We start from the raw sequence: 72089 nt of genomic DNA, 5'->3' as shown, positions 1-72089 counted from the left end.
GTACTAAATGTGGTTTCTTAAACAGTGATAATCTGCAAGCCTGCTGCTCAGCATTTTATCTATTTTATCTCATTTATCCCCACAGTTATTTACAAATAAAGTATATGTGATACTTTCCTACATCTTACCAATATAGACTCTGAGAAATTAACAAGTTATAGAGCTAGAGATAAAAGAGCTTAAATTTGAACTAGGTTTGTGTCTGTATTAAAAACTGAAGAAAACTAACATAAATTACATATGTGTGTATTTTATTAATGTGGTAAGTTATAGAGATAATTGTATTTTGAAAATAGATCATTTTGGGGCAGAAGCAGTGGCGCATGCAATAAGGTATCTGCCTTGCGTGCTAGCCTAGGACAGACCGCCGTTCGATCCCCTGGCGTGTCATATGGTACCCCAAGCCAGGAGCAATTTCTGAGCGTATTGCTAGGAATAACCCTTGAGAGTCACCAAATGTGCCTGAAAAATAAAAAAAATTAAAAGAAAGAAAGAGAGAGAGAAAGAAAGAAAGAAAGAAAGAAAGAAAGAAAGAAAGAAAGAAAGAAAGAAAGAAAGAAAGAAAGAAAGAAAGAGAGAGAGAGAGAGAGAGAGAGAGAGAGAAAGAAAGAAAGAAAGAAAGAAAGAAAGAAAGAAAGAAAGAAAGAAAGAAAGAAAGAAAGAAAGAAAGAAAGAAAGAAAGAAAGAAAGAAAGAAAGAAAGAAAGAAAAAGAAAGAAAGAAAGAAAAAGAAAATAGATCATTTTACTATACAGGTAGGTAAAGATAGATTAAAAATATAGAAATATAAATATATTCAGAAGTTGGTGAATTATTTGGATTATTTTCTGTTCCAGGCTATTATAATAATGCTGAGATGAACATTTGTATGCAAGTTTTTATTTGGCCACATATTTTAATTTCTCCTGATAAAATTAAGTAAAATAAAGAAAAAATATAGAAAATATATTTAAAAATTGAATTGCTATGTTATGCCAAATATATGTTCAACTCTATTGCAAATTGCCAAACTAATTTTGGTATTGTTGCCAAATTGCTAAATAAATGTATTCTCTTATTGCTTTTAGTCCCACAAGAATTCCAGTTTCTCTAAATGCTAGTTTATTTTTATTTATTTTTTTTACTTTGTTTCACACCTGGCAGCGCTCTGGGGATACTCCTGGCTCTGCACTCAGAAATCGCTCCTGGCTGGCTTGGGGGACCATGTGGGATGCTGGGATTTGAACCACCATCTGTCCTGGGTCAGCTGCGTGCAAGACAAACACCCTACGGTTGTGTGCTTTCTCTGGCCCCTCTATTTTATTTTTAATGTTGTCAAGGTGATTGTATAGTGGTCTATGTCATCATATTCTTTTTTACTTATTTTCTTCAAAAACCAACATCTGGGGTTCGAGTGACAGCAAGACAATAAGGCGTTTGCTTTGCACAGGGCCAACCTGGTATGGACCCGGGCTTAATCCCCAGCATCCCATATGGTCCCCCAAGCCTGCCAGGAGTGATTTTTGTTTGTTTGTTTTTGGGTCACACCCAGCGGCATTCAGGGATTACTACTGGCTCTGCTCTCAGAAATTGCAGTGTGGTCCAAAATTCAAAAACCAATAAATAAATAACAACAACAACAAAACAACAACCAACATCTTTTTGAGGGGCCAGAGTGATAGAGCACTTGCCTTGCACTTGACCAACCTGGGTTTGATCTTGGCACCATGTATGGCCCCCCAGAACCATGAATGTACTTTGAGCACAAAGCCAAGAAAGCCTTGAACACTGCTGGGTATGACAAAAGAAAAAAAGAATCCAGCATCAAGAGCAGAGAATGAAGTTAGAGTAGAGAGGGGGTATACTATGAAAGTGATAGTTGGAACTGATTATTCTGGACAAAAACTCTGTGCTGAAAGGAGATAAAGTGACATGCATGGCACTCCTTAATGTAGTGCAAACTACAGTGTCAAAAAAAAGAGGGTGGAGAGAAAGAAAGTAAAGTAAAATGCCTGCCCCAGAAGCAGGAGGGGAATGGTGGGTGAGAGGTAAGAAGAAGGTATCAGGGAAGGTGAGAGGGAAACTGTTGACATTGGTGGCAGAAAATGTGCACTGATGAAGGTTGTTGTACATTGTATGATTGTAACTCAATCACGAACAATTTTATCTGTAGGGGGAAAAACTATTATGAACAACCTGTAACCACAGTGCTTAAATAAAAAATAAATAAATATAGAAAATATTAAGCAGAAAATAAAAGCATACATAAAGATAAAAAAGATAAATTATTTGCATGTATTAAAACGGAATTTGCTTCCTTAATAGGCAGAGAACAACAATCTTAGGAGGGAGAATTTTTTTTGTTACATAAATCCAAATTTATATTTTAAAATATTTTAGGTTATTTATCAAACCAGTCAGGGATGATCTGAATTCTTTTAATTTGTTTAAGTTCTATGCCACTCCTGAATTTGCTAAGGGCTTACTCCTAAAGGTGCTCTCAGGGAATTACTTCTAGCTAATTCCAAGGATGCCAAGGATGCCTGGGATTGAACCCAGGTTGGTTTCATGCAAGACAAGCATCCTACCGGCTGGACTACAACTCTTCTCCCAGGACCTGAATTTCTTGTTTTTGATTCTGTTTTTTTTTTTTGGGGGGGGGCACACCCATTTGACATTCAGGGGTTACTCCTGGCTATGCGCTCAGAAATAGCCCTGGCTTGGGGGGGACATAGAGATGCCTGGTAATCGATCCGTCCTAGGCTAGCACTTGCAAGGCAGATGCCTTCTATCTAGGGCCACCTCTCAGGCCCCAGGACCTGAATTTTTTGTGCTTAATTATAGTGAAATTGAATGTATAATTAAGGAAGAAAATGACTAATAATAATAAAGTGAGAAATTAGATCAAATATAGTTATTATTATCCCTAAAGTTTCTCAACTGGTACATCTTTTCCTTTTCCTTTTCCTTTTTCTTTTTCCTTTTCTTTTTTTTTTTTTTTTGGTGTGTGTTTTTTTTTTCATTTTATTCAACTGGTATATCTTAGAATACTTGGACCATAACTTCTAACTTAATCTATGTAAATAGAGGGTTGTTTTGTTTTGTTTTGTTTTTACAAAAAAATCTATAATTTTACTTTTTTTTCTGGTAATGTGGATTTATGTAAAAAGCTAGGCTTTTTTGGGGGCCAAGTGATAGCACAGCAGGTAGGGCATTTGCTTTGCACATGGCCTACTGGGACCAAGTTAGGTTCAATCCACAGCATCCCATATGGTCCCTGGAACTTGCCAGGAGCAATTTCTGAGCACAGAGCTAGGAGTAACTCCTGAGCACTGCTGGATGTGGCCCAAAAACAAAACAAACAAAAAGGCTATGTTTTCTATGAATGCAATAATCAAATAGTTAATGATCAAGAATAGTTAAATGGACATCTTCAAAATTATACTTGCTTATTTCCAAATTGATTGCTTCTGTATCCAATTTACATACTTATATTTCTACAGTACAGAAAGTCATGTGTGACAATAAAGATTACTTTCGGGGCCAGAGGATAGCATGGAGATAGGGTTTTGCCTTGCATACAGAAGGAGGTGGTACGAATCCTGGCGTCCCATATGGTCCCCGGAGCCTGCCAGAAGCAATTTCTGAGCATAGAGCCAAGAGTAGCACCTGAGTGCTACCGGGTGTAATAAAGATTACTCTCTAACTTTTTGAAGAAAAAAAAAATGCTTTGGTGGGACTAGAACAATAGCACAGCAAGTAAGGCACTTGCATTGCATAAGGGCAATTCTGCTTGGATTCCTGGCATTCCATATGGTTTCCCCCAGCCATTCAGGAATGATTCCTGAATAGGGAACCAGCCATAACCCTGAGCATCTCCAGGTGAGGTCCCAAAGAACAAACAAGCAAACAAACAAACAAACAAACAAAATTGCTCTGGAATATAGTAATACATGGGAACTTTCTCAGATGGATATAGGACATCAGAGGTAAAACATGATTACTTTTCACCTAGAAGAAAGTACAAGGTGGCTTTTTACTCTTTTTGTAAAATGCTTATTAACTCCTCTGCCTTTTTACCATTGCAATTAGGTAAGAGAAAGAAATAAAAAGGTGAGGAAAGGAAGTGGAAAAAGAATGTTGACATTTACATGGGAAATTCAAAAGAACCTATAAACTAATGAAAGGAACTAAAAATGTGAGTTTAGTAAATTTTTGTTGTTGTTGTTGTTGTTTGTTTTGGGGTCACACCAGGCAGCGGAACTCAGGGGTTACTCCTGGCTCCATGCTCAGAAATCGCTCCTGGGCAGGCTCAAGGGGACCATATGGGATGTCGGGATTCGAGCCACCATCCATCCTGGAACAGCTGCGTGGCAAGGCAATACTTTACCACTGTGCTATCACTCCGCCCAAGTTTAGTAATTTTAAGGGACTATCAGAGCAATATAAAGTTATATCTAAGCTACTAGTAGCCAAGAATTAAAAATAAAAATTTTATAAATAATATTTATTAGCATCAAACATATTGTTTTTGGGACTAACAAGATATATACAACATCTAATGCTGAAAACTGTAATTCTGAAAATATTAATGAAAAACTTAAATATAACCATGTTCATGAATAGTGTATTATCTTCTAAGAGCTTAGTAGATTCAAGTTTTTATTTTAGGCTTACTATTAATTTTACTTGATATTTGCATATATGCAAGTCTACATTAATCCTTTATATGCAATATGAAGCTATCTATTGGTCTTAGCATGATTGTTTTTGTTTGGGGGCCATACCCACCAGTACGCAGAGGTTGCTCCTGACTCTGAATTTAGGAATTACTCCTGATGGGGTGGGGCCCATATGGGATTTGGGAGAATCAATCCTGGATCCATCAAATGCAAGGTCTGTGCCCAAAATGTTGTACGATCTCTTCAACCTCCTTAGTATGGTTTTTTGAAAGATAATTCTTTTCTCTATTAAATAACCAATTTTGTAGAAAATTAGCCACAAATGGCAGGCTTGTTTCTAGAGAGTCAACTCTATTCTGTGTATTCATTAAGCTATTTCCTTAAGCCACATGATATTAATTACTTATTCACCTAAATTTTAGGTTAAAAAATGATGGTCACAACTATATAAAAAGCTATGCTATTATCAAAAATATATAATTGAGAGAAAGTACATAGAAGTGACAGTGCAAGTTGTTTCTCAGTGATTATGTATTGGAAACATATGCTCACAACTGCCCAGTTTAGGGGCTATATAACAATAATGTATAAAATAATGGAATTAGATGCTGGAGAGATAGCATGGAGGTAAGGTATTTGCTTTTCATGCAGAAAGTTGGTGGTTCAAATCCCAGCATCCCATATGGTCCCCTGAGCCTGCCAGGAGCGATTTCTGAGCATAGAGACAGGAGTAACCCCTGAGCAAAGCCGGGTGTGACCCAAAAACCAAAAACCAAAAAAATATAATAATAATAATAATAATAATAATAATAATAATAATAATGGAATTACATTTATTCTCTTACTTTCTTCAAATATTTTGATTACATTAAACATTATTTTTAGTTTACAATTTATAAGACATTAAATTCTAGATTCTGATTTAGATGCTAAGGGTAGAGTAGTAAAGAAAACTAACATAATCCCTTCTTTCTTGGAATTATATTTGCTATTCTACTTTAATAGAACATATTAAAAGCTCTTTGGAGGGGTCTGGGTAAAAAGAAAGCTCTATGGAAAGAAACAGAGTAGAGTCAGAAGAAGGAAAAAAGAATAAAAAGTTAAAGTTTCTTGTTAGGAAGACCTTTGTATAATAGTGATGTTTGAGCAGTAATCTGAAGTAAGGACTTGATGCTTGAAAATTATAACAGAAAATTCGAGACATTAAAATAATTGCTCAGATATTCTCAAAATCATAGATGATTAGCTTCTAAGATATTTTGAAGCGCACTAATACTTTAATTCTGATAAGTGGTCACCTGATATTTTCTTTCATTAAAAATTAGATATGAAAAAAATTTACTTCATTGTCATATAGCTTTGGTTATTATTTTGAAAAATAAATGTTTATATTAACTTTCTCATTTACGCAACAGAGAATATGATACTTGACTTTCATCTTCCAAATCTTGAATGACCTTATAAATCATTTTAAAAATTTCTTCACAAAGAAGATATGTAACTTTAAAAATTATATCTCATTGACTTTACCTGAAAATAATGGTCACCGGTATATACTTCTTACAAATCATTCTGATATCATAATAAAATTTAACTCATGGCTAATCTTCATTCATTGGATTTTTGGGGGAGCCACACCCGTTTGATGCTCAGGGGTTACTCCCGGCTAAGCGCTCAGAAATTGCCCCTGGCTTGGGGGGACCATATGGGACGCCGGGGGATCGAACCTCGGTCCTTCCTTGTGTAGCGCTTGCAAGGCAGGCACCTTACCTCTAGCGCCACCTCACCAGCCCTCATTGGATTTTTTATTCACTTGATTTATCCTTTGCCACAAAGTTTTGATCCTAGACAAAATTATGCTGAGTGATTAAGCATTACCACTTGACAGGGCATAATTATAAATGTGTTGAATAATTAAGATTTTCTTGAAAAATTGTTTACGTAGAGGGAAAAACTTCAGTCATATGTTTATATGTGTTTCAAGCATCAGCTTTTTTTGAAGATTTCTTTTGGAAAATCTGTGGGTTTTGGGGGGGAGGGGTTGGACCACACCTGGTGATGCTCAGGGGTTACTCATGGCTATGTGCACAGAAATCGCTCCTGGCTTGGGGGACCATATGGGATGATGGGGGATTAAACCACAGTCTATCGTAGTTTAGCTCTACTCCTTGTGCCAGTGCTCCAGTCCCTAATCTTGTGCTTTTGAGAATTACTTTTAGACCAACAAATTGTACTACAAGCTTTTTTCTCTCTATCTCCCCTCTTCTTTATTTTGGGGTCACTATGGCTACATCTGGTGGTTCTGGAGTATAGATGTTACATGGTACTGGGAATCAATCCCAAAGACTAACAATTTTAGTCATGTGTTCTACCATTTGAGCCATCTCTTTAATATGCCCTAAAAGCCATTTTAAGATTAGTGTTCTTCCTTAAAAAATATTTTTGGGAGAGGTGGGAGCAATAGCATGGCAGTAGGGCATTTGCTTTGCATGCAGCCAACCTTAGATGGACACTGGTTTGATCCCCAGCATTCCATATGGTCCCCTGAGCCTGCCAGGAGTAAACCCTGACAGCCGCCGGGTGTGACCCAAAAACATATATATTTGTATATATATGTATATTTGTAAAATATCTTGGGGAGAATTATTTTCATGGTTTATTATTGGCAAACAGACCCTGGCTATTTACTCATATACTGATACTTTTTTTTTTAGAAATAATTTATTTATTTTTTCTTTCCCTGAAAATATTATTTATTTAACATGCTTTTTTTTTTTTTTTAACAAGTACCTTCTGTGAGAAAAGACACTTGCTAGAATTGCAAAGTGATCTGTTTCACAAATCAGGCTCCTGGAGAGCTGATAGTAATACTGCATGCAGTTTTGCTTTCCCAAACAAAGTGTCAAGTGTCCTGAACTCTGTCTGATGAGGAAACCAAGCAGCAGAGGTCATGAGTAGTGTCATAGGCAAATAAAACATCTAAGAGAGAGAAAGAGAGCAGCCTCTGAACAGATGCAGAAACTGCCTTGAGAATTTTGACATAAGGGTAGGAAGTAAGTGGTAATAGGCAGAAACTGGTCTTATCTCATATACTATTTCAAATAGACTTTCCCCTTCTTCCCAACCACTCTCTTTCCTTTCTACAGTCTTCTCCTGTCCACCATTTGGGAAGTGTTTACTGGTGTTGGATTTTTTAATACATAGGACCATAGTAAAGAAATCTCTAATAGTGTACCTATAATCATCATTCATAGCCATAAATTGTTTATTTAAATTTAAGCAGGTTTTCAATCTAACAGAGTTCTTTTTATTTATGTTGTTTTTAGTTCACACCTATCTGTGATTAAAGTTTACCCCTGGCTCTGCACTCAGGATTTACTCCTGGTGGACTTGGGAGACTCTATAGAATACCAAGAATCAAACTCAGGAAGAAGCATGCACCCTACCTGTTGTATTTTAAGGGAGACTTAACCAGAGGGGGAAAAGCCACCAACCAGTATTTTCAAAAATCAGCAATAGCAGTCCCATCCACATATTTGATATTTCAATAAAAAAACATTTATGGGCAATGATCACAAATCTCATCACTCTGCTGTTAACTTAGTAGCTACTCCAGCCTAATTTTCTATATAGGAGTACAAATAGAAATGGCATCAGATGTGGCTTATGTTCTTTTGATTGCCACTTCCCAGAAGGTTGAAATGTTTCTTTGTTTTCTTTAATAACTCTCAAATTTCCAAGAAAAAGTAGCACTCTGGGAATCCTTCACATTTGAAATAATTGTAGTGTCATTCCTTTTTGTCAGTACAAAATGGTACCCAAACAGTCTTTCCTAAGCCTAAATCTCGATTTTCCTCTTTTTTTTTTGACTTTCCTCTTCTTTAGCTTCTGTTTATCCCCAAGCAGCCACATTTCTGAAAATGATATCTCACCTGCACAGACACAGGAGTCTACATTCTCTTTGATTCCTTCTCTCTCCAACATAGACAGATTCATTTACAGTCCTTGACTTCTCTCTTCTAAGTAGCCCTAGAATTTTTATTGCTTTTCTAACCATTCCTTCTAATCTTACCGTGAGTCTATACAGCTGTTTCTGTTTTCTTGAATGACCACAACATCTGTTTATGTTTAATGTGATGTACTGTAATCTGGTATTTCCCCCTTCTCAACAACATAGAATTAGAATTTCTTTTGAAAACAATAACAATTATCATATCATTCTCAGCCTAGAACCTTTGAATGGCTTACAGTATCCTCCAGAAAATCTTTTTGGAGAAATCTCATACTTCTGAGAGCAGGTCCTGCCCTAATCTTCAACCTCCATTTGAGTTAATCTTTTAACTCTCTCACTTGAACCCAGATTCGATTTTACAACTTTCTGGCCTTGCCCCATCCTCACACAATATTGTGTCTGTTCTCTTTTGCCTGAAAGACCTTTGTCTCTGCCACTTTGTTCAGGTTTTATGTATCCCTCACACATAAAGAATCTTTTCTGATACTTACTGACAGTTTAGATCTCAGAGCTCCCTGTTTATTATGACAGTTCACCTGGATTGCTTATTTTAACCCATCTTTTCACCAAGTGAATATGTCTTCTCCATTCTCTTTCTCCAAGAAAAGTGATATGTCATCCTCACATCCAGAAAATCTGCTTTTATAAAACAAAAACAAGAGCCAGAGAGATAGTACAGCAGGTTGGCACTTGCTTTGCTTGCAGTGACCTGCATTAACTTTCCAGCACTACATATGGTCCCCTGAGCATTGCAGAAATGAATTCTGAGTATAGAGCAGGAGTAAGTTCTGAACACGGTAGGTATGACACCAAAACAAAAAATGAGAAAGACAGAGAAGACAGAAAAGAAGAAAGGAAGGAGAAAGAAAGAAAGAAAGAAAAAGTAAGAAAGAAAGAAAGAAAGAAAGAAAGAAAGAAAGAAAGAAAGAAAGAAAGAAAGAAAGAAAGAAAGAAGAAGAAGAAGAAGAAAGAAGAAAGAAAAAAGAAAGAAAAGAAAGAAAGAAAGAAAGAAAGAAAGAAAGAAAGAAAGAAAGAAAGAAAAAAAGAAAGAAAGAAAGAAAGAAAGAAAGAAAGAAGAAAGAAAGAAAGAGAGAGAGAAAGAAAGAGAAAGAAAGAAAGAAAGAAAGAAAGAAAGAAAGAAGAAAGAAAAAGAGAAAGAGAGAGAAAGAAAGAAAGAAAAAGAAGAAAGAAAGAAAGAAAGAAAGAAAGAAAGAAAGAAAGAAAGAAAGAAAGAAAGAAAGAAAGAAAGAAAGAAAGAAGAAAGAAAAAAGAGAAAGAGAGAGAAAAAGAAAAAGAGAAAGAAAGAAAGAAAGAAAAAGAAAGAAAAAAAGAAAGAAAAAGAAAGAAAGAAAGAAAGAAAGAAAGAAAGAAAGAAAGAAAGAAAGAAAGAAAGAAAGAAAGAAAGAAAGAAAGAAAGAAAGAAAAAGAAAGAAAAAGAAAGAAAAAGAGAAAGAAAGAAAGAAAGAAAGAAAAAGAAAGAAAGAAAGAGAAAGAAAGAAAGAAAGAAAGAAAGAAAGAAAGAAAGAAAGAAAGAAAGAAGAAAGAAAGAAAGAGAAAGAGAGAGAAAGTAAAGAGAGAAATAAAGAAAGAGAGAAAGTAAGAAAGAAAGAAACAAGAAAGAAAGAAAGAAAGAAAGAAAGAAAGAGAGAGAGAGAAAGAGAGAGGAAGGAAGGAAGGAAGGAAGGAAGGAAGGAAGGAAGGAAGGAAGGAAGGAAGGAAGGAAGGAAGGAAATGAAGAAAAGAAATGAAGAAAAAGAGAACGGGCTGGAGAGATAGGTCAAGGCGTTTACCTTGCATGTGGCCCACTCAGGATGGGCTCAGGTTCTATTCCTGGCATACCATATGGTCCCTGAGTCTGCCTGGAGTGATTTCTGAGCAGAGAGCCAGGAGTAAATCCTGAGCTGGGTAACCCCTGAGCTGAGTAACACAGAGTGTGACCCAAAACCAAAACAAAAAACAAAAGAAAGAGAGAGAGGGAGGGAGGAAGAGAGAAGGAAGGGAAAGAAGGAGGGAGAAGGAGAAATGGAGAGAAGACAGAGAAAGAGAGAGGGAAGGAAAAGAAAAGAAAGAAAGAGAAAAAGGAAAGACAGTTCCTCTCATTGCCCAGGTACAAGGCTTCTGTACTTGATCTAACATAACATTTTTTCCACTGGCAGGTAGATTTAAAAAAATTTATTAATAATTTTTTTTGACCAAAGTGGACTAGAGATTTGAATTTTTAACATTTTCTACAGATGGGATGGTTTGTTGTAAGGCTGCTGAACTAACATAACGACCCTAAGGAAGTTAAACTTCCGATTTAATTCCATCTGTCTGCTGGGAACTTTTCAGATAGCTCCAATGAGGCTCGGGTGGTAATGTCAGGGAAAGGTCAAGCTTTGCACAGACAACAACCGAACATGCCACAGGGATCAGATGAGAACTGGCAATAACTTTATCAAGACTCCCTTTCAGGCTTGGCAGTCACACCAGAGTCCCCAGCTATGCCGTTTTGTACTAGGGAGCATGATTCCAATAGAATATTATTAGAAAATATCTTGCCATTTTATAGCATCTATAACTTAAAAAGGCATTTGCAAATGTGTCAATCAGTCTAACATAGTAATATTATCTTTATGTAATTCTTGTGTACAGCTATCACTTATTCCCTGTGAGGTAAGACTGGTGGAAACAGATACTGTTATTTCTATTTTATAATGGATGAAAATAAATGCTGAGGTTCTCAGCCATTAAGAAAATCTCACCTTTTTCTCCTTCGTCTCTCTAACTGAGGATGAGACCCTCTAGAAGAATTCCGATTATTTTCTGCATATTAGACCTTTACCCCAGTTTACTACTATTCCCTTCTTCAAACAAAACCACGTAACTTGAACTAGCTAGTCCTGCCCCCCAGTTAGAGGGGGAAATAAGGGAGGCACCAGGACCAAACAGGTGCAAGACTACTAAGTATTATGCTAGATACAGAGGGAACAACATATTCTGGCAGCCCTAGGGGTGAGGGAAGAGCATATGGGAGGTAGGACAAAAACTGAGGTGTAGGGAGGACAAATTGGTGATGGAAATCCCCCCTGATTTTATGTAAATATGTACCTAAAATATTATTGTCAATAATATGTAAGCCACTATGATCAAAATAAAAATTAAATTAAAAAAAATAAAATCTCTTTACACTGGTGAAAGGGGAGAGGGTATTCTTTTTGTGACTAAAACCCAACTACAGTCATGTTTGTAATCACAGTGTTTATATAAAGATAAAGAACCCCCCCTCAAATAATTAAATAAATAAATAAGAACAGAACTAAGAAAAAGGGAAGAAAATTTCTTTAAATGACTCAGCAAGTGATAATTATAGTTATGTTCCATAAATCCAAATCACTTTTCATACTGTGTTTTACTAGTATCATTTTAAAATATCCTAAAGTTGAAGATAGGATGAAAGACAAATTTTTCCTCTATATTGATGATCAAACCTAGGTTTGTCACATGGAAGGAATGTACCACTGAATCATGCACCAGGCTACAAATTAACTCCAAAGACAGAAAATTTTAATAGAGTACCTAATATTTTCCCTTTTATTTATTTATTTATTTATTTATTTATTTATTTTTTATTGTGACTGAAGTTCATTTACACAGAATTATTTATGATACATAGTGACGATGAATGAGGGGCATTCCCACCACCAATGTCCCTCCACTCTTGTTCTCAGCATGTCTCCCACATCTCCCTCCTTTACCCCCCAGAATCCTACTGCAAATGGTCACTGCCTTACAGCTTGTTATAGGTTGGGTATCTATTCTGTTTGGTGTTCCAGTCTGGTCATTTTTTTATTTACACTACATGTTCATATGTCGGTCCTGGTATCATTCTTTTCCCCCCTCAATTTATGAGGCTGAATGATTCAAATTATGCTATTCTGTTGGAGGTAAAAAGGTTAAGGAAAAGAGGAGAAAAAAATTGGTATCAACTACTAAAAAAAAAATCATAAAAGTGGAAAAGAAAGAAAAAAGTGGAAGAAAAAGAAGGAAAATAATATAAAAAAAAAAACAAACAAAAAATAAAACAAAACAACACCAGAAAAAGTACAGCAGTGGCAGGGTTTGTGTTACCCCACCTTTTTTTTTTTTTTTTTTTTTGTATAGGCACAGCAAGTATTGGGGAAGGAAGGAAATTCCTGCAGCCTAAGAGATTCAGGGTTTCTGCACTTGTGAAGCATATTGTCATGGGAACAACCACTGGCTCCATACCTTCTCATTGCCATATCCCAGGGTTGGTTTTTTTTTTTTTTTTTTTTTTTTTTGCTGGTGTCAAGAAACTTTCCTCTCTGTTGTGGATGAGAAAATAAGGCCACTATAGCAAGCAATCTTGGTATTTGCGCAGGGCCTAGGATAGAGTCTTTTTGTAAATAGTAAGTTTAATAATCATTGGGAACCAATTCATACAGTTAAAGAAAAGATAAATAGTATATAAAATTGTAAAGACAACAAAATTATTTCAAGAAAGAAAGAGTTTAAGAGTACAGAGAGAATAATTGAATTTTGTTAATCTGGTTATTATACTGTAAATCATTCTTAATTTCTCATTTATGAAAGAAAGATTTTTAAAGATATAGTTTACTACATAGTTGTTATATGATAGATACATATAATATACAGTTCTCATGAAATTTTACTTGAATTTTTCTGAAAGTCTGGAGAGTTTTATTTCATTAACCTGGAGTAGATGGTACAGTTTTGGACAGAGTTGTTTACTGTGGTGTAAGGAAGAATGAAGTGAAGGGACAGAGACACTATCTTTTCCATGAATTTACTTCCTAGTCTGGTTCATAACAATTTGTTATTTAAGGGAATGTTCATGTCTTGCAGGGATGTCGTAATTTAAAGGGCAAAAAAAAAAAATCTGTAATCCTATTGTGAAGAAGGACTAGAAAGGCAAATTTAGGGGCCGGGCGGTGGCGCAAGAGGTAAGGTGCCTGCCTTGCCTGCGCTAGCCTTGGACGGACCGCGGTTCGATCCCCCGGTGTCCCATATGGTCCCCCAAGCCAGGAGCGACTTCTGAGCGCATAGCCAGGAGTAACCCCTGAGCGTTACCGGGGGTGGCCCAAAAACCAAAAAAAAAAAAAAAAAAAAAAAAAGAAAGGCAAATTCAGTTAAAGGACAGGAAAATGGGGATTAGGCATGCCCAATGATGGGCTGTTACTTTTGGAGAGCTGATATTTCGCTACTGAACATTTTTCACTTGCTATTTTATCACAAAAATATTTGGCACAGTTTTTTCAGACTCAAAGTTCCTCACTGACCTTTCTTTTCATAGTTTTCCTGTGCTCCTGAGTCCCATAGACTTTGAATGCTTCCCTTCTATCTTTTTCTCTGGCATTGGTTTCTAAATCCTGTTTCATCACTTCTCCTGGCCTCATTTACTGCAATGCCCAAGGTATTCAGGGCATTCAAGGCTGTTTCAAAAGGCCTATCCTACTAGTAATGGAATTCTTTGCCAATTCATGCTTTTGATAAGACAGGGAGCATTCATATTAAGCTCTCTATTTCATTTTCCTATAATTAGTTTATAATTATAATAGGATGGGGAAGTCATATTACAAGTAGCGTTAAGAATAAGTTTTTGAACTAGCTAGTCCTGCCTACAGTTAGAGGGGGAGATAAGGGAGGCATCAAGACCAAACAAATACTAAGTAGTGGGTTGGATACAGAGGGGACCACATATTCTAGCCGCCCTGGGGGTGAGGGAAGAGGAAATGGGAGGTAGGACAACAACGGAGGGGTAGGGAGGACAATTTGGGGATGGGAATCCCCCCTGATTTTATGTAAATATGTACCTAAAATGTTATTGTCAACAATATGTAAGACACTATGATCAAAATAAAAATTATATTAAAAAAAAAAAAGAATAAGTTTGGCTGTGCAAATTGCATTCCGAATTGAGGTCCAGAAAGATTGGTGAAGGCATCATGTATTGTGTTGCCCTTGAAATGCTGTGTCATCATCTGCATTTACTGGTCTTATCAAGCAAAAGCAAAACTATTAAATCATGTGCTGCTAGCAAAGAATCGAGTGCTTTTTTTCTGAGCCAGCTGATTCCATTGTTAGGCTGGGTCTCCCCAACTAAAGTTGTAAACATGGATCACTTTCATTGCTTCTTCTAGTCGTTCTTTTAAAAAGCAATATATTTATTTGTAATTTGCACACAATAAATTTCACTCTCCTTGTGTGTAAAGTTTGATTATTTTCACTGAATCTATAGATTTGTGTGACTATCACTATAATTCAGTTTAAGAGCATTTTTGCAATAAAGGTCTCTATGCCCATTTGCAGTCAGCCTTTGTTTTCACCCATCAAGCACACATGCATGTATTTTCTGTCTGGATATACAAATGGAATAATTCAAAATTCCTTCATTTTCCCTAGTGTTTCTGAGGTTCATCCAAGTTGAGTTGGTATGCTACCAAATAGTTTTTTTGCATGAAGATGGAATAATGTATATAACCTTTCCCCAATTGATGGATATCAGATTATTTCCACTTTTTTTTTTTTTACTACAATGAACCTTCTAATATACGCTAAAAATAACAGGGGGGAAAGATCTTGGGATTTTAGGGCAGGAGTCTCTTATTTTGGACTTTACTATCTTATTGAACTATAAAATGGATTTTCTTATGGATAGCATAAAGGTAATTGACCAATTCTCCTGGAATAGTTGTAAAATTCAATGTATGTGGGATAGTTTGTGAACTATGAAACCCAAGATGGATGAAAGGCACATTTTGGGGCCTAGAAAGGCAGAACACTTGTGGAAGGTGGTTGCCTTGTATATAGCTGACCTGGATTCTCTGGCACCACATATAGTCTCAGAGTAAGGAGTTATTCTTGAGCACAGAACCAGGAGTAAAGCCTGAGCATCAAAAGGTGTGGCTCACAACTTTAAAAAATTATATAATTTTTAAAAGTAGTTTTTGTAGAATGTATTAAAATAAATTATGTTTTCCAAATTCTTCTCAAGTATATAAAACAAACATTAATCTTGAAATATATTTCTATAGATTTCTCACCATCTTACTCTCACCAAAGTCTATTATTTAAAAATATTTTAGTATATCTCTCTCTTAAATTTACTTGTATGTTAAAATTTTTGGGGAGGTCATACCCGGAGGCGTTCACGGATTACTACTGGCTCTGCACTCAAAAATTGCTCCTGGCAGGCAAGGGGGAACCATATGGATGCTGGGATTCGAACCACTGTCCATCCTGGATCACTATGTGCAAGAAAACACCTTACTGCTTTGCTATCTCTATGGCTCCCAAAATTTTATTTTTTGATGATATTATTTATTCTGTTTCCAAGCTAGTTGTTGTATCAACCAATGTTTTCCATTTTTTAAGTAACAAAAATGTTTGTTAAACAAATGGCTTTGTTTTCTTGTATAAGGTCATCAGATATGCTAGAATCACTCTGTCAGTACAGTCAATTATAGTTGAATATCCAATACATAAGAGTGTTCTCCATGCCACAGATTGGATAAATTGTGAGTAGTAGCTTCTCTATATGAATAGAATTGAGGTCAGGTTAAGGGACTCAAGTCAGAAAATTCTGTCATCTTCTACTCGTTATTAAAATGGTCACTTAATTGAAAATATATTGAGTCAATTGGAATAAAAAAGTCTTTAGTAATATTCAGATACTCAGGAACAGATATGATTAATCAATGGATTTTCTACTTTAGTTATCTCACTTTCACAAAACATAAAAAACAAAATAAAATTGTTTAAAAAAAAAGAGGAGGGAATCCTTGAGAAGCCAGTGAAGACTTTGCAGAGAAAAAAACCCAGTTACTAGTATCTCTCGCTAACTCAGTCCTTGCATAAGTATTCCATTTAATGTATTCCAGACTGCCTACTTACCTAACAATATGAGTTGCTCCCAAGAAGATTTCTCCTAAATCTTAGTGGGAGGTCTCAGAAGGGAAGCCTTCCAAAGTCAGGGTAAAGACTGTCCCCAGTTTACTGGTGTCAGAAGCACAGAATGTGATAGCTGTCAAGTGCCTATGATGGAATCACTGCCCAGTCCAGTAGAACTCAGGCGCTCCCAGTACTCAGACTCCAATTACTTGTCTAGATTGTCTCCTTTGGGAAACAGCAAATCCCCAGACATCTCTAGAATTCCCAGAGGTTACAAACACAAGTAATTGGAGTCAAATAAGTCTATTTCTTCTACACATCTTCTCCCCTGAGAAGCCCTTTCTTTTCAAGAAAACTGATGACAGTGCTCTATCTAGTAAGCAAAACAGAAGAGGGTTGTTCATGACAGTGGGAATTCTCTGTTGTTTTCCTATTCTATATTTTTGCCTTAATACTATTACAGTTGAGAGAGTTGCACTAAGATGTCTGACATGACTTGTCATATTTTCAAGTCCAAGAAAGACGATTGATATAAATGTACCATAATATTCCTGACCATTGCAGTTCTGAAATAGGAATAGACACTCAGTAATAATAAAAGTTTGAGATTGGGGGGCGGTGGGCCACACCCATTTGATGCTCAGGGGTTACTCCTGGCTAAGCGCTCAGAAATTGCCCCTGGCTTGGGGGGACAATATGGGACATTGGGGGATCGAACCGCGGTCCTTCCTTGGCTAGCGCTTACAAGGCAGACACCTTACCTCTAGCACCACCTCCCCGGCCCCAAAGTTTGAGCTTTTAATGCACTTCCTCTGTTAGAATAGTATACACTTATCTTATGTCCTATTTATAATCAAGTAACTAGTAAGTGGAATATATGGCTTCAAACTTAGACCTGTTTAACTGCATACAGTCCTTATTTATGAGTGTTTCGGTCACACCTAGTGGTGCTTTGGTCTTACTCTGAATACTCAGGGGTTGATCTCAAGGGTCTCTTTCTGATGTGCTCAGAACCGTAGACTGTGCTGGAGATTGAATAAAAGATGCCTACATACAAAACAAGTACCTTCACCTTTATACTATATGTCCCTCTTTTGTGCAAATATGACATGACTAATATGCCACACTGCAATGATGCATGTTATTATATGCATAAATATGTATGTAAATATGGACACATAAGAAGTATTTTACTTTACCTCATAAATAACTTTAAGTAGCTTAGAATTTTAATATATCTTAAAGAATTTCCAATTTGGAGGCTGGAGATATTTGAAGAGGGGTAAGCTATACTGTGACTGTCACCAGTTTGATTCTGGCACCACAAACATTTCTCCCAGCATTCCATGGAATCACTTCTGAGAAGAGTCAGAATATCTCCTGAGAACGTCATGGTGTGCACCATGAAATTTAAGGTAGGTACATGTCACATCAATGTGTGAACACCCAATCATCATGTTTATGAACCAAAAAATGATCCTTAATTAAATTTTTAAAAGAATTTCTTTTTTTTAATTGTCTAAAATTTCTATAACCTTGCCCTGGAGGAAGCAGGGCAAGGCCTCAAACCGTTCCATTTTGTTCTAGCAAGCGCTGTGGGAATGCGCAGGGTCACCCCAGACTCAGGCACGCTGGAGGCTTGCAGTAAAAGAACTTCTGATCTGGAAGGTTACTATATAAGATGGTGACTTAAAACCAAAATTTAAAGAGGAATGTCTGGTTATTAAAGAGAAATATTTGAAAGTTCGCTGACAAGTGTGCTCTCTTAATGAAGATTATTTGCTTCCCATGTAGTTTTCATGCTTTCTGACACAAATATACTGTTTTTTTTTCCAAAAGCTTATATAAGGGTGAGTACAGATAGTAAAGATAGTATAGTTGGTAAAACACTTGCCTTGCAGCAAGAGTAAGCCCTGAGCACAATTGATGGGATGGGATGAGAGGGGGTGGGAGGGAGGGGACGGGAGAAAGAAAAAGAGAGAGAAAGAAAGAAAGAAAGAAAGAAAGAAAGAAAGAAAGAAAGAAAGAAAGAAAGAAAGAAAGAAAGAAAGAAAGAAAGAAAGAAAGAAAGAAAGAAAGAAAGAAAGAAAGAAAGAAAGAAAGAAAGAAAGAAAGAAAGAGAGAGAAGAGAAAGAAAGAAGAAAGAAAGAAAGAAAGAAAGAAAGAAAGAAAGAAAGAAAGAAAGAAGAAAGAAAGAGAGAGAGAGAGAGAGAGAGAAAGAAAGAAAGAAAGAAAGAAAGAAAGAAAGAAAGAAAGAAAGAAAGAAAAGAAAGAAAGAAAGAAAGAAAGAGAGAGAGAGAAAGAAAGAAAGAAAGAAAGAAAAGAAGAGAGAGAAAAAAGAAAGAAAGAAAGAAAGAAAGAAAGAAGAAAGAAAGAAAAAGAAAGAAAGAAAGAAGAAAGAGAAAAAAAGAAAGAAAGAAGAAAGAAAGAAAGAAAGAAAAAAGAAAGAAAGAAAGAAAGAAAGAAAGAGAGAAAGAAAGAAAGAAAGAAAGAAAGAAAGAAAGAAAGAAAGAGAGAGAGAAAGAAGAAAGAAAGAAAGAAGAAAGAAAGAAAGAAAGAAAGAAAGAAAGAAAGAAAGAAAGAAAGAAAGAAAGAAAGAAAGAAAGGAAGGAAGGAAGGAAGGAAGGAAGGAAGGAAGGAAGGAAGGAAGGAAGGAGAGAGAAAGAAAGGAACGAGGGAAGGAAGATAAAGAAGGAGAAAAGAGAGGGAAAAGTAAAATGAAACAGATAAATGCTGAGTTAAAAGAAATTTTATCTGGATATTTTCTCTGTACTTTCTTACACAATCACTTTTACATCTTCTGCATCTCATTACATTGTCAGAAACATGCTTAGACTAATTAGGATGATTAACTATATTTCAGAGGTAATAATGGACTTATTCAATATATTTATTTCCTTTTTATTTCTTTGTTTCCTTTCTAGTTTTTGTTTAACACCATGATTTATAGTACTGTTAATAATAAGAGTTCTAGGCATGCAAATGTTCCAACACCACATCCACCACTAGAATATTAGTGTTCCTCCATCAATGACTCAGTTAATGACTCAAGTTTCCCCTCCATCCCCACAGTCCAGTCTCATGGCCACCTCGATTGATAGTGCAACTCATAAGATCTGTTACCTCTGGCTGTTTATTTTATTATGTATCTTCATATTCCACATGTAAAAGACAATTTTCTATTTTATTTTAAATTTTATTTTATTGAAGCCATTGTGATTTACTAAGTCCTTTATAGTTGGATTTCAGATATACAGTGTATCAGGGCCATTCTCACCACCAGTGTTGACCTCCCTCTACCAATGTTCCTAGAATGCATCCTATACTACCACTTGGACTGCCAGTTAGTATAACAGGCTTATTTTCAGTTTAGATTGTTATAATTTGGGTGTCTTGATTCTATTGACTTTGACTTGAATATTTAGTTCTGTCCTTTTATTTTTTAATCTCCACCCATATAACTTGGCCCCTGGCCCCATTTTTTCTTTATTTGCCTTCTTAATTTTATAGAAAAATGTGGGAAATAGGGATAAAACAAAGTAATCTGTGTCTCAGGTTTTATGAAAAAGGTATGAAAACAGCATTTTCATGACTTTGGAAGGCTTCCCTCCTGAGACCTCTCACTGAGATTTAGGAGAAATCTTGGGAGCAACTCATGTTCTAAGGTGAAGTAGGCAGTCCGGAGTACATGAAATGGAATACTTACTCAAGGACTAAGTTAGTGAGAGATACTAATAACTAGGTTTTTTTCTCTGCAAAGTCTGCACTGGCTTCTCAAGGATGTCCTTTAAAAAAAACAATTTTATTTTATTTTTTTTTTATATTTTGTGAAATTGGAGATACTGAAGTAGAAAATTTATTGATTAATCAATCTGGTCCTGAGTATCTGATACTCCTAAGCAGCATTCAAAAGAGGCAGGAGCGGTGGCACAAGCCATAAGGTTTCTAGCCTTGCACGCTAGGCCCTAGGACAGACCATGATTTGATCCCCTGGCACCCCATGTGGTCCCCCAAGCCAGGAGCAATTTCTGAATGCATAACCAGGAGTAAACCTTGAGAGGTCACCAGATGGGCCCCAAACAAGACAGTATTCAAAAATCTAAAATATGGGACTGGAGCAGTGGCACAGTGGTAGGGAGTTTGCCTTGAATGTGGCTGACCTTGGACAGACTGTGGTTCAATACCCCAGCATCCCATATGGTCCCCCAACCCAGGAGCAGTTTCTGAGCACATAGCCAGGAAGTAACTCCTGTGTGTCACTGGGTGTGGCCCTCAAAACAAAAACAAGCAAAAAATCAAAAATATGCACAAAGCAATTCTCTATTGATTCTCCATTTAAATAACTTGATTCAACACATCATCCAATTCTGCCCATTTAGCAGCAAATTGTATAAGTTCATCTTTTTTTCCACTGAGTAATATTCCATTATGTATATATACTACAACTTTTTTGTTTTGTTTTGTTTTGTTTTGGGGGGGTGTCACACTCAGCGGTGCTCAGTGGTTACTCCTGGCTCTACACTCAGAAATGCTCGCTCCTGGCAGGCCCAGGGGACCATATGGGATGCTGGGATTCAAACCATTGTCCTTCTGCATGCAAGGCAAATGCCCTACCTCCACGCTCTCTCTCCAGCCCCTACTACAACTCATTTTTATCTTCTCAGCTGTTCTTAGATAGTTAGGTTGTTTCTAACTCTCACTATTGTGAATGGCATTGCTATGAACTTAGGGGTGCAAGTATCTTTATCAAAATATCTTTTTTGAGACCCTAAGGTAGATGCTAAGAAGTGGTATGATTGGGTTATATTCTTAATTTTTTGGAAGTCTCCATATTGTTTTCCATAGAGGTTAAAATTCATCACATTCTCAAATCAATGGTTAAAAACAATCCTGTGAGCATTGGTTGTTTCTACTCTTGATTTGCTCAAATCTCATTGATATGTTGTGATATCTCACTATTTTTTATTTGCATTTATTGAAATCATTCAAAGCTGGAAATAGAATTACTATTTAAAAATCACTCATTGAATAAAATGACACAAAACTCACTAATGTGCGAGTTCTGATCATCTTTCCATCTGGAAAGACTATATTAAACAAAACAAAATGTATAATGACCAAAACTGCTATGGGCATCTTAGTAACATGTTACTTTCTCCAGTAATATAAGGCTCATTACAGAAGAGCAGCTCTTTCTGTCTCTGAGATAAAATGGTGTATTCCAGAAGAAATAGTCCTAACCGGCTAACATTAAACTTCATTTACTGTCAGCCCATTCAAAAACACCATTAGAAAACTTCAGGATTAGTAAGATTAAGATAAAACTCACTTTGAATACAAACCTAATTTGTTTACATTAAGTTTATTTGCAAACAGTATTCAAAGTACCTTGGAAACAAAGAAAGATTAAATTTTTCATTTACTTAACATCAGAAGTATTATACAGCAGTTTTACATCTTAATATTACTTTGTGTTAGGACAATATTGAGTTAATAGTGTATTTTAGCCATAACTAGAAGTATAAAAGATCAACCAAGACATTTTTATATACAAAGATTATCATTCAAAACTAGTTCATTAGAGTTTAATAAATACAAAACGTTTCCTATCTAGGGGTTTTAAAGGTTACTACTACAGCTTTAATTGTAAAGATTTCTCATACTTATTAACACAGTGAAGCCAGCATGTACCACTGGTAGATCAGACTTGAAGGTAGTTTAACACAAATTGCAGCACTGGTGTTCTTGTGTTAATATTTTAGAGATAATTAAGGTTGAATATGCTATTAAAATTATAAAACAGTGAGATTTTGTTATTAAAAATAAGTTTAAGACAAAATTAATATGAGACATTATTAAAATACATACATCCTTAAATCACTAATTTTCTTTTTGTCTTATTCTTACTTTTTTGGGGGGGGGCCCGTTTGATGCTCAGGGATTACTCCTGGCTAAGTGCTCAGAAATTGCCCCTGGCTTGGGGGGGACCATATGGGACGCCGGGGGATCAAATCACGGTCCTTCCTTGGCTAGCACTTGCAAAGTAGACACCTTACCTCTAGCGCCACCTCACTGGCCCCAATGATTCTTACATTTTTATAGAACACTTATTCATATAATATATTCAACAAGTGCTTATTGAACTCCATGCTTAAAGGAATATGCTTGATTCTATAATGACAGACAAACAAAACCACTAGAAAATAAAACACACATCAATCTTTGTCCTCATAGAGCTTATAGTTGGGTGGAATAGACAGATGAGAACAAAGGTTTTTTTAAACAAATGAGTACTAAGCTGGAGGAGGCGACATTTAAGTTGATATCTATAGGGTAGAATGTGGTTGAGCTGGTGAAGGAGATAAAAGGAGGAAAGAAGGTTCTAGAAAGATATTGTGGGGTGAATGCAGAGTTCCTGGGGTAAAAGAGAGTGTGGTCTAGTCTACAGCAGTGATTTCAAATGAAAGGACACCTCAGAGACTTGTAGGATAAGAATTTGTTTTGTTTGGTTTTGTTTTTGTTTTTAGGCCACACCCCGTGATTCTCAGGGATTACTCCTGGTTCTGTACTCAAGAGTTACATCTGACATCTAGAGGTAAGGGGACCATATCTGATGTCAGTGATCTAATCCAGGTCAGCCTTACCTACTATACTATTGCTCCAGCCTCAAAACTAGTTTTTCACTCATTTCCTAGGGGGAAATAAAATAGTTTGTTAAGTTTTTCAAAAACCAAAGCCATTTCATGTTAATAATTCAACTTAGGACCATCTTCTTTTCTGACATTGAAAATGGCCCCCTTTTAGCAAATGATAGATACTAAATGAATGATGTCTACATATTTACAAACTCTACTTTTAAAATCCACTATTACAATATAAAAAGCTAGGAATTCCTGCTCAAGTAGTAAACAAAATTTTTAAAGTTTGTTAATATGATTAAATGGGCCTGGGGAGGGGGAAAGTAAGTGGCAAGGTTAAAATGAGAAGCAAAAAGATAGACTAGAAAGGGCCATGTACAAACCTTGGACTTTATCCTAAGAGCCATAGAAATGATTTTAAAGCAGGGAAATGAAATTATACTTGAAAATGATCAATCTTGGTCTGATGTGTGTAGAATTTGTTTGGTTGAACAAAAGAGCTGGGAGGGAAAGCCAGTTATCAGCACTCTGATATCCAGTGCTTACTCAGGAAAAGAGATCATACCTAAAATTAGGGCTGAATCAATGAGATCATATAAAGATGAAGAGAAAAACCTCACCAGAAAATATAGTTTCAAAGAAATTAGAGTTTTTAGTCTTGGCTTCTAACCAGGTGTTTGTGTTGGGAAATAGAATTAGTAATTGAATTACTGAGCTTCAGAATATAAGAAAGAGCTTCTGTGGGAAAGGATTAACTGTGGATTGGGCAAACTGCCTACATGGTGTCAAGTCCATAAGTAAAAGAACTGATTTTCATATATAAATGTTTTATCCAATAGCATATAAATAGTATTTAAAATAATGGGCATGGATGAGATTTCTCAGAAAATATAGTGTAAGAAAAAAAGTGAACCTAGGTCATTTAAGGAAAAGGGTTGGCAGGAGATGAGCAATACAGCAGCCAAAGAGATAGGTAGGGAGGTGAGAGAAGAACTAAGAGAGCAGGTTTTACAAAACTTAAGGGAAGACTATTTCAGAGAGAAACCAGGAGACAATGTCCTGGGCTGCTGGAATCAATGGAAAGAACGATTAAAATTATCAACATGGAGGATAAGGACTCTGAGAAGGGCCCTGGAGAGAAAAGTCAGATCACAGTATGTAAATAGGCAGGAATGAGTTCTTTTACTTAGTGTGACCAGAAGTAAAAGAGACAACTGGTTGGCAACAGAGATTTGAGAAAGTGACTTTTTGCTTTATAAAATAAGAGAGGTTTGAGGAGGAGGTAGAGAAAACAGCAGGTAGGGCTTTTGCCTTGTAGCAGATGAGCTGGTTTTGATCCCTGGCCTTCCCTACTATATGCTGCCTGGATCTTCATTAGAAATAGGCCAAGGATATATATAATATATAATATGTTTATAATATATATTTTTAGCAAAATTGAAACATTATTTCAGTATAAAAAAAAATAAGAGGGGCCGAAGAGATAGCACAGCGGTAAGACATGGAGGTTCAAATCCTGGCATCCCATATGGTCCCCCGAGCCTTTCAGGAGCGATTTCTGAGCGTAGAGCCAGAAGTAGCCCTGAGTGCTGCCGGGTGTGACCCAAAAAACAAAAAAAAAAAAAAAAGAGAGAGAGAGAGAAAGACAAAAAGTATTTATATATATATATATATATGTATGTTATATATTTATAAAGGTATTTAAATAATTTAAAGATCTTTACATAAAGACATTTACTATAAAGGTCTTTAAAATATTTTTATTATAGTTAATATAGATGTTTTAAAGAACGTTAAAATAATATAAATATTCTTAAAATATTTGTTATAGTTAATATAGAAGTTTTTAAGATCTTTACATTGCTTTCCCAAAAGAATAATCTAATTTTAACATTCCCAATTAATTTAAATACATTTAAGAATGTAATATAATTTCTCTGAGGAAATATCATTTTTTAAATATTTTTAAATTACATTAAAATATTGTTATTAAATTATGTCAAATTTTGCCCTTGTCCATAGAGATCATATTCTTTAAATAAAATATATCTTTGAATAATTGGTGGTAGAGGAAGCTTCTCTATCGAGGCTGGTTGGCAGAGGTGCTGGAGCCCCAGAAGTCTTCGAATTTTTAAGCGACACAAATGCTTCAATGAACGAGGATTCTCTAAATAGAAAGAGTAAAACAAATGACCAAATTTAATACTAGTGAATAACCTATAGAGATAGGCTAACTTTTAAAGAATAGCATGTGCTATCTGAGAACCAAGTGTATAGAAAGTTGGTGACATATAAAATGAATTCAGTTTGTATTTAAATATTCCAAACCAAAATTCCAGAAAAGAAATTCCATGAATACATTTAGATGTCTTTGAGTCACAAAGTCTATATTATAGTGGACTTGGATATAGTTCGACTTGGATATGTAAGAAGAGTGGAAGAATTTAAAAAGCAAAAGCTGGGCTTGGGAGACAGTTCAAGTGGTAAAAGCATCAGTCCTGGATTGATTCCTTGGCATCACGTAACTCTTAGTTATATCCCAGGTAACTTCTGATCACTAAAAGGTATGACTTCTTATAAAAATTAAGAAATAGCTTTACATGTGTGAATTTCTGAGTTTGAGCCCCAGAATCACCCCAACAACATACTTTAAAAATAATTAAGAGTTTAAAAAAATAATTAAGAGTTTAAGAAAAGAAAAAAAAAACCTGTTCATACCTTTCATTAATTTTAAAAAATTCTTTTTGCTTTTTGTCTTGTTTTGTTTTGTTTTGTTTGCTTTTGGGGCACACCTGGATGTGCTTAGGGCTTACTCCACAGGAGCTCAGAGGACTGTATATGGTCTGAATCCAGGTGGGTCACAGGTTAAGCAAGTCTCCTAGCCTCTGGGCTGTCTCAGACCCTAGCAACTATTATCCTTTACTTCCTTTCTTTCCTACCAATCTTTCTGAGATGTAATTAGATAACAACTGATTCAAATGAATTCATATTTTCATAATGCAATCCTGGCTTGTGTCAGTATTTGATACTTTATATATATATTTTTAATCTATAAAATTTAACCAAATACCTGATGTTGACCTTTATTACAACAATTCTGACTATTGACTTAGAGTACTGGATGTGATTGGTATGAATTAAGATCCTGGCTGCAGGGCTGGAGTAATAGCACAGCAGGTAGGGCATTTGCCTTGCACGCCAACCCAGCTTTGATCCCTGATATATGATCCCATATGGTCCCGTAAACCCTCAAGGAGTGATTCCTGAGCCAGGAAGTAACACCTGAACACCATGGGGTGAGGCCCAATAACAAACACTAAAAAATTAAAATTCTGGCTGACGCTGCCACTTAGCATTTGTGTGACCTTGAAAAAGTTACTTAACCTCCAGGATCCTCACCTGTGAATGTGCATAATAATGATATCTGCCAAAAGGGTTGTTTGGAGACCAAACAGATTAATTCATGTAAGATACTATAAGAATGTTTGATGCACTGTGATAGTCAATTATGAGAACTATTATTGGATTCAATAATAACATCATAGTTCCAATATAGTTTGAGATGATAAACATTATACCATATTTTCCAGCTTATAAAATGACTTTTTTTTTTGTTTTTTGTTTTTTGGGCCACACCCGGCGATGCTCAGGGGTTATTACTCCTGGCTGTCTGCTCAGAAATAGCTCCTGGCAGGCACGGGGGACCATATGGGACACCGGGATTCGAACCAACCACCTTAGGTCCTGGATCCGCTGCTTGCAAGGCAAACACCGCTGTGCTATCTCTCCGGGCCCATAAAATGACTTTTTAACCCATGAAAAACTTCTTAAAAGTCAGGGGTCGTCTTATACGCCAGTATAGGGCATGCTGAAACTTACTCCAGGGTTAGGGAGGAGAGATCTGCTCCTTCATACCTCCGCATCCCATCCAGCTGCCAGGCATCATCACTCAGTCCTCTGCTTGTCCTGATTCATCTTTCAGGGCACACAGAGAAGCTGAGTTACCAAGCGCTGCATCCCATCCAGCCGCCAGGTGTCATTGCTGGTATTCGGCTTTCTGGTGCTCCGTCCTCTGTTCAGCTTTTATGGGACACAGAGGAGGTGTTCTGTCTCCTTCTAGCTGCCCTATTAATTACTGCACCCCAGCCAGCTGCTCTTGGAGATTCCCCCTCTCCCTGCTCTCACTGTAGATCACAATTAAAAAATCACAGTCACTCACTACAAATTAAAATGTAAAATGATTGTTGGCACTCCAAAGTCTAGCTTTATTAAACATATACTGTTAATCTTTGAGGATTCTACTCTTTTTCTCTTATGTTTTTAATTTCCATTTGGTGTGCATTAAAAGAAAGGTAGTCTTATATGGTAAATATAGCACAAACACTATATTTTGGCGGGGAGTACACCCAGTGACACTCAGAGTTTATTCCTGGCTATGCAGTCAGAAATCCTTCTGGCTTGGGTGACCATATGGGACACCTGGGACACCGGGGTATCGAGCTGTAGTCCATCCTAGGTCAGCCGCTTGCAAGGCAAATGCCCTACTGCTGTGCCACCACTTGGGCCCCGAACCCCTATATTTTAACAGGAAAAGTAGGGGGTCATCTTATACACCGAAAATATGATAATTATCTTTTCTTTAAAAATAACTTGTTTCGGGGCCAGAGTGGTGGTGCAAGCAGTAGGGCGTTTGCCTTGCACTTGCTAACCTAGGATGGACTATGATTTGACCCTCCCAGCATCCCATACGGTCCCCCAAGTCAGGAGTGATTTCTAAGTGCATAGCCAGGAGTAACCCCTGAGCATCACTGGGTGTGGCCCCCCCAAAACCAAAACAAAACAAAAAATAAAAATAACTTGTTTCAAAATTCACTGAGGCAAAATTACTTATGAACATAGATAAAATAATCTATGCTTCAAAAATAATGCCAACATTTTAATTTCTTCCCTAGAAAAATATACTGCTTGGAAAACCAAACAATACTTAGAGGAATCCTGACATCCAGTGGTTAATTTTATTTATAGCAATCAACATTATACTTTGCCTGCAAAAATTATTTAACCAAACAAAGAAAAATTTCTTATTCTTATTACTATTTGGATTCCATCTTAAAGTCTAATCATTTCTTTAAAAACATGGAAAATTAATTGCAAATAGAAGTAGATCCTATGCTATTTACAAGAAGCAGAGTAATATTGGAAGAAGAACCTGTTTTTGAAATGAGATAGATTTAAATCTTTACTTTTTAAAATTTCTGTAATTTGTAGAAATTATGTGCCTAACTAAGATTTAAGGGTGTTTTCCCCCTAAAAATAGTGCTTTTGACTCTGATATCACCTTTGACACCAAAGTACTGGGAAGAGAACAGAGATTAAAGGAAATGAAGGGGGAAGGGAAAAATATGAAGAGTCAATTGGGAAATTGTAGGGACAAAGACCATACATGCTAATGGCCTCTGGTTCATCCATGGTGTGGTTTACTTCCAAACATCAAAATCAGTAACCATGAAAGTGCCTGTCAGTGGCCAGAACTGTGTTACAGCAGGTAGTGTTTGTTTCGAAGGCATAGTCTAACCTGGATTCTGACACCCCAAATGGTCCCTGAGCACCTCCAAGAGTAATCCCTGAACATAAAGCCCAGGGGAAGCTTTGAGCACCACAGGTGTGGCCCCAAAAAACAAACAGTGTTTGTTGGTTTTGTTTGTTTGTTTGTTTTAGTTTTAGTTTTAGTTTTTTGGAAGGAGAGTGATTGTGGTGAAGAGTAAGGTAACCTGCAGTCACTGGTGGTGGAACTAGTTGCTGGAACATAGTATGTCTAAAACTCAATTTTGACTAACAGTGTCTTAAATTTAAAAAATAAATATGTACTGTCTAGGGCGTGCTTCCAGATTATCTGACTGTTTAGAAATTTACCCCATTCATTATCATCCACCATTGGTGTGAAAAGCATCCATTTTAGTCTCCTTGGAAAACAGTATGTATTTATCACAACTGTATAATTATTATAAGTGATTATCCGTTGAACATCTTCAATCACCATACAATGAATAGAACTCTGCCACAATTTATCTCAATATACATACCTTCCTACTTTATAAGTAATATATTTTCTATTCTTTTTTTTTTTTTTTTTTTTTTGGTTTTTGGGCCACACCCGGCGATGCTCAGGGGTTACTCCTGGCTGTCTGCTCAGAAATAGCTCCTGGCAGGCACGGGGAACCATATGGGACACCGGGAGACAAACCAACCACTTTTGGTCCTGGATCAGCTGCTTGCAAGGCAAACGCCGCTGTGCTATCTCTCCGGACCCTATATTTTCTATTCTAATCTACACAATAATCACGTCTTTTAGAACTTTGTTATCCAGGTGTGCTGTCACTACATTAAACCATCAGCAATAATTTAAACAATAAATTGATGTTCTTAAAAATCTCTTTCAATAAATCTGAAGGTTTTAATAAATTCTCTTCTTTTTAATAAATCTGAAGAAGTTAAATTCGCTGTCATTTCCCATAGCCGAATTTGCTGACTGCATTTTCATGATAGTTTCATGGCTCACTAATTCTTGCATATTAATATTTGTTCCACAGGCTTGATTAGACTCAAGTTTTATCTCTGGCAAAATTACAATTGGTGCTCTGTTTTCAAGAATTACATAATGTAGTATAAGCAACAGTTGGTGTTTAACATCTATATTAATTATTTACAAAATATTGCAATTTCTAATTATATCTTTAAAAATATTTTTAACTTGGAAAGCCTTTATAAAAGTTTTCATGTGCTCTTTAATAATAAGTAAAAAACAATTATAAACAGTATAAAAAGCAAAATAAATGTTGAGTCTTTTATGAATTTTTAAAATAAATCATATTTTATTATTTTTTATCATTAAAATATATTTTAAAACATTTAGCTCACTAATTAGTTGATATAATTAGGCCATAAGGGCTAATTATTTATCCAACTTTATTTGTTTATTTGTTTGTTTTTTGGGCCACACCTGGTGATGCTCAGGGGTTACTCCTGGCTATGTGCTTAGAAATCACTCCCGCTTTGGGAGACCATCTGGGAAGCCGGGGATCAAACAGAGGTCTCTCCTAGGTCAGCTGCATCAAGGCAAATGCTCTACCACTGTGTTATTGCTCCAGCTCCTATTTTTCCAACTTTTGGCCACTGAAAGTCTCTTCTAAATTCTTATAATTTTTTTTGTTAAAGTAACACTAAATTATAATTTTATAAGTTTTAACCTTATATGATTAAACTTTAATTAGGGAATAAAAATGCTTGTCAGTCTGTAGTACCAATTTTTGTTGATAAGAATTTTTCAGTGATGATACAGAGCATATCAGAAAGAAGATCTAATTTATTAATTCACTCATTTGCTAATTTATTTACTAACTTATTTTACTTTTATTAGATACTGTGCTAGACTTTAAGAATATACAAATAATTAAAACAATCTATAACCACAGTCTACAAATATTGTAACATTATAGAAGTTAATTCCTTTAAAACAATTGTTTTAGTCAGTGTTAGTATAGTTATGTTACTAATGATTGTACAATTAGAGAATTGAAAAGAATTAATAAAACACCTGAAGTCATGAAATTTTCCTATACATGGATGTATATGGAATCTATCATGCTGAGTGAAATAAGTCAGAGACAGAGAGATAGACACAGAATAGTCTCACTCATCTATGGGTTTTAAGAAAAATAAAAGACATTTTTGCAACAATCCTCAGAGACAAAGAGACCAGGGTGGAACTTCCAGCTCACTTCATGAAGCTCACCACAAAGAGTGGTGAGTGCAATTAGAGAAATAACTACACTGAGAACTACCATAATCATGTGAATGAATGAGGGAACTGGAAAGCCTGTCTAGAGTGCAGGTAGGGGTGGGGTTGGATGGAGGGAGATTTGGGACATTGGTGGTGGGAATGTTGCACTGGTGACGGGGGGTGTTCTTTACATGACTGAAACTAATCACAATCATGTTTGTAATCAAGAGGTTTAAATAAAGATATTATTAAAAAAAGAAGTCGCTTCTGAAAAAAAAACAAGGGTTTTACATCAGAGGAACTATTACTAATTAATATTAGAGGGAGAAAAATAATATTATTTTAAAAATAATTGTGAGGTTGGAGCAATAGTACAGTGGAAAGAGTTTTTGTTTGCCTTGCACATGGCTAACCCAGATTTCTGGTATCCCATATGGTCCCTAGAGTACTGTCAGGAGTAATTCCTCAGTCCTCACTGAGACAGAAGTAACCACTGACAATCACCAGATGTGGCCTAACCTGCTTCCAACCCAAATAATGCAGAATGTGAAATTGCATTTAAGAAGAACAAAATATGATATTTAAAATTTCCTTTATAGACTTCTATTAAAAGCTTTATAGGCAATATTTTTTCTTACCTAGTATTTGACAGATTTCTGGCCATTCTCTCTGTACTTCTAGTGCTGATTTTAGTTTAGCACATAGAGGGATATAATCCATGTAATCTATTAAGATACGAATAATGCTGCCTACCAAGTGCTTCATCCAAGGAACTGTAATAAATTCACAAAACTGAGAGAATTGATAAACATTTTTGTAGTACTTTTAATATTTCAGCTGTGTATTCAATTTCATTACTACCATTGAATTTATATAAAAATACATAAAAATTACTTCCATTGATTTTATAGGAAATAAACATCCCCTCCAGGCACTGAGAAATAATTAAAATAAATTGCTTGCTTGTTCATGTAAAACTACCTACCCTAAAGCTATCTGCATGGCTCTGATGATGTGGCGGTAGTCAACATAAGGGAGAATTATGCCTCCCTCCATCAAGCCATACATAATATTCCAACAAATACTTATACTACAAACTGCATACACTTTCACATTTTATATCATTTGCCATTAAGAATAAATGTCCCCAATTCTGTATAATTATGCTTATATTTTCATATTATTTGTCAATAAAATTCAAGAACAGGGGCCAAAGAGATAGCACAGTAGTAGGGCATTTGCCTTGCATGTGGTGGACCTGGGAAGGACCTGGTTTAATTCCTGGCATCCCATATGGTCGCTGAGACTGCCAGGGACAATATCTGAGTGCAGACCCAGGAGTAATCCCAGAGCACCACTGGGTGTGGCCCCAAACCCAATCGATTAATCAATCAATAAATAAAGTTTTAAAAAATAAAATAAAATTCAAGAACAAGAAAAATTAGATTTTTCATTTTGTTATAACCCCAAATGAGTGAAAGTTAGGATAATTAACCAATATGAAGAATAGAAGACTATAGCTTACCGGGTTATCTTTTATTACACAAGATGTCCATCCAGGTATTTCGTCTTCCTCTATCTCTGACCACAAAAATCTATTTCCAAAGATGTCCCCATGCATGCAGTCAAAGCACTTCTCCACTAGATAACCATTGTTCAGCAACAGCCTCATCATTATCTCATCATTCAGAGCATACTGAATGGCACTGGGAAAATGGGTGTCATTCACATGCATAAAATAGCAGTTGACATTAGCTCCATGGGAAAGAAGCAGCCGAACAATTTCATGATTATTGGCCCTTACTGCCACAAGTAGACAGTTGAGAGGATCTAGATTTGGGTTTGCACCTGCAGTCAGAAGAACTTCTGTGCATTGGATATCATTATTTGAAACAGCAAAATACAGTGCAGTCTTTCTGTTATCATCATAGTTCTCAGATATATGGTCAGCAAGCAGGATATTCACATCAAAGCCATTTTCAATGAGCAATTCGAGGCACTGAACATTTTGCCCATCAGCTGCTGAGTGAACTGGTGTTAGCCCACTTTCCTGGATTGCATTTTTAGATGTTACTGGAATAAGATATTTCAGGGCACTAAAATAAAGTCAAATACCAATATAAAATAATAAAAAAATCAAGTTAAACAAATTTCCCTATTAAACAAGTAAAATTATTTCCAATTTTTTTTATTATTTTTCAGATGATAAACACAAACAACCTCTGTCCATTGATTTATAACATTTTTTATTTAGCACCCCCTTAGCAATATTACTGGAAAACATACTGGGTTTTTAAACCTAGAATTTTAATTATTCAGTAATCTCTGCATCTTCTGTTACAAATAACATAACATACATCAAAAATGACTGTTATCTAATGAAATATATATAATCAACACACTTTATGTTGCAGAAGAATTCTTCATAATCTCTACCCTTAGTACATGAATTTAGGGCTAGAAGTAACCTTAAACATCACTTTGTCCAACCTCTTCATTTACAGAAAAGCAACATAAAATATAGAGAGGGAAATGTACTGAACAAGAACTAGAATAAGCACTTATTTATTTAGCTATTTACTTACTTATTTTCTTTTTAAGAGGGCACACCCAGCTGGGCTCAGGGTTTACTTCTGGCTTTATGCTCAGGGATCACTCCTACTGAGCCAGGGGGACCCTTTCAGATGCCTGAGATTGAATCCAAATCCACAACATGTAAGGCAAGCACCCTGCCCATTGTACACTCACTGTACCCACTGTATTATTGCTCCAGCCCCTCAGCCTTATTTTTAATCTGCATTCATTACTTCCCTTTTACTACTTCCTGAGAAATCATTTAATGTAGGAGGTGTAGGTCCTATCTGCTTTCATCCAATTTGCAACTGAATAGATATCCAGAAGTTTTTACTTTTCTGTCAACCTTAATTTGGTAGGAGAGTGTGTTTGGGCCATGCCCAGTGGTGTTTAGGACTTAATTCCTGGCTCTGAATGCAGAGATCACTCCTGGTGGGTTCAGGAGATCATATGGGGTGCTAGGGATAGAACCCAGGGTCAGCAGCATGCAAGGAATGCATCCTACATACTATGCTATTGCTCTGGCCCAATTCTGTCAGCTTTCTATTAGTCCAATTGAAATAGTTACTACAGCTTAGGGCTCTAAATACCTGTGACAAACAGTTGTGAATTTCACACTTGTCTGAACAACTAGACAAGTATACAAGCCACAAGCAAGGATAACTTGATCTCTTGTGCCTAATTCAGAGCTACCAAGTGTGAATTTATGAACACTGGGAGCAATTCCAGCTAAACTTTAACAACATGTCACTTAGCATCAATTATGCGTCATTGGCTACTTAACTTTGCCAATGTAGCCACTAAAAGTGATAAGGCCAATTTAAAGTCTTTCAACTTATGAAATATATTTAATTGTCACAAATCATTCTTCTATTGTGGGAAAAGGAAGTTAAACCAATGAACTTTACTCATCTGTATTTACTGTATTTACATCTGTAATTTACTCATCTGTAAAAAAAGCAATTATAGATTATTGCTGATGCACTGATTGTTGCATTTCTTGTGATTTAAAACCTGCCCAATATTTGGGACTGGAACAACACATAGCTGGTAAGGCATTTGCCTTACACACAGCCAACCTGAGTTCAATCCCTGACTTCTCATATGGTCACCAGAACCTGCCAGGAATAATTTCTGAGTGCAGAGCCAGGAGTAATCTGAGTAACCCCTGAGTGCCCCCAAGTGTGCCCCCCCCAAGCAAAAATTGCAAGAACCTGTCCAATACTTACTTTGAAGAAATTTAAACTTAAAATAAAAAATTTCAATTGAGATTGATAGTATTCTCATATATTATAACCTTATGCTAAAATTTTTAAATGTAAAAATTAAAAAAAAACTTGTTATCTTTTAAACAATTTATAGATAGGCATATCTGGGTAGCTTGCACAGAATTCTCACTTCTAATATTATTAAAAGCATTATATGTTTAATGTGGATATCTTAAGTATCTTTTCCTTTATTTTTAGAAGATATATAAAGAAAAAATTAAAAATATATAAATAAAACATAGTACTTATTTCTTTTTTTGAATTGAGGGTATTATACAGAGATGTTATTTTTATATGTGATTTTATTTTTCTTAAAGTAAAGTAATTTACTTCTAATTTAATTTATTACGTACAGATAATGTCCTTCATAGGCAGCTCGATGTATAGGAAGGTGTCCTGCTCTGTTAGGTACATTTCCGCTTCCTCCATATTCTAGCAGGAGGGAAATACAGTCAGGATTGCCTCCTCCTGCTGCCTCAAACAGCACAGATGCTCCATCATCAGCCAAAGCAAATACATCACTTCCTGGCAGCAAAAAACACATGGCATAGTGACAACTGGATGGTTTACCAAGAAAAAAAACTTACTTCATTTTTTCTGGTTAGGACTTCAAAGCACCGGATTAAAAACTTCTTTATTGACAATATTTTTAACCATGCATCATGTTTCGTTTTACTAGAAAATCAACTGAATCATAAGAACATTTGAGAAATCAACATGTCAGTTTCCACAATCAACAAATGCTTCCAGGAAAGAGAATCAGTTAGGCTGCTAAATTTGAAGACAACAGTTAACACTTGATTTCATTTCAACAAATACTTAAAACTGCTCTTTATGTGTTGAAAGTCTTCTGAATGTGAAAGATAGAGTAAGCTGAGTAAACCTATTTTGAAAAGCTCAGAGGGCAAACATGAACAAGATTGTCATCAAAGCACACAGACTATGTAATATTCTAATGTATAACATCAGAGTTAAGCATGATGTGAATTGTATTTGTATTAAAATTTTGACCATCTGAATTATAGCTCTGCTGCTGCTTGATCTTATGTGATCATTTAGAGAAGCAATTAACTTCTGTGATTTTATCCCTTCATCTGTTAAGTAAACAAATAGAGTTATGCCATTGGGTTTCTTTGGCAATTTAGATCGTAGTTGTAAGTTCTCAATATCATTGGTTTTTTCCTCATAAATTATTCTGGAGAATCATGTAGTTCTAGGCTTTTCTTACAGGGAAGAAACAAAGGAATAAAAGTTTAAGTAAGTGTACTAGGTAGTATCAGATAATAACTTGATATCAGAATCCAACTTAAAAATTAGGCCTCCAAATTTATTATTCTGTAGATGTTTAAAGTGTTGAAGAGTTCAAGGGAAGGCAACAACACAGTCTATTGGCATGAATTAGTTCAGACTTCCAGATATGTCTCTTGAGATATGTCTCAAGAGACAGAATTATCTTAGAGGATATTCCAGATATTGCTAAGAACCTGAAACAAATTCAGGTAATATAAATGAGAAGTGTGATTGACAATAGTCTAATTTAGCTGGAGTGCAAGATATACATTAGAAATAATGAGCTATAAACCTGGAAAACTAATTCAGAATAATAGAGTATACTATACTAGTAATGATTTCATGACTAGTCAAAGCCACTGAAGAAATATTTAATAGCTTACACAATTTTAATCCTCCTTTAGGAAAGGGTATGGATCACATTATATATTCTCCAATGTATAGTCTGAAAACCAGAAGATATTATAAGTGATTACACTGGTTCAGGGAAGAAGTGTGGATGTAAACCATAGAGGGTTATAAGTTGATAAAAGGTAAGAGATAATCTATATTTTCAGTCATCAACTAGAATTAGAAAACAAATGTACTGATGGAATTAGACAAAAAACTAAAATTCTCTTTTGGTTCAGGAAAAATTATTGTGTTAAAAGTATGAAAGAAGAGAAATTCAGTCTGAAAGGAGGTGAGTACCTATATGAGTCATTCATTTAAAAATGGGGCTGTACCTAGAGAAGGTAACAATAATAAGGTGTGGGCATTCAGAGTTGTAGGTAATAACAAATAGGGTTTAAATGCCCATAGGACAAGTTTGGGACAAGGGACTAAGTACAAATGCCCACTTAAATCCAGAAAAGGAAGAGGAACTATTAAGGAATGGACAAATCCAAGAAAAAGGATAAACATCAGGAATTCTTAAAAGGAATAGACAAACCCAAGAGAAAGGATAAACATCAGAAACACAATTCTTTTCACATACCTTTGTGGATAAGGTGCTCCAACACATCACAGTGACCATACTCAGCAGCTACACCTAATGGCGTGACTCCAAATCCGTCCCTGAGGTGGACATTACCTCCATGGCTTAGCAGCAGAGCTATGATATCCTTACGGCCTTGTTTAGCTCCTTCATGCATTGCTGACCATCTCTTGGCACAAGGCTGGTCAAGACTGGTGTTATGTTTAATCAGAGCAGACACCATGTCATAAGAGCCCTTTCTCACAGCTTGAAGATAATTATAAAGAAGACAATAAACAGTAGCTATATTAACACAAATATGTTCCCTAGTATTAGGCTAATTAGGGAATTTAACATCAGAAAACAGATATACCCCCCCACTTTTTTTTTTTTTTTTGCAGAATTAGATAGTTCTCAAACTCTTTCTTAATAATCTACATTTCTAATGTGGAGTATGTTTGCAAATGAAGTGATGAGTTCTTGAAAAATAAACCTGAGGAAGGGTAAAATTTGCATTGAAAATTAAGGTGCTGGAGAGATAGTATAATGGGTAGGGCACTTGCCTTGCATACAGTGACCAGGGTTTAATTCCCAAGTCCTAAATGCTCCTCTAAGCACAACCAGGAGTAATTCCTGAATTCAGCTCCAGGAGAACCCCTGGGCATCACTCTTTATGACCCCAAAACAAAACAAAAACAGTAGATTAAAACAAAAGAAAATAGTGCATATCACTGGCAGGATGCCATATGTACTCTATTCTCAAGGTACAAATAATATTCACTATTTGGGTTTATAATTAAATAACAGATATAACATATTTATATGCTTAAGTGCTGATTAAAGGATAATTATTATTAATATCATTTCAACATTTTTAATATATCCTAGAGCCACATGAGTAAATAGAGGTTATCAAGTTCTCTCTTTTCCACCTCAATCCCACACAGCCATCTTGGAAAAGAAGTATTAAGTGAATATCTATTTCTCGTGTTCTTAATGGGAGATTTACAATCAGAATGTTTGGAATCTAGATTGGTATGTTGATCTAAATAGGTGAAGTATGTGATAGTTATTACGCTACAGACTACGGGGTTCACTAAGTCAGATGAACTTTTCCTCTTCTACTTTCTCATAATTAAAACTACTTTATTAAAATATCCTAGGGGCAGAGGGACAGTACAGTGGATAGAATGATTGCCTTGTGCTAAGTTGACCCAAGTTTGACCTCCATCATGCTAAATGTACCCCAGAGCCCACTAGGAGTAATCCCTGAGCTCAGACCCATAAAGTAAGCCCAGAGCACTGCCAGACATGGCTCCCACACAAAATAAATCAATTAGATGTCATCTTGTTTACATTATTAAAGATATTATCCAGATTTATGTATAAAATGTTTGGAAAAACACAATTTTTTTCTCATCAATGGGTAAGATCTTAAGAAGAAATAACAGAATGAATACCTAACTTTCAGCTGTTAAGAGATATAGTAATATCTCTCTCCTTCCCTCTTTCCTTCTCTCTCATCTACCCCTATCCTTTTTTCTCTTTCTCTCTCCCTTTCTTCTTTGTTTCCTTCCTCTCCTTTGCTTTTTTCCTTTCTACATTCCCTTTTTCCTTCACTTAATATAGCAATGGATAAAAGGTCCACAAAATAAAGATAATCTAAATTCTTTTTTTTTTTATTAGTCTTTTTTTGTTTTTTTTGTTTGTTTGTTTTTCGGGCCACACCCGTTCAATGCTCAGGGGTTACTCCTGGTTAAGCGCTCAGAAATCGCCCCTGGCTTGGGGGAACCATATGGGACACCGGGGGATCGAACTACGGTCCTGATCCTTGGCTAGCGCTTGCAAGGCAGACACCTTACCTCTTGCGCCACCTCGCCGGCCCAGATAATCTAAATTCTAATTTGTGGAATTTCAATCCAGAGTGGAAACCTACAGTACCTTCTATTTGACAAGAGACTCAGAGTTTGGTTTTAGTGAGAAAGGTAGGAATGGAGTTGTCTACCTAACATAAAATGTCCTGGTAATTATAAGAAAAAAAAACAAATTAAAGTTTTATAATTTAAAAAATCAAAAGCTTTCATGGTCATGAGAAAGGGCTTCATGAGACATAAAAGGAAGGCAAAGACAAACTGCTTACTTCATTTTGAAGTAGACAACCTTGTGCAGTGAAATCAGTTTTCTCCTGCTCACTAAAGTAGAATCTGTTGACAAATGCTTGTCTCTGAATCTCCCACCTGCCACTGGCAACTCTAATTACAGTGAATTACCTCATCCTAGCTGGCATTATTGCAGAGCAAACATCAATAAGTTAAATCAGCTAAGAGATGTGTGTCCTCATTAATCTTCTTGCTCCTAGTGCATTATTTTTCTTGTAGAAAAAATACGTTAACAAGCCTCTTCCTGCACAGTTTTCCTTTGAACTGACTTAGAGAATATACTGATTAAAGGTACTAGTTTTTCTTCATGAAAATAAGAGCACAGATAGTCCATATTCAATTTTATACAATTTTTAAGATAAACTTTACCTGAAATTAATTTTTTTTGTTTTTTCAGCCATACTCATTTGATGCTCAGGGATTACTCCTGGCTAAGTGCTCAGAAATTGCCCCTGGCTTGGGAGGACCATGTTGGACACCGGGGGATCGAACCGCAGTCCTTCCTTGGCTAGCGCTTGCAAGGCAGACACCTTCCCTCTAGCGCCACCTCACCGGCCCCAGAAATTAATATATATTTTCTATAGAAATAGTAATTCTAATTGGTTTTGGGGGAGATGAGATGAAGCACATTCAGCAGTGTTCAGGGCTTATTTATGGTTCTGTGCTCAGGGATGACTCCAAGAAGAGCTCGGGGGACTATTTGCAGAGCCAGGAACCCCAGATCAAGGCTGTGCAAGGCAAGTGAGCTACCTGCTATACTAATCTCTCAAATCCCTTTAACAAATAAATTACTAAAATGAAATTAATAGTCACAGCATTTGTGTAACATACAAATTGACTAATATATATCTTCAATAACAATGCCTCAAGAGAACTAAGCTTCAGTTAACATGTTATGGAATTAGATAAAGGTTTATAATGGAGAATTTAACAGGTATTAGTAGCTGTTGAAGCCTTATAGTTTGATGGCATTTTTCCTTGTTATTTTAAATTTTCATAATTTTCTTTCTTTTTCTGTCTGTTTTACTTATGTCATTATTAGCTATGAACTATTTTTGATCTTACAAATAGAGATGAGAAATTATTTTCCCCCAAGGAATTGACAAGGATCACGAAATTGAAAAGTGATGTAAAGAGGATATATAATGATTTACAGAAAGTGAAGTCTAAAATAAAGTCAACTGACAGTAAATTTACAAGTTTGTGGGGGAAACAGAGGGCAGTAAAACCAACATATTGTGCTAGATGGTTCTTAGGGCTTCCTCCATATCCCGGACTTCATAGACCACTTTAATCCTGTGGCTATCCAAACAAACAAAAGTGATGGCAGCTGTCAGTGATATGCAGAAGAGTTCAAATGCAGAAGCAAACAAATTAAAAAAACCAAAATACAACAAACACACAAATCTTAATAAATGTCAGTTGCATCACAAGTCAGCAGTCTCCTATTGAACAAGTAATATATATCATAATTACAATAGATCAAAATATTACAAAGTATTACTTCTTATTAAAAAGGAAGAGCCAGATGATGGCTGATTAGGAAGAGGGGCTTGGAAAGAAGAAAAATGTATTTTTATTTTTGCCATTTAAGTATTTTCCAACATAAAGACAGATAGTACAAATATTAACTCTATTTCAACTCTGATACTTCAGTAGTGGATTTTCTTTTCCACCATAAAATATTAGTAGAGCAGAATAACATGTGAAAGTTGAAATACATGAAGATGCTTAATGCCCTGTTTTGGTATTGAGCATTAAAGAAATAAGCTAATTAGAATTATTTTATACTTGCTATTCGTAATATACTTATTTATGAAAAAAATAATTTATGCTTTATTTAATTATCTGGCCCTTTGGCAAAGTGAAATAGTATGTAAATTTGAAAAAAGTGTCTTGTTTGCTGCAAAGAATGTGGATAGGAGAATACATGATCATGGTGCAAATACTTCATGACATAGAACTTTTAAAAATAGTACAGATTAAATTAATAGTGGTAACTCAATCCATAGGTGAAAAGTCCATGTAGGATTTATAGGGTTTACTCAGAAAAATAGTTCTGGCTTGTTTATGTAATGCAGCATGACATTGTGACAAAGACTTGTTAACAGTTATGCAGATAGCTAATGTAAAAAAGTTCCTGATAGCATTTATAACACTAAATTCCATGTAATAATATATAGTTCTCCTACTATTCTATGAGAAGATAAAGACTATTTTATTTATATTTATATTCTTGTTGGTTGTATTCATTGTTATTCTGATGTCCTTAAATACAAATATTTTACTAATGCTCACAACCTGTTTAAATATCAATTGGGCCACTGTCAAGTTATATAAAGGTTCTAGTAATTTTTCCATGAACAGAAACTGTCTTAGTGTTAATTAGTTAAAAACCACAGTTTTTGAAGCTTTATTCTCCCCTTTTGTAGTAACAAGTAATCTTAGGGTTTTCTCCTCCTCTTTCACCTTTTCCTTCACTCACTCTCTCTACCTTCACTTTTCTTCCTCTTCTCCTCACTGATATAATAATGATTTTTTTTCTCTTGGTCATATTCACTTGACTGTGGTTTTATGTGTTTTATAGACTTTCTTCATAGTAGGGGAAGATGAAGATATAGAACAATAAGTCAAAAGCTTGCCTTGCACGCACCCTACCTGAGTTTGATCCCTGGTATCACATATGGTCTCCCAAGTCTACTACAAATGATTCCTGAATGCAGAATCAGGAGTAATCTGTGAGCAAAACTGAGTGTGGCACAATTTACCCCTATAAAAATATCTCCAGAGTAGGCATTGTATTTCTATTTTACATAGCTAGGATTTAAATCTATAGATACCAGATGTCTAAGTCCAAATTCCAACTTCACCAGCCTATATCACTGAAAGAATACTATTCTCTCTGATTATGTGTAGTTAATCTCACCTAAATACTTGCAAACACAACTGAGCTTTTTATTTTTATAAGGCACATTTTTAGATAAGGTGTATGTATTTGGGGGAAGTGTCTGTGGGAGCCCATTCAGTAATACTCAACTCAGCAGTATGAGCCTAACAATACAACTTTGTGATATTGGATCACATACCATTAATTATGTCATGCTGAGAATCAAACTAGGTCACACATATGCCAGGAATGTGCTCTACTCCTATATCCTGGATCTGTCAATCTTTTTTATAATACATATCTTTATTTAAGCACCTTGATTACAGACATGATTGTAGTTGGGTTTCAGTCATTTAAAGAAAACCCACACCACAAATGTTCCCATTTCCCTTCCCCCACCTGTATTCGAATGGATCTGTAAATTCTTATTGGTCAACACAAAGCAATATATTGAGGCAGAAGAACTTGATGAATGTCGATCTTTTATTGCTACAGTTATGAATTTTATAGCTTCTGAGTGTGCATCTGTGTGCTGAGAATCTTCTGGATTTACTTCTTTCTATTTTGGACTCACCATTCTCATATAGGAATAGTAATTCTTTGGAATCCCCTGTATACTTTCTTTATATGGCCACATTTTACACATGTACCCCTTCACACTACTTATAGCTGGTTTCTACCAAGAGAATATTCTTTAGAACAGGACCTCTGAAGGCTAGGATATGGCTCAAAGAAGGAGCTGCTTGCCTTTCATTTGTGAGTCCTTGCGTTTGATTCCTGCCTTGCAAACAAATAAACCAGAAAGTAAAAACAGCAATAACAATAAAATATTAGCAGCTCCTCCACAACAGCTCCAGGAACCAAATCCCCTCCAGGGCATCCATAATGCTGCTCTGACACCAACATGCGCCAGTTCTAAATTGATAACTTGACAACGAGGAAATGGGAACAACTTAATCTAAGAGCAAGTTGTCCTTCCTCACCAGCCAACGATAAGACAAATCAGAAGACATGTCACCCTTTGATCTGTGCAAAAGCCAAGATCGCTATATACAGATAACTGGTTGTTACAACCAGGACTGGACAGTACGCATCCCGGGACCAACAACAACAAAATGCTCTAGCCTAGCTTTTGGTCTACGATCTGTTCAACAAACAAGATCTCCAATTCCAGAGGTCTGACTGAGACAACCGCAAGTGAAAGGGTCTTCCAGAAACATAACGAAAGATTCTGTCCCAGGTTCCGTCCTAGGAGCAACATAATGACCAAGACCACCAACTACAGAAGATGGATTAAAACGACACCGAAGAAGCAGAACTGCTAGAACCACAAAGAAAGACTTCATCATAAGCTCCATTCCTTGAGCTGTACAGACACCAAGATCTCTAGATACAGAGGTCTGATTTAACCATCCACGACGAAGCAAAAGTCTTCCATACACCATAAAAGCAAAGAAGGGAGAGTAAATGATCATGCAAGGAGTCTATAGTTAATCCTAAGACAGTATACTTCAGGGGTGGAGAAACCCTGTATCTCCTAGGCCAAGGGAATTCCCTCTATAATATCCCCAATAGTTACTGTGCCTATGCAAGGGGAAAAAAGAAAAAAAAAGCACAAAATAATCATTTTTTTACATATATATTTATTGTTTGATCGATTTGGGGGGGGTTTCCGGGCCACACCTGTTTGATGCTCAGGGGTTACTCCTGGCAAAGCACTCAGAAATTGCCCCTGGCATGGGGGGACCATATGGGACGCCGGGGGATTGAACCGTGGTCCTTCCTTGGCTAGCGCTTGCAGGCAGACACCTTACCTCTAGCACCACCTCGCCGGCCCCACGATTGATCGATATTTTTGACATCTTTATTTTGGTGTAGATATTGAAGTTGATGTCTCCAATTTTATTTTATTTTATTTTATTTTATTTTATTTTATTTTATTTTCTCTTTCTGTTTCTTTTTGCACTCCAGCATGGTTTGATTTCAGAACCGAGACTATTGTGTGGTGCTTGTCTTTATTGCTGTAGTGCTCACTGGATACTTAATTTGATATTTCTTTCTGTATTGTTGTGGTGTTTCAATTACCTTTTTCATGTCCTGTTTCAAACTGAGATTGAAAGCCTCTAGAAGGACTCTGCCCATTTTCAGCTTATTTGATATTTTTATTTTTTATTTTTCTTATTTTTTACCCCCTTCTATTGCTTTTCTTTCCTTCAAACAAAACCACATATCTCGAATTATCTAGCTCCACCACTCAAATAGAGGGGGAAATGAGGGAGGGTACCAGGATCAAACAGATATATGATCACTAATAGTTAGTAAGCTAGACAAAGAGGGGACCACCTACTCTAGCAGCCCGGGGGATGATGGTGGGGGATATGGGTTGCAGAAAGGGAACGGGGGTAGGGGGAGGACAAATTTGGTGATGGGTATTCCCCTGATTCAATGTTAATATGTACCTAAAATACTACTGTGAAAGATATGTAAGCCAATATGATCAAAATCAAAATAAAAATAAAATATTATCAGCTCTAGCTTCATTAAACTCCTGATTTGGTTCCTTCTGGCTAGTTGTTACTTATGGGTGTAGATGTCTATATGTGACTTTGTAAGATAGAAAAAAATGTTAGGACATGTGGGATGAGAATTAAAAGAGAAACTTAGATAACGAAAGAAAATAAGATTACATAATTTTAGCCAATAAACAGTGGTTCCAAGAGCTATTAATTAAATATAGGTAGTTTCAGATTATAAAAGTTATAAGTAAAAAGATACTTACCAATCAGTAGGGGTGTCTCTCCTTTGTCATTTTTGGTATTTGTGTGCACTCCCTTTTCTAGTAAAGTTCTTACATTTTGTACCAAACCAGCTTTGATTGCCAAAGTCAAGGGTGTTTCTCCAGTAGAGGTTTTGAATTCCCAAAGTGTTTTATGAGATGCTGAGATGGAACACATTGTATAAAGTTAAAAATCTCTACTAAAGGATCAGACTGAGTGAAATGATTCCAGGGGAGAGGAACAAACATGGAATGTTTGCTCTCATTTACGGGATATTAAAATATACATAGTATGAAAATACTAACCAAAGACAATAGAAAAGAAAGCCAGGAGAACTGGTCTATGGTAGAAAGCTTGCCAAAAAGGAGTGTAAAAAGTTAGGATAGAGAATGGACCATTACGACAATAATAGTTGGAAATGATCACTCTGGACAAGAACTAAAGGAGGTTAAGTGATATGCATGATACCCTTTCAGTAGCATTACTTATTGCAAACCACAGTGCCTAAAAGAAAGGGAGAAAGAGAGTGAGAGAGAAAAATAGAGAGAGAGAAGAAAAATGCCCACATAGTAGCAGGTTGGATGGAGTAGGAAAGAAATGGGACATTGGTGTCCATTGGTGAAGGTATGGATGTTGCAACATATTTGACTTAAACTCAATTAAAAATTATAAGAACTGTTTTGACATCCTAGTAATAAAAACTTGTCAAAACCCCCAAAACTAAATTTTTATGTTAAATCACAATGTTTTAAATTAAAAAATTAATAAAAATATTCATGGGGGCCAGAGAGATAGTATGGAGGTAAGGCATTTGCCTTGCATACAGAAGGATGGTGGTTCAAATCCTGGCATCTCATATGGTCCCCTGAGCCTGCCAGGAGTGACTTCTGAACCTAGAGCCAGGAGTAACCCCTGAGCGCAGCTGTGTGTGACCCAAAAACAAACAAACAAACAAAAATATTCACTAAAAGATCAAAATAGGGCCTGCGAGATAGCATGAATGTAAGGCGTTTGCCTTTCATGCAGAAGGTCGGTGGTTCGAATCCCGGCATCCCATATGGTCCCCTGAGCCTGCCAGGAGCAATTTCTGAGCATAGAGCCAGGAATAACCCCTGAGCGCTGCCAGGTGTGACCCAAATCCCCCCCAAATCAAAATAGATAAAAATCATTCAATTATATATATTAAATTAAGACAAAAAAGGTTATAATTAACATTAATCAAATGATCATATATATGTAGTAACTGAACATGAGCTTGTTTATTTTAAAGCTGATAATTAATAAAACGTTTTGTTTCCAAGTGTCCTTTAAAACAAAATATACGTTGTGTTTTTATCTTAGAAAGTTATAAATCAACTCCTAAATTCTTTATTTTATTATTTATATTGTACCAGAAGTGGTTTTGTCAGGTGAAGTCTGGATATAAAAATCAGTATGTATTTGAATTAATTTATCCTCTTAAAACTTGTTCTTGTTAGAAAAGAAATACTATGCTTAACATCATTTTCTATATCTGTCTGTCTGACTAACTAGGTATTAATTTTTTAGCTGTTTGGTTAGCTGGCTGGCTAGCTAATTATATCAAATAACTATCACGTCCTAGAATATAAACTAGTAAGTAACACTGAAGGTTGAAAGATAGGGCACTCTCAAAAGGTTTTATAAGATACTGAATGTATATTAGAAAAATATTGCATTAGAACATTACTATTTAAATAAAATTTTATTTACCATATTTAATGTCAATTTATATAAAATGTGTATATATTAAACAAGGGCAAATATTATAACTAAGGACGATATACCACATGATAATCTCTTGAAAATGGTTAACCCAAAATTTACATCAGATAAAAATTTTAAAAATGGCTTTTCAAAATAAAATATTAAATATACTAATCAATTAAACAATGACATTTACAAATCTTTATCACTTCTAGATGTAACCACATCTTAATTCCAACCTGTTGTCTTCTTAGATTAAAGTAAAAGCAAATCCTAAAAATTGTCAATATTTTTATAATGATTTTAAATTAGGGGTATTGTCTTTTCCAAATTTTGAATATTTTATTCTAATTTTTATGATTTTTAATGTTTATAGGGAACATTCATAGTGTCAATATTTCTGCTTCACTTTGAGCTGAAAGGTTTTACATTTTCTTACCATCCAGAACAATTTCAAGTATTTGCTGAATAGGTTGAACAACAGCTTCATGCAATGGAAACCATCCTTTCTCATCAGCTTCATCTAGTGCATTTTTATATTTCACATGTTCCTGGAGCTCAAGAATGTGGCCTAAATATACACATGTTATTTAACACAGCTTTCATAAAAGATGGAATTTTTAAATGATCTTACTGAAGGCAATGCATATGCCCCTTTACCTTGTCTTATGGCCCGCACAAGTTTTCTGTTTTCATTACTTAGTGGTATAAACCTATCAAAAAAAGAAAAACACATCATATTTTTACTAGTGGTATACTTCTCCAAACTTCAAAATTTAAATTGAATTTTGGTACATCTCTTTAATAATTCAAGTTATTTATATATATATATATATATATATATATATATATATATATATATATAATTCACAAGACTGGTACTATTTTAGAAGTGTAAATATCTGGGCTGGAGCAATAGTGCAGCGGTAGAGCATTTGCCTTGCATGCGGCTGACCCAGGATGAACCATATGGTCCCCCAAGCCAGGAGCAATTTCTGAGTGCATAGCCAGGAGTAAGCCTGAGTGTCACCGGGTGTGACCCCAAAACAAAACAAAACAAAACAAAAAGTGTAAATGTCTGAAATTATATTTACAATAAGCAATATTTAGAAACAGCCCAAGTGCTCAATTACAGATGAGTAAATAAAGAAGGCACTTCTACTCTACTAGAAAAGATAAAATTTTGTGACTTTTGCAACAACATGAATGTAACAGAAATGGGCCATGCTCAGTAAAAATTACCAGTAAAAGAGAAACAAATACCAGATGTTCTCGACCATAACAATGTATTATAAAAAAAAAAAAAAACAAAGAAAGGAAGCTGTTAATGTTCAATAAAAACCGTGCCTTTATGGCTGGAGAGACAATACAGCAGATAGAACTTGTCTTGTTCATAGCTAACCCAAATTTAATCCTCAGAACCCCATATGGTCCCCTGACTCCCAGCATGGGTGACCAATCAGCAGAAAACTAGGAATAAGCACTGAGCATCGGTTATGTGTTCTCTATCTCAACTTCCCACCCAAAGCAAACAAAATTATACCATTAGACTCTGAACAAAGAATTCAGGTTACCAAGATGGGAAATAATGGATTGAAAGAGTGGACAGAGTTCAGTGGTCAGAGGTGATAGGCTATTAGTACATAGGTGGGTATGATATAATAACATCCTATACCTATAACAGATATTTCCACATAAAAGTCTAAAAACACCACTAAAATCCAAACATCTATAGCGAATATGTTTATTTTAAGCCTAGGAATATCAGTGAAAATATGTTATAACTGAACCTAGGAACATCAGTTGGAGATGACAAAATGCCAGATTATAACGCTGTTTCTAAAATTTCAAGTAATGTAAAGGACCAAAGTGGATAGGAAAGAGATAGTTCAGTGGGTAGGACACAACCAACCAGGTTTTGATTCTCAGACCCCATATGGTATCCTGAGTCCCATCAGGGGTGATCCCTTATCAAAGAAACAGGAGTAAGCTCTATATGCACCACTAGATGTGGCCCAAAACAAAGGGGGTGGTGGTCAGAGGCAGACATTATCAGGTTTTATTAAATTGTGATGGGGGTAGGGGGAAATTATTCTTGATGTGGTGATTTCTTTATTAAACTATGGGTTGAGATATAAATATCTTTAAGAGTGTGTCCAACTATAAAAACTATGTCTAGGGCTCAGTAGGCTGGGCACATTTTTTCTTCTTCTTATTCTTATTTTATTTTTTTTTTTTTTGCAAGAGGCCCAACACTCAACACAAAGCACCATGTAGTACCGCAAGCACATATCTGGGTGTAGCCCATGAACAGTGCTGAGCATAACACACACACACACACACACACACACAAAACTAAAAAAAAGAAAAAATTTAGACTATGTCTTTAGGCTGTTTGTATCAAATTAATTACTGTTCATTAATAATTGCTTACTTGGGAACTTACTATAAACAATGGTGCATACTAAGAGTTTTTTAATCAACTGTTTTACAAGTGTAAACAGACTGAGTATTTATTGAATAAACTCCCACCCATTTGCAAGGTCATGATTTAACTAGTGTGGCTATTTTATGGTGCACATGCTTATTCAAGGGGAACATGTCTTTAATAATAAATTGATTTAACTCTTTTAAGTGCAAACATCTGCTGCATTTTTAGGATGGTCATTCTAAAATCCATTGAAGACAAGGGAAAATGAAAGAGAACAGAAATTTAAATGTAAAACATTCATTTTTAAAGCTCACAAGCAATAATTTTATAGCACTAAATTTATTCAAAAGCACCACTACATTTTGTCATATAATATTTTATACAGTGCAATAGAATGTAAAACAAGAAATAATTTTGATTAGAAAAAAAGTATTACTCAAGATAAAAATTAACTTTTGGAGTAGGCTCCATATTCTGGTTAACAGGACACATAATTTATGTATGATTTATTAACTTCTATCTTTTGGATAGTAGATAAGGAAATAACCTATGACTTTAAAACTTATAAAATGTGAACTTTTTGTTTCTGTTTTTGGGTCACAACAGGCAGTGTTTAGGAGTTACTCCTGACTCTACCCTCAGGAATTACTCCTGGAGATGCTCAGGGGACCATAGGATGCCAGGCATTAAATTTAGGTCAGCCTCATGCAAACCTTACCCACTATACTATCGCTCAGATACCTACCCTCATTTCTTTTTGTATTCAATGAACTTATATGAGTTAGTGGCATTCTTAATCATTTAAAGATGCAAAAATAGGGGCCGGAGAGATAGCATGGAGGTATGGCATTTGCCTTTCATGCAGAAGGTTTTCGGTTCGAATCCTGACATCCCATATGGTTCCCCGTGCCTGCCAGGAGCAATTTCTGAGCATGGAGCCAGGAGTAACCCCTGAGCACTGCCAGGTGTGATCCAAAAACCACACATAAACAAAAAATATGCAAAAATAAATAGCTTTAAAACATAGACTGAATCCATAATGGAATGTGCTCTAGGAGATACAGAACAGGCGTCTGCATACTATCTTTGTATGTTCATTTTGTAAACTATACTTGGACTTCTTGTTCAAATCATTTATTGTCCCTTTTAATTCCATATCAATTTAGAGAATATAAGGTTCCCTAGAGCCAAATAACTATTTATTTCCACTTAGGCATGAAAGGGAGATTTGTCTCTGAAAAGGGTTATCAGAAAGGGTTGTTATCTGAAAGGGTCAGATATTTTTAAATTTTCTGCTCCATAAGAGGGATCAATATTTTTCTGTAGGAAAAGCTATTAGTTTTATCTAACAACAAAATACCTGCATAAGGTAATTTTATGAAGAAAAGTCAATATGCACATTACCTTTCAGGATAAAGTGCAGTCTTATTGGCTTCAATTGATTCTTCAATACTGAGCTGAATATCATAACTGGTAAGATGGTCTTCATCAGAGCCTTCATTATTATCCATAACTATTAATTTGAAACAGGTGATTTCTTATAACAAGTAAATGAAATAGAAAAGAAAATAGTTAATGTAAAAGATGTAAAATAAAAAAAATAAATGCATTTACCTGTAGGCATTTAAAATTTAAATACAATTAGCACATTAATGAACATTTTATATAAAGTTTATTCTAACTTTTTTTTTTTTTTTGGTTTTTGGGCCACCCCCGGTAACGCTCAGGGGTTACTCCTGGCTATGCGCTCAGAAGTTGCTCCTGACTTGGGGGACCATATGGGACACCGGGGGATCGAACCGCGGTCCGTCCAAGGCTAGCGCAGGCAAGGCAGGCACCTTACCTTTAGCGCCACTGCCCGGCCCCTATTCTAACTTTTAAAACCTTTATTTTCAAACCTGTTATTTGGGTGTCTGAATTTTTTTAAATTTTTTGTTTTTATTCCCCAATGATGGGTTTATCAGTTGATCTGATAAGAATTCTCTTTTCCTCGCTAAATCATTTTAAATATAGCCTGAGTTTTCTTTGAAGCTGCTTTATACATTATATTTGTTGTTTAATACTCTAACCAAGAAGTACAACTGAAAGGAATAGGAAATAGTAAGGATTTTCATCTTATTTCTATTTATTTTATATCTGCATATTTGCTTACTTACTAATGTTTTTTTTTTATTCCAGCACTGGTTTATATTAGCTGCCTCAAACTGCAATTCTTTCAGTATTCTTTATTTCTTTATTAATAAATTGTAATGCTCCGAGATGTGAACAGCTCCATTTCAATCACTTCTGTCTGCTTTATAAACTTTAGACCATGTTTTGGAGAGCCAAGCAGAGAAAATAGAAAGTCACTGAAGGAGTGGCCTAGCTTGCCTTCAGAAAATTTGGCAGAGCAAATAAAATAAAAAAAAAAAAAAGAAGGAACAGAACTTTAACCAAGGTTCTTAAGAAACAACTATCTAATCTAAGATATAAAGTGAACAGGATTCAAAATTACAAAGCATTAAATTAACATGGGATAACTCTAATTTAAAATATTTAAAAAATTAGGGAACTTCCTTTATACACACTTTGCAAACTCTAGGAAACTCATGTCTGAGCATGCTGTGTCTCTGGAATAATTCCTCCTGGCATTTTGGCAGAAAAGCAGCTTTAATGTTGGAACTGATACTACAGGGACAGAGATAATAAAAACTAACTTTATGAAAGAAGACTAATTGTGGAAACTAGCAGTAGGTAAGTTAACTTGGTAAACAATAAGCAGAGAAAAAATCCTGTTTTTTAAAAAGACTAAAACCAAAATTACACCTACGATAACATGTCGTTTATTTAGTGGCTATTTCAGTTTTCCCTATTCTACATACTTGTTACAAACAAATCAGATTCACATGACTGGTTGTGCAGAATGTGCACTACTTGTGCTCACATTCAGGAAATTCTTCTAAATCTCTATTTGATCTGCGCAGCTTGGCTGAAAGCTCTGCCTGTTCCCAGGAAGTTGTGTTTTTCCTTCATCTTCACCAGAGTACTTATGATCTTAAATCAGTGGGAATGCATTAAGATAAAAGTAAATTAGAGGGGGCTTGAACAGTAGCAAATTGGGAAAGGCATTTGCCTTGCTCTTAATTGTCCTGGATTCAATTTTATTTGATCCCCCAAACACCACTAGGAGTAAACCTTTAGCACCACCAGATGTGGCCCACCAAAACAAAACAAAACAAAACAAAAGTTGCCAAACTTCATAAGCATTTATATCTTTTTTGCACTGTAAATAAAAAGATAATATCATTTACCATTTTTTTTCTCAAAATAAAAGGGTCCTGTGCTATTTACAGCAGAAAGAATGGAGATATCTTATTAAGAAAATTCATGTTTCCTGATTTTTTTTTGTTTTTTGGGTCACACCCGGTGACACTCAGGGGTTACTCCTGGCTATGCGCCCAGAAATCGCTCCTGGTTTGGGGGACCATATGGGACGCCAGGGGCTCAAACCATGGTCTGTTCTAGGTCAGCCTCGTGCAAGACAAATGACCTACCACTGTGCTATTGCTCCGGCCCCACGTTTCCTGATTTTTAATGGCTTGTTGGTCCTCATTTTTTCCTAAACCTTTCCCCCAGTCCCCAATTTTTGTTGTTATGGCTTGTCTTACAACTGTAAAGGAGTGGCTGCTCAAAGAACATTATTTGAATATTGAAATGAGATATCACTCATTTTGACTCTATTCTCAGACCAGAGACCATTCCTCCTATACTTTTCTCCTGTAAACTTTCCATTACAGTATCTTGTTCTAGTCACTTTTACTGTGACTCTTGTTCTATAAAAATCTTAGCTAAAAACTCTTTCGCTCTTGTCCTAAACTTATCTGTCTTAGACTATCATCTCTTACAAGATATTTTTCCCAACATTTAATTTACACTCTGCTTTGTAATTCTTTTCAAGTTTCTTTCACATTTATTTTCTTATTAAGTTTCTAGGGAGAAAATTCTAACATTGCTTTTTCTTTGTTTCTGTTCTCCTTGTTTCTATCCCTAACCAAATGGGATAGTGGTCAGTAGAAGAAAATGTTAACTCTTTGTAGCAGGCAAAGCAGAGGGATTTAGCATGATTAAAAGATGCAATAAACTTATGAAGCCTTGCCTGTTGCCTTTCTCAATAGTAACTCTGTGGTGATAGGAGTGTTGCTGGTTTGGATTAGAAATAGGATATGTTTCTTTCACTCATTTAAGTCACAGGCTTAACTCTAACCCTGTTTAATATTTAGACTTCCAGTACATGATACCACAAGTTCTACGGCCATATTCAGTGGTGCTGGGTCTTGCTTCTTTCTCTATGTTCAAGAATCAGTCCTGGTAAGACTCAGAGGACCATATGTAATACCTGTGATCAAACCAATGTAAACTGCATGCAAGTGTTTTACCCCCTTTACTATAGCTCTAGTTACTGTGGACATTTTTTAAAATATCACTTGAACAACCATATGAAAGAAGCTATCAAAGACTCAACATTTTTTGTATCTCCAATAAAAGCAGGAATAAATTGGAGTAAAACTCTTATACAGAAAAATTACACCCAAATTCTTCAATCTTTTTTGTAATATATTTATTTAAATATCATGATTACAAATATGTTTGTAGTTGGGTTTCAGTTATAGAAAAGAACACTCTACTTCCCAGTGTAACCTTTCCACCACCAATGCCCTCATCTCCATCCTCCTGCACCTCCTGCTCATCTTTGAGACAGGCTTTCTATTTCTCTCACTCATTACCATTATCATTATATTTAATGTAGTTATTTTTCTAACTGCACTCACCACTTTATATACAGTCCTTTTATCCCTCATCTATATTGTCTCTATGTATTATTACTTTAATGTCTTTTATTTTCCTTAAATCCCACAGATGAGTGAGACTATTCTATGTCTCTCTCTCCCTCTGACTTATTTCTTTCAGCATAATAGATTCCATGTTCACCCATATATAGGAAAATTTAATGACTTCATCTTTTCTATTCACAGATAACATCTTTCCTGCATAGTGTTCCATTGTGTAAATGTACCATACCATTTTAGTCATGCATCTGTTGTTGGGCATCTGTGTTGTTTCCAAATCCTGGCTATTGTAAATAGTGCTGCAATGAATATAGGTGTGCAGAGGGCATTTTTATATTGTGTTTTTGTGTTCTTAGGGTTTTTTCCTAGGAGTGGAATAGCTGTATCATATAGGAGCTCAATTTCCAGTTTTTTGAGGAATCTTCATATTCATATTTTCCATAAAGTGATGTTGGGACAACTGGTCAGCCACATGCAAAATAGTAAACTTGGACCTCCATCTAACACCATGCAGAAAGGTCAAATCCAAAAGGATTAAAGACCTTAATATTAGACCAGAAACAATAAGGTATATAGAAGAACATGTAGGTAAAATACTAGATGACATTGAGACTAAAGGCATCTTTAAGGAGGAAACATCACTTTCCAAATGGAAGCAGAGATAAACAAGTCGGACTATACTAAGCTAATAAGCTTCTGCACTTCAAAGGAGATAAGTGACTAGGATACAAAGGCCACCCACAGAATGGGAGAGACTATTCACCCAATACCTATCAGATAGCGGGATAATATCTAGGATATACAAGGTACTGATACAAGAAAAAATAAGTTCTAACCCTATCAAAAAATGGGGAGAAGTAATGAACAGACACTTCCTCGAAAAAGAAATACAAATGGCCAAGAGACACAAGAAAAAATGCTCCACATCACTAATCACCAGGAGATGCAAATCAAAACAACAATGAGGTACCTTCTTAAGCCACAGAGACTGGCACACATCACAAAAACAAAAAACAAAACAAAACAAAAAACCAAGAACAATCAGTGCTGGCAGGGATGTGATGGGGAGAAAGTGACTCTCATTTACTGCTGGTGGGAATGCTGTCTAGTCTAGATTTCTTAAATCTTACAGTCAAAGTTTGGGATGAAGTGATGTTCTATATGCAGATATTAGACATTAAAAGGAGCATCACTGAAATGAGCTTAGATATTTCAAGATGTCAAGAGGACATAGGAGACTTATTTATTTATTTGTAGTTCAAAATTGTTTTGTTTTGTTTTTAGTTTTTGGGCTATACCTGATGATGCTCAGGAGTTATTTCTGGCTCTGTGCTAAGAAATCTTTCCTGGTAGGCTCAGGGGACCAGAGGGGATTCCAGAGATGGAACCCAGGTTTGCTCCATGCAAGGCAAATGCCCTCCCCACTGTGCGATTGCTCTGGCCCCTGAAGCTAAAATTTGAAAATGACCAATATTCTATGTCAACTGAAGGCTTTTAATAACTGTAACAAAATTACTTAAATAAAGTATTGACTAGGACTCTCAAACAATCCAGACTTTGGGTTCTTGCAAAGACTTATTCACAGATGACTAAGTTCTAAGTCTAAAGAATTCAGTTTGCCATTTACTTCTTTCTGAGTCTATTATTACCTGATATATCACAGGTTTAAGAAAACATTTAAGCACTACTTCTCCATTACATAGTTGATTTATAAAATAGTTGGGGCAGTTAAACTGAAGTACTAACTTTTTAAATTAAAGCACTAGTTGACCCCGATTTGGGGTAAAGAGGACATCTGAAGAAAACTGTGAATTCTCTTTAGAAAGCTGTATACCTACTTAAAACTTTGCATAAAATTTTAAGAAATTTGTGGTATTTGGAGCTATTTTATAGATCACTGATAAAAAAATTAAAGGATTTACAAATGCTGAATGTTATTATTCAAATTGTTAATGAATGGACTGAGTAAAATTTCTGGTTTATATAGTAGAAGGGAACATTTAGTAATCTATTAAAATTTAAAATATCTTTGGTAATAATTCAAGTGGCAACTACAATAAAAGGCATAAATTGAGTGTTCACTCTTTTTCAAGCACTATGCAAAGATCCTGTTTTTTAATTATAACAACATTATTTTCAAGTTTTTATAAACAGATTTTTCAGGAATTCAGTGTTCCAAAACCGTCCCATCACCAGTTGTGACCTTCCCTCCACCCAGTGTCGCTAGTTTCCTCACCTTCGCCCCAAGCCTGACTCCTTAGCATTAAGTCTTTGCTCAAGTTCTTTTTTGTAGGTGCGATAGATTTTCTGTGAAAATATAACCTTCAAGAGGTTAAAAAAAAATCCACCTAAAAGCATAGCTCTAGGAAGTAGAGTCTGAGTCGAATTACTGAGTAGAGTAATTTTATTTTTAAGTTCTTTCCAAAGCTGCAGGTAAACAACCCACAATCTGCTGTTTCTAAAAAAAGACATTCTGATCTTGCCCTTAACAGCCAGCAAGCACTTGATGACAATGACTTCCAAAAATAAAAAATAGCTTCCAGGAGCACATAAATCTTTATCCTTGGCTCTATGCAATCAGACTTTGTGTTTCTTACTTTGACTTTGGGCCACACCCAGCAGTGTGTGGAGTAACTCCTGGCTCTTCTCTTCTGGATTAGTCCTGGCGGTGCTTGGGGGAACATATATGGTGCCAGAGATCAAACCTGTTTCAGCAGCTCGCAAGGCAAGTGCCTTACCTGATATAATCTCTCTGTGGCCCAGACTTAGTATTTCGTTTAAGGTTCTAAGATGTTTTAAGCTACAACCCATGCTCTTTGGAATCTTAACAAACCTGTCTAAAATATACCATCAATTTACTAATTAGAGCCTGACTTCAATGGTCAGGAGTTTCAAAGAATGTTGCAAGATAGAATGCAGGAGTAAACCTGAGTACATTATACCTCTTTCAAATTCTCTAAATCACATCTGATCTATGATTCTATAACAGCACCTTACTGTTAATAAGCTTAAAACACCGATCGAACTTCTCTTGAAATTTGGGAAGCTCTTACAGAATGAATCAAGTATGAATTATAGCTTTGCTTCCTGAATATTGTTTAATAGACTTCAATTATATCCAAGTATATTTGCTCTACTTTGCCTCAGAGTACGTAATTGTTGTAATAAAACTAAAACCATCTCTGTAGGTACTACAAAAGACTGCCCTGTGTTCCAAAGAACACAGTTCCTTCCAAGGTTCAAGAAAAAAAATTATATCTGCAAATATCACACTGTCCCACTACCTCGAACATCAATGTATTATTTTTCTTCAAAGAAGATTCTATCCTTTAAGATTTACTGTTTCATATCACACAATTTTTAAAAAACACATTAATAGCTCTCAACTTGCTTCCAAGATAGAAACGGGATCTCTCAAAATAGTTCACAGAGGAATCGTGGGAATGATTAGTAGGATGGTATAGAATCTAGAATAAAGTCTGGTGAGATACTGGGACTAATAAAGAGCAACACAAAATTTTTTTAGTTTTGTTTGGTTTTATTCAAGGCCATACTAAGTAAAGCCTTGGATTTTGGAAGGAATTGCAATCCTGCTGGGTAAAACCAGGAACCCTTATAGCACAAGAAATCTTCCTTACCTTGAAACTGCTTCAGTTCTTCAGTGATGTGCTCATATATTAGCAATTCCAGAAAAAATATTATCAGTGTTTATCCTGTCCAAAGAACAATACAAGTTAAAAGAAATATTTCTTTTACATTTTGGAATTTTAGAAGCAACTATAATTTTTTTTTTCAAAATACCTGTAAAAAGGCTTATTTGAGGAGGGAGGCAAAGCAATGGTATAACAGATAAGTTGCTTGCCTTGTCTTGCATGAAACTGGAATGCTGAGGATAGAACCAGAGTATCCCATATGGTCCCCAGAGAGCCATCAGGATTGATGCCTGGGCAGAGAAACAAAGTATGTCCTGAGTACTTCTAATGTGACTCAGAAACCAAAAACCAAAAGGGGAGGCTTATTTTCATTTCCTGCGTTTGACTATCATGTAATTTAAAGTATTAAAAATATGCTGAAATAGGGGCCAAAGAGGTGGCGCTAGAGGTAAGGCGTCTGTCTGCCTTGCAAGAGCTAGCCTAGGATGAACTGAGGTTCAATCCCTGGAGTCCCATATGGTCCCCCCAAGCCAGGGGGGATTTTCTGAGTGCATAGCCAGGAGTAACCCCTGAGCATCAAACGAGTGTGGCCCATAAAACCAAAACCAAACCAAACCAAAACAAAACAAAAACAAAAATATGCTGAAATAAATATGGATAAAATTTTATTTTTTTTAATTTAGTGACTGCATGTTTTTATTTCTCAGAAAACAAAACAAAACAAAACCAAAAATATGCTGAAATAAATATGGATAAAATTTTATTTTTTTAATTTAATGACTGCATGTTTTTATTTCTCAGGACCCTGTAGTACAAGACAAGTAAAGAACTCTTTAAAATGATTCCAGCAAATCAGTCAATCCTTTAAAAATTTCTGACAGAGGTAAAACTGTGTCTAAATTGTGTTCCACTCCACAGACACATGATAATTTGATTAAATGTACTTAATTACATCCATTCCATCCTTCATGGTATTTCCCTTTTAGATTAGAAATAAATCCTAGAGATGATAAGAGGAACCAGACCAGTTTGAATAGCATCTTTCCCAATGGCAAAATTTGTTCTATGTGGGCCCGGAGAGATAGCACAGTGGTGTTTGCCTTGCAAGCAGCCGATCCAGGACCAAAGGTGGTTGGTTCAAATCCCGGTGTCCCATATGGTCCCCGTGCCTGCCAGGAGCTATTTCTGAGCAGACAGCCAGGAGTAACCCCTGAGCACCTCCGGGTGTGAACCAGAAACCAAAAAAAAAAAAAAAAATTGTTCTATGCATAAATTTGAATATTCTTCTGTCTCCCTCCCTCCCTCTTTACCTCTCTCCCCACCACCTGGGCCCCAATTCAGAAAATGAGATACAATTGTACCTCAAGAAGATACATTTGGACATTTTACAAAAATATTTAAAAAATTTCCTGGGTGTAATAATCTCAAAATACTAAGCATGATACCAGTACGTTACAAAAATTTACTAAGAATCACTGTTTAAATAGATAATTATATGACATATATGTGCTCTTAAAATTATCTAAGAATAGATTTGCCTTGAATTTTCTCTTTAGGTTATATAAATATTTTTTAAGAGAGAGAGTAGGTTATATAAATATTTTAATCAAATTCACTTCTTTTTTTTTAACTTTTCAGAGCATTTTCTTCCCAGTTTCTTTATTAGCTGTCTGAATAATGATCACATAAATTCAGAATTATTCTTTAGCATAGTTTTCATGGTATTTTCTCTTTTTTTAATAATTGGAATGTGTAACTTCTTTTTTTAATATAATTTTTATTTTAATCATAATGGCTTACATATCGTTCACAGTAATATTTCAGGTACATGTTAACATTTTTTTTCTTCTTATCTTATCTAGTTTTTGTCAATTTCTTTGTTTTGGTGTAGATATTTAAGTAGTTGTCCACTTTTTTATTTATATATTACTTTTTTTGTTTTTGTTTTTTTGGGCCACACCCGGCGGTGCTCAGGGGTTACTCCCGGCTGTCTGCTCAGAAATAGCTCCTGGCAGGCACAGGGGACCATATGGGACACTGGGATTCGAACCAACCACCTTTGGTCCTGAATCAACTGCTTGCAAGGCAAATGCCACTGTGCTATCTCTCCGGGCCCATTTTACTTTTTCTTTCTCCTTTTTTTCCTTTTTGTGCTCTGTCATGTTTTTTATCTCAAGACCATTGCAATTATGTGGTGCATATCTTTATTGCTGCAGTGCTCACTGAATATTTTATTTGATGCTTCTTTTTGAACTGTTGTGGTGTTTCACCTTCTTTTTTCCCCTTTGTCTCTCAAACCGAGGATGAGAGCCTCTAGAAGGACTCTGCCCATTGTTGGTGTAGTTGATTTTTTACCCCATTTTATTACTTTTCTCTTCCTCAAACAAATTCACTTCTAAATTTGAAGTTTGTGTAAGCCTTAATTTCTATGTAAATAAACAAATGATAAAATCTGCCAAGTTAGTTTTGCTTGATTTAACAGTAAAAATTGTTTATCTTATATCACTGATTTTTCAAGTCAAATATAGTTACAATAAAAATTATAAATATCATGTTTTCAAATAATGATACACAAAGTTAGATTTGCATATATGCAGATTTATGGGAGTAAATAAATATACAATAGAAAAGAATAGAGTAAGAAGGCTCATGAAAAGTTAGCTTTTGGGGTTGGAAAGACAGTACAAGTGGGTAGGGCACGTTTCTTTCATGCAGCTGATGTAGGTATAATCCCTGGCATTCTATATTGTTCCCAGAGCCTGTCAAAAATAATACCTGAGCATAGAGCCCAGGAGTAACACCTGGCATTACCTGTCATGGCCCCAAAACAAGGCAAACAAACAAACAAACAAACAAACAAAGAAAAGTTAACTTGTTAATTGAGGTATCTTTAGAATTTACTAGGACAACATGACTTTAAAAATGGTAAAGAGATGTTTAGAAATTTTTCATTTAGAAATAAAGGAGATGTATAAAAATATTTGTATGGAAAAATATTCTCTCAGCTACATTTAAACTGCTAAAGCATTAGAAACAACATAAAATGCCCCACAAGAGGAAATTTTTATAACCATTAACCAAGAAATGAAATATATCAGCCATTAAAATGTGAGTCCTTGAATAAATTTATTATGGATGAAAAAGTTGTTTATTGGATTAGATACTCTTTGAAGGAACCACAATTGACTTGTGCAGCCAAAATTTATTAACTTTCCAGAAAACTGGTCTAAGCCTGGTTCAAACATTGCTGTATACAATTTAATTATATTGTGGGTAAACATGTTTTGATTATAATATTAAAAATATTCTAGACCTTAAAATTTATAATAAATCTATATATATAGTATATATATGTATGCATATTCATACTTTCTGAAGTTTATATGTATGAACTTCAAGGGGATGACATATTGAATTTGACATGAAAAAAGATCTTGTCTGATGTTCAAATATGTTTTCATTCTAAATTTACTCAAACAGTAATGAAGCATTGCATAATTTAATCATAGTTGCAAATAACATAAAGTCATCAATTTCCTTCTGGCAATAGTAAAATGATGGTTAAAATTTTATTCAAATCCTGATCTCACAAATTATATATTATATACTAGGTATTATCTGTGTAATTAAATATTAAATACTTTGTGATGAAATATTAGATATTATCTATGTCTGACATGTAAGTAAATATCACCTTCTGTTATTCTGTGATGAAACTCTTCTAGAATAGGAAGTAAAGCTCTAGCACTGAACCAATATCTTTCCGTTCCTCTAGAATCTTCAGATTTTAGAGGTAAATTTCTTTTTTTTTTTTTTTTTTTAATTTTTTTTTTATTTAAACACCTTGATTACATACATGATTGTGTTTGGGTTTCAGTCATAAAAGGAACACCACCCATCACCAGTGCAACATTCCCATCACCCAAGTCCCAAATCACCCTCCTCCCCACCCAACCCCCGCCTGTACCCTAAACAGGCTCTACATTTCCCTCATACATTCTCAATATTAGGACAGTTCAAAATGTAGTTATTTCTCTAACTAAACTCATCACTCTTTGTGGTGAGCTTCCTGAGGTGAGCTGGAACTTCCAGCTCTTTTCTCTTTTGTGTCTGAAAATTATTATTACAAGGGTGTCTTTCATTTTTCTTAAAACCCATAGATGAGTGAGACCATTCTGCGTTTTTCTCTCTCTCTCTGACTTATTTCACTCAGCATAATAGATTCCATGTACATCCATGTATAGGAAAATTTCATGACTTCATCTCTCCTGACAGCTGCATAATATTCCATTGTGTATATGTACCACAGTTTCTTTAGCCATTCATCTGTTGAAGGGCATCTTGGTTGTTTCCAGAGTCTTGCTATGGTAAATAGAGCTGCAATGAATATAGGTGTAAGGAAGGGGTTTTTGTATTGTATTTTTGTGTTCCTAGGGTATATTCCTAGGAGTGGTATAGCTGGATCGTATGGGAGCTCGATTTCCAGTTTTTGGAGGAATCTCCATATCGCTTTCCATAAAGGTTGAACTAGACAGCATTCCCACCAGCAGTGGATAAGAGTTCCTTTCTCTCCACATCCCCGCCAACACTGTTTATTCTCATTCTTTGTGATGTGTGCCATTCTCTGGGGTGTGAGGTGGTATCTCATCGTTGTTTTGATTTGCATCTCCCTGATGATTAGTGATGTGGAACATTTTTTCATGTGTCTTTTGGCCATGCGTATTTCTTCTTTGTCAAAGTGTCTGTTCATTTCTTCTCCCCATTTTTTGATGGGGTTAGATGTTTTTTTCTTGTAAAGTTCTGTCAGTGCCTTGTATATTTTGGAGATTAGCCCCTTATCTGATGGGTATTGGGTGAATAGTTTCTCCCACTCAGTGGGTGGCTCTTGTATCCTGGGCACTATTTCCTTTGAGGTGCAGAAGCTTCTCAGCTTAATATATTCCCATCTGTTAATCTCTGCTTTCACTTGCTTGGAGAGTGCAGTTTCCTCCTTGAAGATGCCTGTAATGTCCTGTAGTGTTTTGCCTATGTGCTGTTCTATATATCTTATGGTTTTGGGGCTGATATCGAGGTCTTTAATCCATTTGGATTTTACCTTTGTACATGATGTTAGCTGGGGGTCTAAGTTTAATTTTTTGCAAGTGGCTATCCAATTGTGCCAACACCACTTGTTGAAGAGGCTTTCCCTGCTCCATTTAGGATTTCCTGCTCCTTTATCAAAAATTAGATGGTTGTATCTCTGGGGAACATTTTCTGAGTATTCAAGCCTATTCCACTGATCTGAGGACCTATCCTTATTCCAATACCATGCTGTTTTGATAACTGTTGCTTTGTAGTACAGTTTAAAGTTGGGAAAAGTAATTCCTCCCATATTCTTTTTCCCAATGATTGCTTTAGCTATTCGAGGGTGTTTATTGTTCCAAATGAATTTCAAAAGTGTCTGATCCACTTCTTTGAAGAATGTCATGGGTATCTTTAGAGGGATGGCATTAAATCTGTATAATGCCTTGGGGAGTATTGACATTTTGATGATGTTAATCCTGCCAATCCATGAGCAGGGTATGTGTTTCCATTTCCGTGTGTCCTCTCTTATTTCTTGGAGCAGAGTTTTATAGTTTTCTTTGTATAGGTCCTTCACATATTTAGTCAAGTTGATTCCAAGATATTTGAGTTTGTGTGGTACTATTGTGAATGGGGTTGTTTTCTTAATGTCCATTTCTTCTTTATTACTGTTGGTGTATAGAAAGGCCATTGATTTTTGTGTGTTAATTTTGTAGCCTGCCACCTTGCTATATGAGTCTATTGTTTCTAGAAGCTTTTTGATAGAGTCTTTAGGGTTTTCTAAGTAGAGTATCATGTCATCTGCAAACAGTGAGAGCTTGACTTCTTCCTTTCCTATCTGGATTCCCTTGATATCCTTTTCTTGCCTAATCGCTATAGCAAGTACTTCCAGTGCTATGTTGAATAGGAGTGGTGAGAGAGGACAGCCTTGTCTTGTGCCAGAATTTAGAGGGAAGGCTTTCAGTTTTTCTCCATTGAGGATAATATTTGCCACTGGCTTGTGGTAGATGGCCTTCACTATATTGAGAAAGGTTCCCTCCATTCCCATCTTGCTGAGAGTTTTGATCAAGAATGGGTGTTGGACCTTATCAAATGCTTTCTCTGCATCTATTGATATGATCATGTGGTTTTTATTTTTCTTGTTATTGATGTTGTGTATTATGTTGATAGATTTACGGATGTTAAACCAGCCTTGCATTCCTGGGATGAAACCTACTTGATCGTAGTGGATGATCTTCTTAATGAGGCATTGAATCCTATTTGCCAGGATTTTGTTGAGGATCTTTGCATCTGCATTCATCAGTGATATTGGTCTGTAATTTTCTTTTTTGGTAGCGTCTCTGTCTGGTTTAGGTATCAAGGTGATGTTGGCTTCATAAAAGCTATTTGGAAGTGTTTCTGTTTGTTCAATTTCATGAAAGAGTCTTGCCAAGATTGGCAGTAGTTCCTCTTGGAAAGTTTGATAGAATTCATTAGTGAATCCATCTGGACCTGGGCTTTTGTTTTTCGGCAGACATTTGATTACTGTTTTAATTTCATCAATGGTGATGGGGGTGTTTAGATATGCTACATCCTCTTCCTTCAACCGTGGAAGATTATAAGAGTCCAAGAATTTATCCATTTCTTCCAGGTTCTCATTTTTAGTGGCGTAGAGTTTTTCAAAGTAGTTTCTGATTACCCTTTGAATCTCTGTCATATCAGTAGTGATCTCTCCTTTTTCATTCCTGATACGAGTTATCAAGTTTCTCTCTCTCTCTTTCTTTGTTAGGTTTGCCAGTGGTCTATCAATCTTGTTTATTTTTTCAAAGAACCAACTTCTGCTTTCGTTGATCTTTCGGATTGTTTTTTGAGTTTCCACTTCGTTGATTTCTGCTCTCAGCTTTGTTATTTCCTTCTGTCTTCCTGTTCTTGGGTCCTTTTGTTGAGCATTTTCTAGTTCTATTAGCTGTGTCATTAAGCTACTCAGGTAAGCTCCTTCTTCCTTCCTGATGTGTGCTTGCAAAGCTATAAATTTTCCTCTCAGTACTGCTTTTGCTGTGTCCCATAAGTTCTGAGAGTTTGTGTCTTTATTGTCATTTGTTTCCAGGAACCTTTTTATTTCCTCCTTGATTTCATCTCGGACCCACTGGTTATTGAGCATGAGGCTGTTTAACTTCCAGGTGTTAAAGTGTTTCTTCTGAGTCCCTTTGGAGTTCACAAATAATTTCAGAGCCTTGTGGTCAGCGAAGGTAGTCTGCAAAATTTCTATCCTCTTGATCTTATGGAGGTATGTTTTATGTGCCAGCATGTAGTCTATCCTGGAGAATGTCCCATGTACATTGGAGAAGAATGTGTATCCAGGTTTCTGGGGATGGAGTGTCCTATATATATCCACTAGGCCTCTTTCTTCCATTTCTCTCCTCAGGTCTAGTATATTCTTGTTGGGTTTCAGTCTGGTTGACCTGTCCAGTGTTGACAAAGCCGTGTTTAGGTCCCCCACAATTATTGTGTTGTTGTTGATATTATTTTTCAGATTTGTCAGCAGTTGTATTAAATATTTTGCTGGCCCCTCATTCGGTGCATATATGTTTAGGAGAGTGAATTCTTCCTGCTCTACGTACCCCTTGATTAATATAAAATGTCCATCTTTGTCCCTTACAACCTTCCTGAGTATAAAGTTTGCATTATCTGATATTAGTATGGCCACTCCAGCTTTTTTATGGGTGTTGTTTGCTTGGATAACTTTTCTCCAGCCTTTTATTTTGAGTCTATGTTTGTTCTGACTATTCAGGTGCGTTTCTTGTAGGCAGCAGAAGGTTGGATTGAGTTTTTTGATCCATTTAGCCACTCTGTGTCTCTTAACTGGTGCATTTAGTCCATTGACGTTGAGAGAAAGAATTGTCCTGGGATTTAACGCCATCTTTATTTCAAAATTTGGTGTGTCTTTTGGGTAGTCTTGTCTTAGATTAGGTCTTTCAGTTTTTCTCTTAAGACTGGTTTTGTGTCTGTGAAGTTTCTGAGCTGTTTTTTGTCTGTGAAACCATGTATTCTTCCATCAAACCGGAAAGTGAGTTTTGCTGGGTATAGTATTCTGGGTGAAGCATTCATTTCATTCAGTCTTGTCACAATATCCCACCACTGCTTTCTGGCATTGAGCGTTTCTGGTGACAGGTCTGCTGTAAATCTCAGGGAAGCTTGCTTGAACATGATTTCCCCTTTTGATCTTGCTGTTTTCAGAATTCTGTCTCTATCTGTGGGATTTGTCATTGTGACTAGGATGTGTCTTGGGGTGGTTTTTCTGGGGTCTCTTTTGGTTGGTACTCTTCGGGCATGCAGGATTTGATCACATATATTCTTTAGCTCTGGAAGTTTCTCTTTAATGATATTCTTGACCATTGATTCTTCCTGGAAATTTTCTTCCTGGGTCTCTGGGACTCCAATGATTCTTAAGTTGTTTCTGTTGATCTTATCATAGACTTCTATTTTCGTCTGTTCCCATTCTTTGACTAATTTTTCCATTGTCTGCTCATTTGCTTTAAGTTTTTTTTCCAATCTCTCCTGCTGTATGGAATTGTTATGTATCTCATCTTCCACAGCACCAAGTCTATTCTCAGCTTCTGATACCCTGTCCCAGAGCTTATCCATTTTGTCATTCACTTCGTTTACTGAGTTTTTCAGGCCTGTTAGTTGACATGTTATTTCAGTTTGGAGTTTTGTCATTTCTGCCTTCATATTTTCTTGGTTCTTATTAGTGTTCTGTTCAACTCGATCCATGGTTTCTTGGAGTCTGTTGAGCACCTTCCATATTGCTAGTCTAAAGTCCTTATCTGAGAGGTTGATTAGTTGTTCAGTCATTATCTGGTCCTCAGAATTGTCATCTTCATTCTCTATGTCTGATGCTGGCCTGCGCTGTTTCCCCATTGTCACATTTGTATTGTGGGTTTTTCTACGTGTTGTAGTGGTATTCATTGTCTATATGATGTAGGCAGCACACTCCTCTGGCTCCTCCCTTTCTGGATGGGCTGACTTGCCTCTAAGGGAGGGGAGTCCTCCGTGGATGAAGCCTCACACTGGGTCAAATCTTAGGCCCGAGCATGTAACAGAGAAGACAGTCCAGAGAGAAATGTTTGCTTCTGTGATATAGCGCCGTTCTTAGTGTGATTTTTCCTTCTTGTTGCAATGGAGTTCTTTCCTTAGAAAGAGTGCACGGCCGCGTAGCGAAGCGGAGCGGCCGTGCTCCTCTGAGCCTCTTTTTGCCCCACTCGCAAGAGTTTCACGCAAGAGGACAGTAGACAGACATAGACAGGTCACACTCACAGTCTTTCACAGCTGAGCCCCACTGGGCCGGTGTACTTTCGCGGATTTTCCCCGCCTGGTGTCACACACAGGGAGCCAGCTTTTGCAAAGGATAGCCAGTTTTTATGCTCTGAAGTCCCTCCCTGAAAATGGCGTCTGGGCGAGCGAGGTTTCTGGAGGCTCTTTTTGCCCCACTCGCAAGAGTTTCACGCAAGAGGACAGTAGACAGACATAGACAGGTCACACTCACAGTCTTTCACAGCTGAGCCCCACTGGGCCGGTGTACTTTCGCGGATTTTCCCCGCCTGGTGTCACACACAGGGAGCCAGCTTTTGCAAAGGATAGCCGGTTTTTATGCTCTGAAGTCCCTCCATGAAAATGGCGTCTGGGCCTTTAGAGGTAAATTTCAACAGCTATCTATTCTAAATACCATTTAAAAGATTTCCAACAGGAAACTGCACAGCTTTAACTTGAATATCAAAATATCAGTTGTCTCACATATCCATCCCTCTCCCCACATGCATACAGTCTTTGGTCACTGTAAATAATTAAGCAAAACATTTAAGATGACTATCTCCTCAAACCATTGCATTATAATTCTAGCTCTAGTCCTTAGTCACATTGAAAAAATGTTCCTCTTCCAATGTAACCCTTTAAATGCCTCTCAGCAAGTCCATTTGTTCTCCATGGTGCTTCACCTAAGGCTCAATCGCTCTATCCATCATCTTGATTGCCCTTCTGTAATTATATTCCTTAATATTTCTTAATAAAATTATCTGACCTATGAAGAAGAACATTCCAAGACTTAGACCTCAAAGGTGTCTTTAATGATAGGATGCTAATGGCAAGGGCTATAGAATCAAATCTGAATAAATGGGGTTATATCAAATTAAAAAGTTTCTGTATGAGGGGCCCGAGAGATAGAAAATTCTTAAACATTCTTACACTGAGCATTCTAATACAAGTCTAGAGCATTCAAGTTCCTTTTCATAAACTTCTCTAAACAAAATCACAAGAAAAGTTCTGCAAATATATAATCTAGAGGCCGGAGAGATAGCATAGAGGTAGGGCATTTGTCTTGCAAGCAGAAGGATGGTGGTTTGAATCCCGGCTTCCCATATGGTCCCCCCAAGCCTGCCAGGAGCGATTTTTGTGCGTAGAGCCAGGAGTAAACCCTGAGCGCTGCTAGGTATGACCCCAAACTAACAAACGAACAAAAAGTTTCTGTATGGACAAAGAAACACAGGCTAAAACTAAACGACAACTAAGTGGGAGAAAATATTTGCACTCAACAATCAGATAAAAAGTTAATATCTAGGACGGACCGCGGTTCGGTCCCCTGGTGTCCCAAATGGCCCCCAAAGCCAAGAGCAATTTCTGAGCGCATAGCCAGAAGTAACCCCTGCGCGCTACTGGGTGTGGCCCAAAATAAACCAAAAAAAAAAAAAAGTTGATATCTAGCGTATACAAAGTACTTACAAAAGTTAACTCCACAAACCTAAAAAAAATTCATCACAAATGGGGAGAGGAAATAAACAGATACTTATCTGAGGAAGGCCAACAGGCACATAAAAAATGCTGATCATAAGGCATGTTTGTCTTGCATGTGGCCATCCCCAGTTCAATCCCTGGTACCACATATGGTCCCCTGAGCACCGCCAGGATTGTCTCCTAAGCACAGTCAGGAATGAGCCCTGAGCACAGCAGATGTGACTAATAAGTAAATAAATAAATACATAAATAAATGAAAGTTAAGTTCTCTTCTACAAACAGATAGTGGTTAAAAATAAAAAAAAATTTAATTTTATGGTAAAAAAATGCTCACCATCACTAATCAATAGGAAAATTCAATCAAGACAACAATGAGATAATCATCTTATAACATTGAGGATGACACATATCAAAAATACAGCAATAATTCATGTTGGCAGGATGTGGTGAAAAAGGGAAATCTCATCCACTGCTGATGGGAATACTGCCTGGTCTACCCTCCCCCACCCATGGAAACCAGTATGGAACGGTCTCAGTAAACTACAAATCACTCTGCCATATTACCCAGCAATTTCAATTTAGGGTGTCTATCCCCCAAACAGAAAAATACTCAGCCGAAAGGATATTTGCACACTGCTTTTCATTTCAGTACTCAGTACAATAGCCAAGACTTGGAATCAACTTAGATGTCCAACAATGGACAAGTGGATCATGAAGATGTGGTACAAATATACAATGAAATAGTACATGTGTGTAAAGAACGATTCAATCCTGAAATTTGATGCAACATAGATGAAACTGGAATTACATTATGTTAAATGATAAATACACTTATAAATTATAAATAATATAATAAATATATATTATGTATAAATATATTATAAATAATATAATAAATATATAAATAACATGTATCACTTATTCAGAATAACTGCATGAAGAAATGCAATGGTTTCAATGAAGGTTGTCAAGAGCACTCTAAGCCCCAGAATATAGTGAGGAGAAGAAAAGAAATTGTGTGGAGGAGGAGTAACACAAATATGAAAGGATGGGAAATAGGAGCTAAGAGGTCTCAGGTACATTGATGCTGTTAAGAAAGAACAGAAATAAATATCCAAGCCAGAGTTGACAATAATGAAATCATGAGATCCAAACTTTAACCAAAATAAAAAAATGGGCCAAGGAGGGGTGGCATGGGATGTACTCCAGGAACAACTGTGGGTGAGGGAAGTTGACACTGGTGATGGGATTGGTTCTAAAACATTGTATGTCTTCAAACTCAACTATGAAAACGTATTAAATCACAATGGCCTTATAAAAACAATTTTTAATAATCTGCCTATGAACTCTCATGGCAGCACAAGTTCTGCAGTCAGATCAATACTGCATCAAGCAGTCTATCTTCATCTTCCTGGATCAGTGCTTTTTATTGTTTGTTTGTTTGTTTTTGGGCCACACCCAGGAGCACTCAGGTGTTATTCCTGGCTCTTTGCTCAGAAATTGCTCCTGGCTTGGGGGACTATATGGGATGCCAGGGATTAATTAAACCCGTGTCCATCCTGGGTCAGCTGCATGCAAGCAAATGCCCTACCACTATGCTACCGCTCTGGCCCAGATAAATACATTTTTTAAATTTTTTTCAGTAAAGAACTAAATGAATTAAACTCTTTTGTTTTGTTTTGTTTTTGGGTCACACCTGGCAGTGCTCAGTGGTTACTCCTGGCTCCAGGCTCAGAAATTGCTCCTGGCAGGCTTGGGGGACCATATGGGATGCCGGGATTCGAACCACCTTCTGCATGCAAGGCAAAAGCCTTACCTCCATGCTATCTCTCCGGCCCCATAAATACATTTTTTAAATTTAGCCCGAACAATGATGAATTTGGGGCTATTGTGTTATACACTAGGTTCCTATTCCCAAATTTTTGCAGGTCATATTTTTGTCCACCTTGTGGACAACTTTTTTCAGTTAAAGTTAAACTTTATTTAACTCCATTGTATTTTATTTATGGCAGTTTTGGGAATTTTTTTTCTTTTTCTTTTTGGGTCAGACCGTATGACACTCATGAGTTACTCCTGGCTATGTGCTCAGATATTGCTCCTGGCTTGGGAGCCATATAAGTTGCCAGGGATCAAACCAACGTCTGTTCTGGATCGGCCATGTGCAAGGCAAACACCCTACTGCTGTGCTATTGCTCTGGCCCCAGTTTTGACATTTTTATCTTTATCATAATCTGCTGATATCAAATTATATCTTAAATATTAATAATATTTACACATTTAATCAGTGTGTTTTATTGTTTAATTTTTATTTAAATTTATTTATTTTATTTTAATTTATTATTTTTATTTGGAAGGCCACATTGAGCAGTGTTTAGTGCTCACTGCTAACTCATTTTCATTGGACCAGAAGGAATGCTGGAGAATTGACCTGGGTTGGCTTCATGCAAGACAAGGACCCTACCAACTGTATTATCTCTCCAGCCCCATATGTGATGATTATATACCTGATGATTATATATGTGAAAAAAAAATTGACACTGTACAGAGACCTTCAAATTGACATTGATATATTTTCACCACTCTTAAGGAAAATTTATTCAGTTTAAAAGCCTTTTAACTATACCATCATCTATTATAAATGTATCTTTTTGGATATATAATAAGACCTTTATCAATAGAGTGTGTCAGCTACCTTATTAAAAGACAGATATATAGGGCCGGAGTGATAGCACAGCCTTAGGGCGTTTGCCTTGCATATGGCCAACTGACCTGGGTTTGATCTCTGGCATCCCATATAGTTCCCCCAAGTCTTCCAGGAAACTGTTTTTAAGTGAAGAGCCAGTAGTAACCCTGTTTGCTGCTGGGTATGCCCCCCCAAACCCAACATATACATATACATATATGTATGTAATATATATGTATATATATATATGTATGTATGCACATACTACATTAGTTTCTCCACCAATAAAGGAGAGAAAGAGGAGCATTGATCTACAAATTTGTAAAAAAATATTTTTGGGGGGAGAGGAATTTTAGGCCACACTCAGTGGTGCTCAGGGTTTGCTCTTGGCTCTGCACTCACAAATTCTTCCTGTCAGGCTTGGGGGAACATTGGGATGCTGCATTCCCTCCTTGCTGTTCTATCACTCCGGCTCTAGAAGTTGTTCTTTTTATCTAAGGATTTCTACTATGATCCATTTGAAAATGTATTCACTGCTATGTTCTAGGGAGAATGTGATCCATGCCCTAATTGGACTTGCAATTTTTAAGTAATATATTGTCTATTTTTTATCAAAACACCAAACTCTTCCCCTTCTTTTTAAGTTTAGCACAACTAAGTAAATTTCTTATTCTATAGAGTTATGTTAGTCTATATGACTTAAAGGAACTTCTAAGATCTGAACATAAGACAGCCATCTTTTGTAGCAAGTAATGGAAAAAGCTTGGAACAATATTAGTTATTAACAAAAATAATATTTTTCTAAGAACCTAACATCAACTAAGACAGCTTGGATTCTACATTATATACTGACACTTCCTATGGGCAGTTATTTCTATTTAATTTTCCTCATGATGTTATTTTTATTATGTTTAATATCTGCTGACTAAATAATTTACTAAATGAAACAGTTTTAGCTTTAATTTATCATTTAAAAGGGTCTAGAGAGATTAATTCAGAAGTGATCAAGAAGAAAGGGAGTAGTTAAAATACA

General features: G+C 36.0%; 1 protein-coding gene, 1 non-coding gene and 1 pseudogene across 2 annotated transcripts; all 3 read right to left on the bottom strand.

Annotated features, from left to right (window-relative positions):
• Positions 1-17949: 17949 nt before the first annotated feature.
• LOC126033340 (uncharacterized) lies at positions 17950-18061 on the bottom strand (annotated as a pseudogene).
• A 35-nt stretch (positions 18062-18096) lies between these two features.
• LOC126030741 (small nucleolar RNA SNORA9) lies at positions 18097-18228 on the bottom strand. Its single transcript, XR_007503176.1, has one exon. It is a non-coding gene; the product is annotated as a small nucleolar RNA SNORA9 (small nucleolar RNA).
• Positions 18229-25215: 6987 nt separating this feature from the next.
• ASB15 (ankyrin repeat and SOCS box containing 15) lies at positions 25216-50578 on the bottom strand. Its single transcript, XM_049771064.1, has 9 exons — positions 50472-50578; positions 47297-47349; positions 47076-47207; positions 44914-45072; positions 37110-37355; positions 35197-35368; positions 32527-33097; positions 31640-31793; positions 25216-25388 (listed from the first exon to the last, which is right to left on the bottom strand). The coding sequence occupies exons 1-9, from the start codon at positions 50576-50578 to the stop codon at positions 25216-25218; spliced, it is 1767 nt and encodes a 588-aa protein (XP_049627021.1).
• Between the last annotated feature and the right edge of the window lie 21511 nt (positions 50579-72089).

The sequence above is a fragment of the Suncus etruscus genome, chromosome 1 (assembly GCF_024139225.1).
Source record: "Suncus etruscus isolate mSunEtr1 chromosome 1, mSunEtr1.pri.cur, whole genome shotgun sequence".
In the NCBI taxonomy this organism is placed as follows: Eukaryota; Metazoa; Chordata; class Mammalia; order Eulipotyphla; family Soricidae; genus Suncus; species Suncus etruscus.
The sequence above is the reverse complement of the archived record's forward strand: the minus strand, read 5'-3'. Positions and strand labels throughout refer to the sequence as shown.

Coding starts and splice junctions, on each gene's coding strand:
- ASB15 (XM_049771064.1), bottom strand. CDS start 50,578: ATGGATAATAATGAAGGCTCTGATGAAGACCATCTTACCAGTTATGAT. Junction 47,350..50,471: donor ACTGCACTTTATCCTGAAAG/GTAATGTGCATA, acceptor TTTTTTTGATAG/GTTTATACCACTAAGTAATG. Junction 33,098..35,196: donor GCCTATGAAGGACATTATCT/GTACGTAATAAA, acceptor ACTTTATTTTAG/TGCCCTGAAATATCTTATTC.